At 37.8% G+C, this 71,751-nt stretch overlaps 3 protein-coding genes across 12 annotated transcripts in view; 1 reads left to right on the top strand and 2 right to left on the bottom strand.

Annotated features, from left to right (window-relative positions):
* LOC104368211 (plasma membrane ascorbate-dependent reductase CYBRD1) overlaps positions 1-2,673 on the bottom strand; it is a 14,604-nt gene extending 11,931 nt beyond the window's left edge. Inside the window, exon 1 of the mRNA XM_032989782.2 lies at positions 2,405-2,673. Within this exon, the coding sequence (XP_032845673.2) occupies positions 2,405-2,591 (187 nt within the window). The 5' untranslated portion in view covers positions 2,592-2,673. The remainder of the gene's footprint in view (positions 1-2,404) is intronic.
* An 11,066-nt stretch (positions 2,674-13,739) lies between these two features.
* DCAF17 (DDB1 and CUL4 associated factor 17) lies at positions 13,740-33,245 on the bottom strand. 6 transcript variants are annotated; one of them, XM_032989777.2, is made up of 14 exons: positions 32,991-33,245; positions 31,625-31,728; positions 30,169-30,259; positions 29,084-29,223; positions 28,238-28,316; positions 27,972-28,061; positions 25,695-25,802; positions 25,096-25,201; positions 21,397-21,539; positions 19,994-20,103; positions 19,503-19,590; positions 17,831-17,926; positions 15,184-15,339; positions 13,740-14,410 (listed from the first exon to the last, which is right to left on the bottom strand). In XM_032989777.2, exons 1-14 carry the CDS (start codon positions 33,228-33,230, stop codon positions 14,276-14,278), a joined length of 1,686 nt encoding a protein of 561 aa, XP_032845668.1. In that variant the 5' UTR covers positions 33,231-33,245; the 3' UTR covers positions 13,740-14,275. The 6 variants fall into 6 exon arrangements, with proteins under 6 accessions (XP_032845668.1, XP_032845669.1, XP_042640135.1 ...); XM_032989778.2 differs by having other exon boundaries at positions 17,843-17,926; XM_042784201.1 differs by lacking the exon at positions 13,740-14,410 and having other exon boundaries at positions 15,227-15,339; positions 17,843-17,926; positions 19,442-19,590.
* On the top strand, positions 28,010-62,270 carry METTL8 (methyltransferase 8, methylcytidine). 5 transcript variants are annotated; one of them, XM_042784204.1, is made up of 12 exons: positions 33,505-33,607; positions 34,245-34,357; positions 40,774-40,929; positions 45,319-45,410; positions 50,143-50,534; positions 51,111-51,160; positions 53,642-53,705; positions 54,038-54,177; positions 57,174-57,280; positions 57,370-57,435; positions 58,599-58,825; positions 61,722-62,270. In XM_042784204.1, exons 2-11 carry the CDS (start codon positions 34,353-34,355, stop codon positions 58,787-58,789), a joined length of 1,263 nt encoding a protein of 420 aa, XP_042640138.1. In that variant the 5' UTR covers positions 33,505-33,607; positions 34,245-34,352; the 3' UTR covers positions 58,790-58,825; positions 61,722-62,270. The 5 variants fall into 5 exon arrangements, with proteins under 5 accessions (XP_042640140.1, XP_042640138.1, XP_042640139.1 ...); XM_042784205.1 differs by having other exon boundaries at positions 34,245-34,414; XM_042784206.1 differs by lacking the exons at positions 33,505-33,607; positions 34,245-34,357 and adding an exon at positions 28,010-28,117.
* The last annotated feature ends 9,481 nt before the right edge of the window (positions 62,271-71,751 follow it).

The raw sequence follows: 71,751 nt of genomic DNA, 5'->3' as shown, positions 1-71,751 counted from the left end.
CCTTTCTACTTTTAACTATTTAAAGTTTTCTTTTTCTTGTATATGTGCAAAGAGTATCCTATTCCCATCTCATCCAAATTACTTTGAATTCAATGGCAGACTTCTGTCAACCAAATTGGATTCAGATTTGCAGTGGTATCTTATCTGTTGATATTTCATCTAATTTACTACAATACTCCTTCAGTCTCTGACTTTGCTTTTCTTGTTATACAATAGGTTTTCCTCCCCAAATAATGCTTTGCTATCAATTAATTCCTTGTATATATGCCTTTTGTTCTTTTTGAGCTGTGGTAAACTTCTGTTTACATCCTGTTTACTTTGTATCCTTACCTACCAAAGGCTTGAGGCAGAGTATCCTTACTCTGTGACACAGGGACAAACTAAGTTTCAGAGGAAAAAAAAAGAAAAGAAAATTCACAGGAAAAAGCTGAAGAAAACCTCTGTTTTCTTCAAAAAGTCTATGCTTACATTAAATACAGTAGTCTGATGACAGTAATTAGTATGGATCTTAGTGAAGACAACAGGTGTTTCTTATTGCTCATTTATAGCCTGAAATTACATTTCTCATGACCTATTGAGAAATACTATGTAAAACAACTTCAAAATACTGTTCATTGCTCAATCTCAATTTGTAACTTGACGCCACAAAGCTGAGAACACACCCCACTCCCACCGAAAAAACAAAATTTGCAGTATATGTTCAAATCACAACATTCCCTTCATAGCCAGAGCTAGACAGCCACCCACTCCTCCTGCATCTTCCAACCTCTGACTGGCTGGGCTCCGGCTAAAGAGCGAGCAGGCGAGCGAGTGCACATGTGATGCAAACATGTTCCACTGGAACTAATGTCCGGATGTGCTGGACAAGTTTTCTGGCTGGATGAATGCAATATGTCATTCAGTGGTGAAACAAATGTAAATAAGGTTATTAAAAATGAAATTCTAAGTTTGTCTAGGCAAAATTCTAGTTTGTCATCTACTACAAAGAATAAATACTCCTTCTTACATTTATACTGTAAGTGTCCAGAGGTTCTTCATTACTTAAGAACAGTAAATCTTCCTCGTCCTCTCCCCCCAAAAGTCAGTGGGAAAACTGTGGGAGAATTTCCACTGTTACTTGCCCTTCTTGGAGATGTTACTAATGTTTCACTTAGTTCTTTTCATGTTGAAACTAGCAGGAATTTTGTCAACGACTTTATTAAAAAATCCCTGTTGGAAGCTGTTATCTGGCAAATTTCCACATTAGTTTTAATGCCATTACCATAAATTGACACTCTCAAATGTCAGGATTTTTAAGGTACAGTCCAGTGCCCTTATTTTTGCAATATTTAGCTCTAGATTAAATATATTCACAGACTAGGCTTCTGTGGTGCTCTATCATTACCTCCTTTTTAAACTTTACTGAGAGCATTGTATTTTTCTTTCCTAAATTGATACTATTTATCAACTGTAATGTGTCTAAATTAGTCATTTTCTTGGAATTAGCCAGTTACACTAACAGCAGAAACACAGTTCAAACTCTGGTGCTCCTCTAGGCCTCAAGAAACAACCCTTGCACTTAAGACCTAACATAACTAATTGTGTGGCATGGAAAAAAAGATACTGTTCATGTTGCAAGTGTAATGGGAAACATTTAAAAGTCAGTTCAAGGCTGAACCCTATGCAATAGAAAGTTCATATGCTCTATAAATAAACAAAACAAAACAACAAAAAACCACCACTGCATCATAATCATTGTATGTTACTTAGGCAACAGCATAAAAAATTACTTTAAAAGATATATTTTAAAAAATTTTGAATGTTAAATCTGGGCTGATGAATTGCATTTTAACTATGTTTATGGTGCTACATTTTCTCTGGCACAAACCCCATTCCTGGATCTAGCTTCAGTGGTACTGAACTTTCCTTTCTCCACTTGGGACGTGGGAGAGAGCCAAAAGAGAGGGAGCCAAAAGAGAGAAACTTTCCTAGGGCAGCATTTCTGGCATTTCGATTCTCAACTTGCATGAATTCAGGCTGACTAGGAAAACACACCTCGCAAGCAGTACTCAAAGTGCAAGGCAATCCCAAGCCAGGGTAAACAAGTGCTTGCAGGAAAAAAAAAAAAAAAAAAAGAAAAAACCAAAAAAAAAACCAGACAGATATTGCAGTTTGGGCTTATTACAAGGGACTCTTTGTCCCTGCTCGGGGAGCGCTGGCTTTCCTCACCCGCTCCGGCCGTACGCGGCGGCCGCCCGCCGGCCACCCCGCCGCTCCGCTCCGCCCCGGCCCCGGGCAGCCCCGCTCCCCGCAGCTCCCCGCAGCCCCGGCCCCGGGCAGCCCCGGCTCCCCCGCAGCTCCCCGCCGCTCCGCCCCGCCCCGCCCCCCCCGCCGTGCCAGCCCCGGGCCCGGGCCCCTGACGCACCGATGCCCTGGATGAAGACGAAGCCCGTGATGATGAGGACGGGGTGCCAGTTGAACTCCCGCGGGCTGCCGTCCCAGCTCAGCCCCTCGCGGTAGTGGAACACCCAGACGAGGGAGAAGATGACCGACACGAAGCCCAGCAGCAGCGCCGAGACCAGCAGCGCCAAGAATCGCCCGTAGTCCTCCATCTTCCGAGCCCCGTGCACGGCAGCCAGCGCCGCGAAGGAGGGGCCGGCCGGCCGGGCGGGCGGGGTCGGCCCCGGAGCGGCGGGCGGTGCCACCCCGCAGCCCGCTGCCCGCCGCGCCGCAGCGACAGGGGCAGAGCAAGGGCAGCGGCAGGGGCAGCGGCAGGGGCAGGGGCAGGGGCAGGGCCAGGGGCAGGGGCAGAGCAAGGGCAGGGGCAGGGGCAGCGGCAGGGGCAGGGGCAGGGGCAGCGGCAGGGGCAGAGCAAGGGCAGCGGCAGGGGCAGCGGCAGGGGCAGGGGCAGGGGCAGGGCCAGGGGCAGGGGCAGGGGCAGCGGCAGGGGCAGAGCAAGGGCAGGGGCAGGGGCAGCGGCAGGGGCAGCGGCAGCGGCAGGGGCAGGGGCAGGGGCAGGGGCAGGGGCATGGCCAGGGGCAGGGGCAGCGGCAGGGGCAGGGGCAGGGGCAGGGGCAGCGGCAGGGGCAGGGGCAGCGGCAGCGGCAGCGGCAGGGGCAGGGGCAGGGGCAGGGCCAGGGGCAGGGGCAGAGCAAGGGCAGGGGCAGGGGCAGCGGCAGGGGCAGGGGCAGCGGCAGGGCCAGGGGCAGGGGCAGCGGCAGGGGCAGAGCAAGGGCAGGGGCAGGGGCAGCGGCAGGGGCAGCGGCAGCGGCAGGGGCAGGGGCAGGGGCAGGGGCAGGGGCATGGCCAGGGGCAGGGGCAGCGGCAGGGGCAGGGGCAGGGGCAGGGGCAGCGGCAGGGGCAGGGGCAGCGGCAGCGGCAGCGGCAGGGGCAGGGGCAGGGGCAGGGGCAGGGGCAGGGGCAGGGGCAGCGGCAGCGGCAGCGGCAGCGGCAGGGGCAGGGGCAGGGGCAAGGGCATGGCCAGGGGCAGGGGCAGCGGCAGGGGCAGGGGCAGGGGCAGGGGCAGCGGCAGGGGCAGGGGCAGCGGCAGCGGCAGCGGCAGCGGCAGGGGCAGGGGCAGGGGCAGGGGCAGGGGCAGCGGCAGGGGCAGCGGCAGGGGCAGGGGCAGGGGCAGGGGCAGGGGCAGCGGCAGGGGCAGGGGCAGGGGCAGCGGCAGCGGCAGGGGCAGCGGCAGGGGCAGGGGCAGAGCAAGGGCAGGGACGGCACTCCGCGCCCCTCCGCCCTGCCCGGCGTGGGGCCAGCGGCCCTCGCCGGTCTCAGCGCTGCTCTTCCCCGAGGCAGTTTTTAAAAAGCAGTTTTTACAAGCTTGACGAGAGTTTCTTTCCCTCGTGTTCAGAACTCCGCCTTAGCAAAGACGCTTCTGTGTGAGGCTGTGCCCTGCCAGGGCGCCGGCCCCACAGCTATCCCCGCTGCCCGCCGGCACTGGAGCGTTGATGTTCGTGGATTTTGTGCACGGGGTTGTAGTGGAGACTGGTGACCCTGGTGAGTGAGGACACCGATGGGAGACAGGAATTTACAGACCTGCCGTAAAGATTAGCCAGCACAGCCATAAGCACTAACAGATAAAGCAGGAATGCTACAGTGATGAAGAGGTGGAGATAGAGAAAATGCAGAGTAGGAGCACACTTAAAGACACTGATGGACTGTACTTGGAGCAAACTTCCCAACATGATCATTCCCTTTACTTCCCATTGGATTAATTGAGTGTTGTAAATGTAAAACAGATATTAACCAGTTTCATATATAGACTCTGGCCTAAGGATGCAGGATTATTTGAGCATTGTTCTGTTGAATAGCATTAAACATATCAAACATCCTCTGGCTAAGAAAGGGAGCACACAGACTTTTAAGACAATTCCAACAGGTATGGAAAGGCCCGTTGCAGGGAAGTTAGAGAGGAAAGCAGAAGAAAACAAAACAGAATTGCACAAGAGACAACAGTCAGTGCTAGCAAAAAAATGTAACTTGATAGATTAGACTAGTTTTGTCAAATCACTTATTCAGTTGCTTTTTCCTTTGCAGTAGAACATTCGGTTGGCTCTGAAGCCTGTCAAATGTGGTAGGAAGATATGCCCAAACATATATTCAACACTTCTTTTCTGGTATTTGATTAGCTTACTTTTGAAATATGTATAGTGTCAAAATACATATGAATTAGAAATTCATTATTCATTAACTGAGAGAAAAAAAATACTATTCGCTCTGACTAGTCATTGAGCTGTCTGATATCTCTTGTTCAAACTGAGCCTTAAAAAATGAAAGGAAGCAGTTTTAAGAAACTTAAAATAGTTTCAGTACCGTATCTGCCAATTCAAACCCAGCACTTACTAAAGTGTTGGAAACATCTACATAGAGACTTGAAGACCAAGCCAGATTGGAGTGGGATGCAAATGCATTTCTTCATTATTCTCTCTAATCTCCTAAAAATAGATGTTGGGCTCTGACATTTTAAAGAAAAACTTGACTTAAGCATTACTTGTATAATAATGTTTAGCTTTAATTTGCATGGATTTGGTGTGATCTGCTCTCAGGATTTAAGCGGTTGCTTGTTCTAGTCACAGTGGTAACTAAAACATCAATATTGCTAAGTTTCACAAGTCACAGCATCTAAGAGAAGTAAAGAGCTAAGCCCTGAAACTTCTGATGAATGCACTCATGCATGAACTTCCAAGGGTGCCAGATTGTCAGTAGCTCATGAAGCAAGCAGGTCATCTCAAGATTATGTTCATAAAAATTCTAAGTTTCCTGTCTATTGCTTAAATGAAGTGAATCTTTCTATTCTTTACTTGCAAACCAGCATGTAATAAACCCATAAATCTGCGTCCTTATGCACAAAAAATGTTATGTGGTTTAAACAGCATAGTATTTATACTTGATCAATTTGGGGGTGTTTTTACCTGTTAAAAATGTATTTTTCTCTCCTTTGCTGGAATCCTTTACTCATTGTCTTTTAAACAATCAAATAATCTCTGTTACATTTTCAAAAATCTAGTGTTTAGTTAAAGAGTATCATACAATCTTCAGATTTATATTGAAATGTTACAGATTGCAAAGCATCAGTTTTGTAGTGTTTGTCAGATCCATACAGGGAATTGCAAAATTATTATATGTAATTCCAAAAAAAGGCTTCATAGGCCCCAAAATGTGTCCATTCTTTCCAGTTATATGAGGTGGTCTAATAAAATGCTTTTTGTCTCCGTAAAGCCTCCAAACTAACATAAAATAAATATTTATTTTAATCTACCTTCTATGAACCTAAATCTCCAAATTGCAAAATACTTCCAGTTCCCACTGATTTCAACAAGCTTTTATTACATCTAGTCACCCCAACAGTCCCATATGGGAACCTTCTACCCAAGTGCATTTTACTTATGCTTAAAACTATATCTCTCAGACGTTCTTCATTAATTCCTACAGCTCAAACTGGTGTACCATGATAAAGCAGCCAATAACAAGAGTAAACACAGAATTTTATTGAACTGAAAAATGAAGCCCGGTTTTGCCAGCTAACCATGAAGAAATTGTTTTAAAAATAGAATTAAAAACCATGAAAGCTTACAGAATGTAAAGTAAACCAAACCTGAACAAAGTGAAAAATAAATCGTTAGGCAACGTGAAATGTACTTTATGGAACATATGTAATGCAGAAGAGATTTCAGGCAGCACAATTAGTAACTCCTGTCTGTATTTCTCCTTGTTTCCTGTTCTTCCACCTCTTCTTGCCCACTTGATGCAAATGTTGGATTGGTATAGAATCAGGAGCAATCTTTAGCATAGCCACGATGTCCAAGGTTATATTGCATATTTTCATGGGAGTGGGAACTGAACATCATACAGCTGACCGCTGAGGGCTGAATGACGGATTTGATAATCTGTTTAGAACATAAACTCCCACTGGCATAAAAATGAAACTAGTCTGTATGGGGCTTTCAAATCTCTTGGATCAATGAAGACCTGCTTTTATTAACCATTACTGTGGATAGGCGCCACAGCAGTTCCTAACCTCTTCTTTCCCTGAGCCTGTGTCTGCTAGAGCATATTGATGTTTTTCTAGTACAGCACCAACTCTGTCAGTGTGGTGCTTCCTCTTAGCAGTTCTCTCAGGACATCACCTAATACGCACTTTCTTTGGGTTGCTGCACTGTCAGATGGAGGAGTAGGATCACTGTGACTTCAGACCTGGAAGAACCTACAAAGTAGACAGAAAATATAAGACCTACAAAACGAAGATTCCCAGATTATTTTGAAGAGGCAGCAAGGGACTCCTGCCTGTATTGTGCCTGTGGTACATGTCCACTTGGCAACTTCTGTCATTGTTGCTATACCATTCAGACATTGTCAGAGCAGCAGCCTAGACATAACTGTACATGACTGTTTATCTAAGCAAAACACCATGTCACCACAGATCATTATTTTGTGCATTTGATGTAACTTTTTAAATACAGCAAGTGTTTAGGAAGCATTTCTTTACTGAGAGGGTGATCAAACACCAGAACAGACTTCCTAGAGGGGTGGCTGATGCCCCAGGCCTGTCAGTGTTTAGGATACATTTGGACAATGCCCTTAACAACATGCTTTAACTTTGTAATCCCTGAAGTGGTCAGGCAGTTGAACTAGATGATCATGGTAGGTCCCTTCCAACTGAAATTATTCTATTCCTATTCTATTCTATTCTATTCTATTCTATTCTATTCTATTCTATTCTATTCTATTCTATTCTATTCTATTCTATTCTATTCTATTCTATTCTATTCTATTCTATTCTATTCTATTCTATTCCACGCTATGCTATGCTATGCTATGCTATTCTAGTTTCCAGCACTTGGTAACTGACTTCTCAGAGCAGTAGTTAGGAGTTTAGAGGCTTTTTAACAGCTACAATTTTATCTTTGTTTTTCCATGCTGGACAAGTCACTGAAGATCCAAGCCTTAAAACAGGACATTCCAAACAAGTTACAGTATCCCTCCAAGCATTTGGATGAGTATTTCAGAAACTTGGTGGCTGTTCATCATGTAAACAAACAAAAGTGTTGAGATAGTCCAGCCAGGTTTGTCCTGGCAGCTATTTTAAATGACTCTTATGTAAGCTTTAGAAATATCCCCTCAGAAGTTATCTCACCAGGAGTAATACTGACAAATGAGTTTAAGTAATTAGTATTTGAATGGCACTAACAAACCAGAATGATCCTTTTACTCTTTTTGGTACTGAGTTCCACATCTAAGAAGGAAAACCATTTGACCTTTGCTATTGAGGACATCACTAATTTATGTCTGCAAAAATTGTGACTATTGAGTGGGACCCTTCCTAGAAATTATCTTTACTTATTCACCATCCTGGAGAGAACTTCCACTGCGGTGAAGTAGATAGTGCAGCTTTTGTCCAAAATTCTATACTGGTTATAGGCCAGTCATTATTACCTGTGCAATAAAACTCTTTATTGTGCTTCAATCCGTAGACTTGTTCTTCCTGTGCGTTGTAAAATATTTTTTTTATTAAAATCTTTTATAACAGTTTTTGAAAATTGTGGAACCATAGGGAAGTAGTTGGGACTGCCAAAGAAAAATTACAAAATGTTACTGCATGCACTTTTTATCCGGCTTGTGCTTTCTCATTTTGGAACTTCCCCATTGCTTAGCAGCCTCGTCACTGAATAGATACTCAATGACAAGAGAAAGACAGGATGTGTGCTCTCTTTATGCTCAAAGCAGATCTTATCAAGAGAAGACAGTCCTTCCTATCTTTTCATTCCCTAGGCACTGACTGGGAAATTCCTCCTACATTTATCAAATACAAAGAAGGGACCCCATTTGTGCTTCTCTGTCCAGATAGCTGATCATTGAGACGTCATGGTGAAGCAGGGAAAAAAAAACCCGTGATTTTGTTGAGGTAGAAATGCTGGAAGTATGTTGCTTTGGTCCACAAAACAAATGTTTATTAGACAGTTATAAAATCAAGCCAGTTTCCAGGCAGTAGAAAGAAGGGGCAGTGGCATTATAAAGGGCTAAAATAAGAAGAATCTCATGTCAACAGTCAGGAGTTTCCTAGATCTCTGCCCCAGAGCTTGGAAATATGTTGCAACCACACTGCAAGTTGCATGTTAGAGGCAGACAACACACATACATACACAAAGTTAAGGCTAACTGCAGATCCAGAAGATAATCAGGAAAACTGCCAATGTATGAGTCTGAATGTGGAGCATCCGAGTAAACATGTTAACAAAATAATTTTCCCATCTGGCTTTTGGCAAGCAGCTGTTACTGGGGACTGGCTGGTGAGCCTGTAATCCTATGGATCACATGGAGTGCATTGCTTTTCCTGCAGTATCTCAAATAAACCCAAGCTCTTGAGCCACTCTGTGGAGTAATTCCAGTGAATTTTAGCTTCCCCTTCCATGCTTCATTTAGCTCTTCCCGAGAAGAATGTGCACTTACTCTTCCCTAAAAAGATAATATTCCTAAGAACACAGTATTCCTTCCCCACTCAAGAAGGAATAAGGCATTTGTACTCCCAGTTTACTAAATGAGTTGTTAAGTGATATCAATGAAAGCAGTTCTTAACAATTGTACCATTGTAACTCTTCACTCTTCTAGAATACCTAATTCCTTTTACTTTTTAAAACCCCCTATTTTTGCAGTTAATTTTAATCTCTTGTTATCCAAACCAAGAAATGTGACTACTTTAAATTTATTTAATCTATACACATTAGAATGCATTGACAGAAAATTCTTTTGGTACTTCTGAAGGTTATTTTGGTTATCATTTTGTAACTTCAGTAAAGCAGAAAAAAATACTAAAGTTATAGTTGCACAAATGCCAAGTCTAGCAACCAGAAAGCTTCAAGTAGTCCTTTCTGAAAATCTAAGATTGTGAAATAGCTGCAACAAAGATGTTCCCTTAAATATCTCTAACATTTATTTTAAATACTGGAATACTTTTTTCCATCTTTTAGTACTCATTACTTAGTCTGCGTATCAGAAGAGGCACCTGGAATTCATGTTGATACACAGAAACTTTTGTCAAGTATGAACAGGGTTAGTTGACAATTACTGTACTATTCATCCATTCTTCAAAAGTAACATTTTTGCAGGAAGTGTATGAATCCTCTGATTTAGCAGGGCCTAATTAAATTTCTCCAGTTCATGGAGATAAATAAAAGGTTCAGGAAAGGTACATATATGCTATGCAATTATTATTAGTGAGACATTGGTACATACATATCAGATCAATGCACACACTTTCCAGAAAAAAAGTTCTTTAAACATTTTGTATCGGTGATTGTGGCAATACTCGGCAGTTATGAAAGAACTCAGTCACTGTTCTATAAATTATTTTGTGGTTCATCCTTAGAAAACCACATTTTGACTAATTCTTCCCCTTTTTTGCACATATCATCTAGGTTTTGTGTATTCTGGCAACAGCAGAAAGCATGTATCAGACAACCTTGAGTGAAAGCCAGCGTGAATTCAGTAGTTCATTACCTTTTTACTTACTAGACCAACATTTTCCCTTTTGCAGGCAGAGTGCCCAGGCTTTGCTTGAAGTAGCCAACAGCAGTTCCTCACAATTGTTCTGTAAGAAAACGCCCAGTCTACATGCCACCCTATACAGGTGTCCTTTCTAGCAGGTATTCCTAACAGCAATCTTTATTGTAACTAGGAAGCAAAATAATTTGTTCATTAGCTGTTCCATCGTGTGGGACAGCTGTCACATTTCCATAAGGAATAAAAGTTTCTTGCTGGTGCGTTTTTGGCAGTCATCAGTTACTGCTAAGTAACATAAATGGTATTTTTCTCAGTAACAAGAAGAAAATAAAAGACAAAATGAGAATAAAATGAGCAACAAATTGTGCTGCTAAAGTAAAGGGACATAGCCAGGAAAAAAAAAAAAAAAAGAATAAAAAAGTATTTCTCCATACAGAAAACACAGAAAGTTTGAGTGAAGCCACCTAGTTGGGAATGTTGGCATAAGTGGCTAAGATCCCTTCAATTCTATGTTTGAAATACACATTTGAGAATCTTTACTCTTGTTAATGGTTCATATATATATTTTTAAAGATATGTATATACATATATTCTTTTTTCTTTGGGCATATAGTGCTATTGAAAATAATGGAAGCATGAGCTTTTCAGCTTCAATCTTTTAAAGTATGCACTTGGTCCAGTTACTTGAGTCTGCATTTGATCTAATTACTTAAGGCTATATCTGCAGACTCTGAAAGACATGGCGTGAGCAGTAAGCACCCCCCGAAATACACAGGAAGTGAGGGAACTCAGAATTTCACAGTAACAGTTCCTTAGTCCGATTTTTGTAAAAAAGAAAACTATCAGTAAATGAGTTTCCTGATCATAAAGCAGATAGCTACTGCCTGTGAAAACTGAAGAATATTTTGTCTTCTGTACTTTATTAATCTTATTTTTTGAATCTATAAATGGGAAATAAACCTCATTTGAAGAAGTTACTTCTGTTTTTTTCAAAGCAGTTTTGTTTCTCTTTTCCTGTACTAATGCCACACTTTGGTGCTTGCAGAGATAATTATGCTGGGCATGTGCACAAGACTATTTTTTTTTTCATCTGTAATGGAAACCACATGAATATCCTCAGAATTTCTCCACTTTAAAAATAATGTTATTCTTTAGTATACTGAATTATTCAGATTGTGTAAGAGATTTCCAAGTACCTAATTTACATTATGAAAAAGAGTAAGATAAGTGCTCCAGAACTATCACAAATGGACATCAAGCTGTAGGTCTACACGCCAGATCTCATGCATTTATTCAAATTTCATATCAATTTGATACTGCACAATGGTACAGCCCTGCAGCAAGAGTTACCAAAAAATGCTTACATAAAAAAATCTCCTGGCAAAGTAAAGTACTACCTTTTTCTGGTGGATGGGTTTTGTTTCAAAATTTAACTTGAAACAAGAGCTGTTGATTCAGGTGGGCTGCCACCAAGCATGCGGGTATTTGTGTTCGGTTCAGACACAAGGTTATTTTTATCAATGCAGTAAACTACTGGTTTGTGGTCAGGATTTTCCTCCTGTTCAAATGTAAGTTTATTTTTAGCATTTTCTGGGTGTCTGCATAGGTACAGAAGGCAATACTGCTATTCACAGCTTGAAAAGCACAACCCATAAGCCTGTAGTGATTCTGCTTCTCTGGTGTGTTCCAGCCTCTTTTCAGGTAGGGTTGTGAATATACTCCTAGAAGTGTCCAGGGATAGTCGTTCTGGATTCTCTATTCTAACATAGCTTTCAAGGCATTTTAAACAGCAACATCTCTCCTGCTTCTGAATTAATATGTTTATGTGTGACCTTCCAGGATCTGCCATTTGTTACAACCTGGACTGGGAGCCCAGGGATTTGTAAAGGTTCTGTGATCCCCTTGGGTTAAATTAAGGTGAAGCACCAAATGACTGGTTAAAATATTTTACTTGTGGTAGAAACAACTTAAACTTGGAAAAGGTTAATAAGTCTTTTATCAATAAATCTGTAAGAAAGAAAAGGAAAGGAGAGGAAAAGAGTTCAGATTACCACCCCTGGTTCCAGCATTGTCTCAGGTCTGGAAATCTTGGGTGGTGGGTGCACACACAGCAAAGTTTTCTGTTGCCCTTTAAGTTCATCTTTATCAGCTGATTAGCATACTAGACCAAGAGAGGCAGGTATTCCACAAACTCATTTCCATGAGAGACAAGGAAAGGGTGGAGCGTGGGTTCTGCACATGCACTGAGGGGGAATGGGGTGCACCAACCCCCTTGTCCAGAGTCAGTAGTTGCGCTCACCCACCCACCCTTTATTTTTATTTCAGATTTTGCTTAGGTCCACCTGGTGCTAGTTATTTATCTCTCTTATCAGTCTTTTAACTGGAACATATGGTTTCACTCAGTCCATGTTTCCCTCCTTTGAGGTTTATCTGCAGGGTTTGGCAATACAACCACAAGGGAGCAGAGATCTGCATCCTTCAATACACCCTGCACTTCTTGGGCAGCGTTCCTCAGGCCAATCACAAAGGCCACAGCTCATCCTTGAAGCTGTGTTGATGAATGTTTGAGGCACTAATTCCTTCAGTTCCTTACATCATTATCCATACTGCAGCAACACACTGGATATTTAGAGTTACAGAATTTCTTACACAAAGCCCATAATCTTCATCAAAGCCTGGGCTGCCTTTTGGTCATTACAAATTGCTGCCTTTTTCAAAAGACGGATACTGATGTACAATTGTTGATTTAGCAGAGTATCACTGCAAAAACCTGCAATAACTTAAAAATAACCATTGCCAGAAAGTATAGCAAACTCTTGATGAGCAGTACTTGCACTATTCAATAAACAATGAAGTTTAAATGTCTTGCTCTGGGTGGAACTGCTTTAATAATTCACAGAGAAATTAGCATAAAATCTTAGTATCTGCTTAAGAGTTGGAACTTCTGCCTAAGAGAATGTATAACCATATATTAATTTTTACCTTTGTATCTTTCTTACATAGTTACTGACATAGTAACAGATAACGGACAGGTGCTCTTTCCTGGATACTAAGTGAAAACTTATTGAAACTAGGGTAGAAGCAGGGTGTTGCTCCTGCTCTTTATTCCTACTGTTGTTTCATTACCTTCTTAGATCTCATTTTTGTTTTTTCTTTCCACAGTTGTATTTCCTTTTTTCTTTTGCATTACATTTCTTTATAAAAACTCACAATAGATAATTTTTATAATTCTTCTAGAGCTCTTCACTGTTATATCAGCTAGAATGATCCACACTTCATCACTAAAGCCTGCAGTGAAAAGTATTTGGGTCCAGAATTACCATGTTCGTAAGGGTGGTGGTAGTGAGAAATCAGATATTGGTCATTTGTCAGAGCTACTCTCCTGAGCCTAGCTTTGGCTTGCAATTGGAAACACTCTTTATCATTGTGAAGTCTACAGCTGGTGTTGTGTTGTTGGGTGTTTTTTTTTGTTTGTTTGTTTGTTTTTTCCTTTTTAAATTCTAAATGAAAGCTTGTATTCTGCAGAATATGAATATGCCACATGGAATGGCCATGCAGCAGCCAGGCTGCACTCAGCGACCAGGCAGAGCAGCTAGTAGTTTTGGCTCAGACTGAACAACTCCCAACCCTTAACACTAGGAGAATCAGAGAAGGGCTTAGTTTTATATATATAAAAATATATAATTATGTATAAAGAAGGCAGTAGAAATACAGAATTTATTAATACTTCTCTTTAAACCAAAACAAACACAACCACAAAAGCCTAATGGTTTTATTTGTCACACAAAACCAACAGCAGGATTTTGTCTGTTTAATAGTAACTCTGACATTTTCATACTAAATATAAAATTTAACCTATACAGTTTTACATCATTAAACAAAGTAACAGCCTGTATTAAAGTTGCAAAGGTAAAGCTACATAAGACAGACTGCAGCAGATGGTAGATGATCAGTAAGTCCACATCATTCTCTGTGATGTCTAGTATTTCAATCCAATTGCTGAAAAGAGTCAATAAAGGCTGCATCAAGCATTAATGGTGAAGTGGTGAATACATGAAAAGCCATGATGGACTACAGACAAACATACAGTGTTACAGACTAAAAAGAAACAAAACCTCATGTAGTACACATACTACAAAATGTTAAGATTAAATCCTGCCTGAAAACCAGCAGTTGACTAATTCCTATGTATAAAGTCCTTAAATAACATCAAAATTGAAGCCTCTGTAGTTGTTGCTTATGGCTTAAATATATTCAAAAATTCTCCCCCTTTTTTTACAAAACACTCTGTCTTTTAATGGCTTGAACATTCATCATCTTTTGCAGTATCACAGACCATTTGGTAAACGTAACAACTGAACCTCCTGTTAGGCTTCTGTTCTATGTGTAATACAAGGTCCTTGTCAAAGTAAACTTCATGACTGTAAGTCTGAAATGAGAAAAAAAAATATCTGATTGCAGTTTCTATTTCCACAACTCAATAATACACATATTTTTTGTTCTTCAAGGAAAATGGTATTTAACATGTGTGAGCTCCATAATTAAACAGGAATTTTGTGTGGATACAGACAGACTGCTCTTCCAGATAAGGGCAGAATTTTAAAACTTGAGAGGTTTTTCAGATGACCATTTTAGGAATCTAAGTGTAATTCAAAGCATCTGATTTAAGATCCCAAGTTGCCTATGCAGTCAAGGATATATGATGTGCCAAAGGTGCTGAATATTTCAGATTATTGAAGTTGGATGTCCACCTAAACAGACTGTATGAACAGCTCATTCCATGTCTCCAAATATACACACAGTGAGGCCCATGCTTAATTCTGTGCATGAGTAGTTCAAGTTAAACTAGTGAGACTATTTACTAGTTGTAAAGTTAAGCTGATGTAACTAGTGAGAAAGTGAGTTATTCAAGTTGATAAATACTTCAGAAATACCTAAGGACAACCCCTCCCCCAAACAAAAAAAACCCAAACAAACAGCTAACAAAAAATCTTCATTTCAAATCATGGAGATTTTCAGATAAATGAACTACTGTCTGATGGAATACTTAGCATTTTTGAGTTAAGATTATTATTTTATACAAATCTAATCCACAGCACTTGGCAACACTATTTATATATCTGCTTCAAATCTGAACGAAAATGGGAGGTAAATGGGTATGGGGAAGTGTTAACACAAACAAAAGACAGGAATTCTCCTCACCACATCCCAGGACTCCAGTAATGGAACGCTCTTAAGTAGAATCCCATGTTCATTACAATGAAAGTCAAGGTGCGCTTTTCCATCAGTTCCTATTTGAGTAACTGCCACAGTGGATAACAAATCCAATTCATCTTCATAGTCCACAATTTTGAATGTCTAAGAAAAAAGCCTCAAGTTTATATATCAAACATAAATTCACATTCCCATCTACCTAAAGCATGGGTCTTTTTCTTTCAGGTGAAAGAAGAATTGGAAAAATTCTAGTTCTTAAGTCTTCTGGTCTGATAAAGAAAACTTTGCAAGCCTGGTAGCTAACAGACATCTTTCCAAACACAAACTGTCCAATGTATTTCACCAAAATTCCTTAACGTAGGAGAGAAATGGGTGATGCTCTGAACAATCCTAATGTGCAAGTACATGTATTTTATACCTATCATACAGAAAATACAAAAAAGTACTTTGACAGAAGAAACATATTTAAACTCCATGCCCTCTCTTGAAGAAGACATGTTAGAGACTGTATAGCTTAAAACCACTACTGGTTTTGAGGAGGGGTGTATTAGGGCAATTCTATTCACATGAACACCTGTATGTTCTGTTCAGAGTTCTCTCACTCCACAGAGTATGTGACATCAAAGAACTGAGCCCAAAAGGTGAAGACTGTGAACTGCCTTAATTGCTTCTTTCTGTCATGAACCTGGTAACATACTCTTTAAATTCAAGACAATCTTTCTCTTCCATAATGGAAAAATTACTGAAATTGCAAATAAAGTATAACAGTGGGAGAAAATATAGTGTGCAGACTCTTAATTTTTATTATGCTTTTAAAAAACAAAAAAGTGGATAGAAATGAACTGCAGACCTTAAGGGTTTGTCGTGGTTTAGGCCTGATTGACAGCCAACCACAATGCAGCACCCCTCTCTCTCCCTTCCCCTCCGGCAATGAGAAGGGACAGAGAGCCAGGCTTGGGGTTCAAGATAGGACTGGGATGGGGGAAAATCCCCCTTTTATGATCACGAGCAAAAGGCAGACTCGTTAGGGGAAGAAAAAAAAGAACATACATTTATTACAGACACTAACAACACATAACAGAGTAGGACAGTGAGAAGCATTGCCACATCTTGAGAACACCTTCCCCCCACCCCTCCCTTCTTCCCGGGCTCAGCTCTCCTCCCGATATCTCTACCTCCTCCCCCAGTGGCGCAGGGGCAGGGAATGGGGGGGTGCAGTCAGTGCTGCCACTTCCTTCATCTTCGGTGAGGGGAGTGTCCAAAACTTGTTACCCCCTGCTCCATCGTGGTCCCCCTCTCACAGGAAACAGTCCTCCACAAACTTTCTCTGACTTGAATTCCTCCCATGGGCCGCAGCGTTCCCCACACTGCTCCGTCATGGGTCACTAACTTCCTCCGACTGGATTCTCTCCCACGGCTGCAGCCCTTCCCGAGCTGCTCTGGCGTGGGACTCCCCCGCGTACTGCAATCCTCCCAGCACTGAATTACAGCAGCGAGGCTACCTTTTCCCATGAGACCCCAGCCTTCTTCGGGCACAGAACCTTGATCAGCCGAGCAGGAACAACAGGCTGTAAATCAATGTCTGCTCCACCGTAGATCTTCATGGGTGGCAGGGGGGGCCGCCCTGCCGTCTCCCCACAGGATACAGGGGGGTCTCTGCTCCAGCACACCTCCCCTCTCCTTTCTTCCTCCGTTCCTCCACTGACCTTGGTGTTCATGCAGCTGCAGCAACTCCTCCTCACAAGTCCGACTGCCCGTCACCACGTCCCTTCTTAAATACGTTATCGCAGAGGCGCAGCCGATTGGCTCAATTTCCCAAACAGAAGTGGAGCTGATGTGGAGCTGGGGGAGCTTCGAGAAGCTTCTCACAGGGGGCCGCCCCGATAGCCCCCTCCCCTGCCACCAAAAAACTCCACCACTCACTCAACCCAGGACAGGGTTATATTGGACTGCCCTGTATTTTTACAATAGTAAAATTAATTTCCTCATAGAAAAGAATAGAAATGACTGCCAGAAACTGTTGAATTTTAACTGTTGTGTTTATGTCGATTACAGCTCCAGCTCTAGATAGAGATAAAAAAAATTCTTCATAACCTCTTGAATACTCAGCACCAAGGCATGTGGTGTTTTCACTCTCAAAAAGCAGTTACTTAAAAAATATTAAATACCTTATCCTGCAATCTAATCAAAGTAATTGGGAGAGAAATATATAGATTGAAGATACTATATCAAAGACTAGAGGAACTTAAAGCAGAGAAAAAAAAGATGTATGTTTCTTTCATTTCATAAAATGCTTTGTAAGAAACGTTTAAAGATGTTTGAATGGAGAGAAGAGTAATGGTCCATCACATTAACATCTCATTTCTATGCCACTGAAGTCACATGGAGTTATGATGGTATCATGGGGCATTAAGATCAGTTCTTAAAAGAGACTATTCACAGCACCCAGACTGACCAAGGACAAAACATGACAGACAGAAAGCAAAAATGACGAAATTAAGAAGACAAAGCCACAAAAGAGAAATAAAGAACTCCAAGATTAACACAGCAAATGGTTACAGTCACCACACTTGAAACAAGAATGACTGTTGGCTAGCTAAACATCTTAAATAATCCACAAACTGCTCTTACTCACTACATCAGTTACCTCTTGTTCTGGGTCATCATCCAGCAAGTTAAAACGGGTTTTTACCACTCGACCAGAAGCCGTTACAGTAACAGTGTTGTTCACCTTTGGAGAAAAAGAAAAGTGGCTCTAGACATCAGAGCATTTTAGTTTCTTCCTACCTATTTGACTATGTATCTATTTCATCTTTTGCTTTCTGACCTTGTTTTAATCCCTTGGATCTGGCTTTACTCATTAGCTATGCATGGCCCTTATACTGTTATTTCTCCTGTATGAGGGCTCATTAACTCAGTGGTTTAGTTCAGATATTACTGATGTTTACTCATATTCAGAGGTTCTCAGTCCTGTAGAGATGGCAAAGGTTCTCAGCTACTATAATTTTTAGAACAGAAGTGACTGGAGTCAAGATGCTGGAATGAGAATTAAGACAGCTAAGTCATCACCAATTTGTTTCTTAAACTCTAACTTCCAGGAAAGGGAGAAAGTAGCATCTTAAACCATCACAGCTGCTTCCACTGGGCATCATTAACTCCAGAAACATTCAAAACTGCAGTATCAGTGCCTTAATGGAAGTCAAAAGGAAAAAGCACAGTGCAGACAGGATTAGAACTCGTATTTCTTTGCTCTTATTGCAACAAAAGTTATCTAAACAAATCCTAAAAGAGAGTATGGCAAGTCATTAGATGACAGAGCTTATCCTTTCTGAATTCAATGGAAAATTGATTCCCAAGTTAGTGTAGATTTTTAATACACAAACTTTTCTTCTGCAGAAGCTTCAAAATTAGTATCACTGATTTCCAAGGACTTCACAGTACTCAAACTACAATAACCTGCTTTTATGTAAGACATAACTTTCTATGCTGAAGCAAAATTACAGTTCCAGGCACTGCCAAAAAAAACTGTCTTCCCAAGTGTGCACTTTGACCTTTTTGACATTTAGATTATCTTTGTGATTTTCTATCGCAAAAGATTTCATGGAACAACTGAGATAATTTAACAGCTAATTCCTACCAGAAGGTCTAGATCATCCCCTTACCACTTGTTTCTACCTTTCTGCACTCTTCTGACCCACTGATGAATCGGTTTGGTTCTGTTCCAGCTCCAGTTCAGCTCACCAAGCAAGCAGAAAAGTACTCACCTTTGCTGCTGGGTTACCATTCTATTATTTTAGTGCACTGACTTGGCTCACCAGAGGTTAGATAAACATCAAACCTGTCACGAGCAAGTGACAGATGTGCATGGCCAGGAAAAGAAAGAGACTTTTGGAAGCAATGTGTTGTCTTATGACTTACTTACCCCTAAGTTACAAGAGACTTGAAACATTTCTAGCATTTGTACGATCAATTTACCTGAGTGCCAGAGATGCACACAATTATCACTTGGTGGCACCTTCTTTTGAAGGAAAAAATCTTTTAAGTATGTTTTATATCAGCGATACAGGGTTATACTGCACATCATAAAGAATGCCAAGAACTAAAGAAAAGACAAAGTTTCAGAAAGCTACCCCGAAATTGTTAGCAGTTTTCAATTTTGTTTTCATACAGCTTAAAGTCCAGTGAAAACATGGAATGTCTTTCAATAAACTTTGAATTAAGGCCATAAAACTTAGTGATTACTCACATACACAAAACTCCTGTGTATTGCTCAGAATCATGCATTGTGATCTTAGACATAAACTCACACAGTTTTCTCTGTTGGCCACAATCGTAAAATCTTCTGCAATCTCCACCTGATCTGTATTATTTTTAACTTCCTTAAGCTTCAAGACTCTACAAAAGAAGCAAATAACAAAATAAGTCATGTATTCTAACTCACCTACTACAACACTTCTGTATTTATCATTTTTTAAAATCAGGCATATTAAAACATCAGAAATAACTGAAACCGAAATAAATTATTTTTGTAACTTATGTTTATCAGTGAAATTTTAGCACAGTGGTCCTTAAACATTTCTCATATCAAAATCTAGTGTTGCCCGCCAGTGCCCGCATCAATCACATAGAGATCTGCAGATGTTTTTACCAGAACTTCTGATTCTGACAAATTAATACATTTTACAGTTTTTAGGGCTTGATGAGTATTTTGGCCTGCAAATTGTCAAACTACTGAATTTATGCAGTTATGCAACTTTTCCTCTAATGAAAATAATATTTGAGAAAAAAAGGCTCATACTTTATCAAATCGGGTCCCACGTGGATTATTCTACCTGACATATCTGGATGGAAATATATCCAATCAGGTTCCAGTGAACAGCATTTCATCTCTTGTATGCCATTTTTTGCCTGAAGAAGGAAGCAAAATATGAGTATTTTGAAAATCTCACAGATCTAATTAAAGAGAAAACACTGAGCTCCTCTCCACATACCTCTGAATGGTTTTAAATATTGCTCATAATCATGACCAGAAAGGATGGCAGTAGAACAATAACAATAATAAATTTCAACTTTTTTAATATGCAGTGACTTTGTACAATGGCTATACATGGTTCTTCTACCTCTCCTGAAACTAAGCAAAATTAAGATCTAGCTCACACGCTGCAAACACTTCAGCAACTCCAGCAATTCGAGTGTCAAAGACATGAGATGTGTCAAGACAGAAGAAAAGCATTAGCACAAACTTTGACTTGAGCTTCAAACCTCAGAGTCAGCCTCTTTTGTGCAAATATTTGTGGAGCGTGTAAACCTGGGATAGCTTGTGGTTTCAGCTACAAGCTGGTCAAAATCTTGGGATTCTGGCAGTGGTGTTTTGTTGTTAAATTTAGCTGACCCTGATGAATCAAATTTTCAAATGTATAAACCCACACAGAAAAAATTAGGTGAAAAAGGATTGTACAAGTCCCTCTGAATCAAAATTAATCTTCGGCTATGGTTGTGAAAGATCTGTTTTGAAAATAAGATATAGGAGGGTGATCTCTGATTTCATCAGGCTAGTAAAAGAGATGAGGACACTTACAGATGAGGAGTTTTTTAGTGAAGAACCCTGAACTAACAGGCCTAGAAGCTGACTGTAATATGGAAGTATCTTCAGGTCAAATTCAGATCCAAAATAAAAGCTGAGATGGAGAGCTCATGCCAAAGAATATATGATGAATAGTATATAAACAAAAATAATTAGGAATACTGGATTAAACTGAGTAATAAAATCTTTCTAAAGAGAGAGAAGATACGAATTAGGGATAAATTACAAACATTAAGGAAACGTGCTCTGCAATTTCTTAGAGCTTAAAATGTTTCTTTAGTCATGCCATTTGATAGGCTGACTAATCGAGAAGTGCGTTAAGATGTTACCATGCAAGGAATCAGTTAATGAGATTCTGCCTGAGCCTTAACTTTTAAGCCAAGAATACAGTGCTATGATTAATATTGGAATTAAGAAAGTATCAGAAGCAGTACTAATTCAGAAGAAAACATTTTACACGATTCCACTGGATTGCAGACGTAACACTGGAGTGATCCGTGTGAGAGGACCACAATGGAAAACAAGGGTACTGTTACCTCGAACGCTACTCAGAAGAAGAGATGAAGACAAACATGATACACACTCATTTCAGAGAAGCTGATATCTGAATATATTACCAAAGCATTGTCTTTCAGAGAACAAATATGGAAGACTCCTTTGTGTTTTTTCTTGTTAGGTGTGATGATATAATGCCAAGGGTAACCTCCAATTTGAAATGCATTCTCCAGAGAAGATGCTTCAAATAGCAAAGGTGGGGTATCTGCAAATATTTGGTAACGTTAACATCATTAGTAGCAGAACAATCATAATTCCACTGATCCTGACAGTTCTAAATGCCAGTAAGCTATTAATCCTTCAGAACTTTTAAAGACCGGTGGAAATACATTGGCTGTGATCTTTTTTCTGGCACCAGCTATGCTACCTCACCTAGCATCCAGGCACACATATGCAACTCCCTGTGGAAGGTTACTGCCTTCTCAGATCTTCATGCTGAACCGCTCTTTTGATACCTTTGACTGACTTCATTCCAAATGAGCTGGATAAGCAAAGACGTAGCAAACAATTAAAATTAATCCAGTTCATCTGAATGAGAGAGGACATACACGTGATAAAAGAGCATATCAAAATGGTCATTATTCTCTTGGGAAATATAATGATAAATAGCTGGAAACAGACTAACAGCAGCAATCTCAAGTAACTGATTTAAATGCAGAAAGATACACAAATCTGAATATTCCTTCTCCTTTTGCATAATACAACAAAATAGTGTGGACCACAATGAATGCAATCTGTAGCTGAGTTCATAGAAATCAATAAAAAGTCTAGGAATTTTTGTAGAAGTTAACCAGTTTTCCCTTCAGTTCAGTTGGGATAAATTATACAGATGTAATATGCCATTCTTACAGGTCTTCTGTATACTAAATGAGAGAAGCTCCTTTGAACGAAATGGACTGCACAAAGCTTTACAACTTCTACCAACTAGCTAAATAAAAGCAATTTCTACAGCTGCTGTAACTGAGTCAACTTTAGACTGAAGATCAGCTCTTTCTAACAGTACAGAGAAGCACTGGAAAAATACTTTTGACAAAACGTGGAGAAAATCTGCAATTACAAGGGGCATTTAAACAGACAGAATATAATACCCCAAGCTGAACTACTGTGAGGAGAACAAGGTTCTTATCTGGACTTTTGTGTCCCAAAGGTCTCAACCAAATTTTGACTTGTTCTTGTCCTGCTTAATCTAGATAATTATCCAGATCCTAGCCAATGCTGCTCTGATATCACATGACATCAGAAATTATGTTTATATAGTGCTTCTTTTTCCTTCATTCATGTTTCCAACAATTTAGCCATTTAGATTGAAAGGAATTAGTTCACTGCACATGGAAATGAAGTCTTTCCTAAGCTGGAAAGGGGCTGTCTTCTAGTTGTCTTTTGACAACACAGAGGAAATGGGAGATTCTGTGCAAGATATAGCAAAGTATAGGTTATAAAAACCAAGGCATCTGCTGAAAATGTAGAGAATGTTGAAGATGGAGGCAATAAGCAGAGGACCTACTGATACTAAAATCTGTCAGAAAATGAAAGATAAGTCAAGAAAATTTAACGTCTTACTCTATTGACTTTTTTTTTTTTTTAAATAAAGCATATATAGCAAGGCCCCTCTGATAGATGGACTAAGTTATAGTATTAAATGTGTTTCAATAATATATCAGTTCTAAGTAGTACAGGCTGCTGATAAAATATGCCTTTCTTTTTATGTTCGTTTGGCAGATTCACAAAATCATAGCCACCTAAACCACTGTGATAGCATGACCCTGCTGCCTTTTTCCTGCTATGTGTCACTTGCTGTTGCACAACACCTCCTGTTCTCATTGTTTGTAACTCCTTTCCCTAGCAGTGCCAGTTTCCAAGCTCCAGTTGAGCTTCTTTGTTCACTGCCTTAAAACTCTCCAGACGCATCTAAAGATAAAGCCATAAAGTTGTTCCTGGTAGCAGTAACAAGTACTTGTTATAAATGTAAAAAAAACAACCAACCAATCAAACAAAAAAACCTCAGTGAACTATCTTCCTCTGTTTTTTTATGAAATTACTGTATCCTCTAATAATAAATCAAACTACAGTTTTAGGTTCCAGATCTTTCAGAAAGTGTCATAATGAAGATTAATAGGTACCTTCCTATTCCTTCCACTGTGACCAAAATCAAATTCCTTACCAGGCAATAGCTGTATATGATGTGGTAGGTACATGGTAGGCTGTGAGTTTTGATCTCTATACACTTCCTCTTGGGTACCTAACACACCATAAAAACAGCACCATAATAACTTCCATCCCTTCAGGCAATTTCTGTAGGGATGCTACGACTAAATAAGCAGGAAAATTGCACATAGTTAAATTATAGTAAATACAAGCTTAAACTCTGAAACTGTTATAATCTCGCTCACTGAAGCATTACATTACATTGAACAGTTAGTCGGCCATCTCATTCTTAAAAGAAAACAGCTCAAAAACCACAGGAATGAAACTATCTGCAAAGAGGAGACATGGCAAATGTCTGTCATGAGTTCAAAACTTCCTAACCACAAATTCCTGAATATGATTCAAGATCAAAAATGTTTTCTCCAGTACACTGGTTTTAAATCTCAAAACGAAAAACTACAATGATCTCCACGACATGAGAACAGATCTGCTATAGGGTTCCTATTAGAGTTCCCACAGCATGTTTTCCACAGGGCCCCTAACATTAAACTGTGGTTTTGCAGACTGAAACAGAGAGGAAAATGGGGAGAAATTTCCCTTTGCAGAACCCAAGACCTCAATTATAGCAGCCTATCACTTTGTTTTGATAAAACACTGCATTATAACTGAAAGCCTTCACTACATAAGTCTATTTTATCTTTGTATTTCCTCAAGTTTATGTAAATCTTGTTTGGTTTGCCTGTTATTACCTGACACTGCTTGTAAACTTAAAGATCAAAAGTATTTTTTATGTGGACCTATAAAAAACATTTAATACAGAAACATTCAAAATAAAAGAAATAAAAGCATGCATTATTTGATATTGGTGAAACCTCCTTTTTTTTTTTTCTATTTTTTTGGAAGTGCCTCAAGGGTGAACTTGTAAGACTGTATTTTTTTAAGTAAAAAAAAGTTTCAAAGAAAGTCTCAGACTTCGGTCATTCTTTAAGATTCATATCATCAAACTCTAAACTCAAATGCACCAACAGAAATGATTGTTTGGTTTCAGAGAAATTAAAGTAATTACATAAAGTAGAACATTCATAAGTTAATGACTTGAGGCATAAGAGTTGTTTTTAATAGCTAATTTGTTCTCTCCTCAGGAACTAATTTTATTGAAACTGCCATATTTCTCACAGCGTAGAATTATCAAAATGCAACTCGGACAAATTGCATTTGGTCTCCTTGAACTCCCTCTGCAAGTTAGATTAAATGTTCTCACATCTTTTGCTTACATACCATATACTGTTTCTGGGTGTTACTAACAGCTGTCCTAGCCCTTCCTCTTTCCCAAGAGCAGTGGTGTCTCAGAAATAAGGAAGGGGTTTCCACTTCATGCATTGCTTATAAAGTTTTTCAGGTAACTCAGAAAAATATTACAACAACTAAGCAAGTTCTGTGTAATTAATTCTTGTAATTAGAAGTAAAGCAAAGCACAGTTTCACTGTAACGTAAACCCAGAAATACAGCTACAGCACAATCTGAGTACAGTAATTTTAACATTTTTTTCTTGATGTGAAATACGTCATAATTAATCCATAAAATCCACCAGCCAAGATAAAAAAGATCATAAATACCTGTTATTTTAATGTTACATGGAAGACCAAATGGATACTTTCCTACAACTCCTACTTGACCATTCCAGTTGAATTCATGTCCCAAATCAAATGGCTGTTCCATGAACTAAAATAACACACAACAATTTAGCTTATTGCTTTGTTAATACTGCATTTATTTATTAGATACTGTTTGAAGTCTTGTTTTTGAATTAAAGTTTGATTTTTGATTAGAAGAATATAAACTCAGTCTCACTGCAGTTCTGTTTCAGCTCAAACAATCTTCCATGCCCATCAGTTTCTAGCCTTAACACCCATCTATAACTACTGACTAGGTGTGTAAAGAAGAGCACACCCTGGTCTAGCATTTACATAGCTCCTCTTTGTATGTGCTGAAGTGCCTGTCTGACCCTGTATCTCTTACATTTTGCCACCTGTAACTGGTGCGGGTAGGATTTTCTGATAGCATACCCTTTTGCATCTTCCGACTGTAAACAGATTTAGGCAAGAACTCTATCCTTTGACACATTCCCCATGTACCTATGTGGCCTTACATTAATATTTATGATTTTTCACCCCAAAATAGCATGGACTGTATGAAAAATTTCTTATTTCGTTACCTGTTCTGAGATGGCCTGGAAGTTATAGAGCCTGACCAGACCCGTGCTATACATTACAATCAGGATTCCATTAGAAACAGCAACATCTGTCACACTACTACCAAATATCTAGGAAAAAAAAGGAAGAGAAAAATATTCTACTGAAGAAAAAATATTTGAGAGACAATGCAAAATACTGACATTATGTCCTTAATTTTGCAATAGCTTTAACTTTTTATTCTGACCAAGCCCTGCAATGACTGTTTTAGCTCATGATGATTTCTGTAGCTCATCTGTTCTGCTAAGTTTCTGTAACACTTTGTACTGCAGTAACACCTGAGGTTAGGTTAGTCATATTCTGCAAGCAGATTCATTCTCCAATTAATTCTCAGGATATCTGCATATCATGTTACCCAGTTATTATCATACATGAATAGTTTATGTTACCCAGCATCCCACAGGAACGTTAGCAAAGCTAACAACTCAGTCTAAAAGTACTGATTTCAGATCTTCTGTTCTTTCTTCATCACCAGGGTAAAATACTAGTCTAATCATGGCTCTATGACTGTGTACAGCTGTACTAAAACTACATTATCCAGCTGTCACAGAGTACAGGATCCTCTGAATCCAAATTAGAAACAGAAGCTGGCTTACCCCTTTTCATAATTATGCAGTATTCATTTGTGCCACTGCTTAACATATCTCCACTGAAAAAAACCCAACAAACTAATTCTTAATATTTAATGAATAACAACACGGGAAGTTAGTAATTTTTTTTTACTAGAGGTGCTTGGAAGTGTAGTTTTCATTTCTTTAATCTGAATCGCTATGTGAAAAAGCAATTAAAACAGGGCTAAAACAGGCTTAAAAACAATTTAAAAAAAAAAAAAAAAAAGAAAAACCCCAAAGCTGTAATACTCCAAAATCTCAGCATTATCAATAATCTTGTGATCAGTTTGGTCCTGAAAGATACATTCAATCTTGAGACCTTGACTTTTATTTAGTCTTATGGCTCTTTCTCAATACATTTGTTAATTTAGGTCCCGGTGTCTTCCAGACACAAACTCTAAGTCTTTCAACCCTAAACTCTCCTTTCTTTCTTTGAGACCTTGGCTAGTCTGAACTCAGAATTTATCATAGTGTACCATTTCAGTAAAGCTGACGCATTAGGTGCATTCTGCAGTTTTGAACAGTAACCCTAATCCTAACTCTAATCTACCAGTTACATTCCACTGATCTGTATCAGGCTTGCCATTGCATTCACTGGTTGCTTCCTCTGCTGGGTGTATTCTCAAATCACAAATTCTGCCCTGACATTATTCCTAACTGTAACAATTACTCTCATGAGTACTCGGTACACGCCCAACCAAAGAAGTACTCTCTAAGATGTTTTGCCTACTATGACCATGATGAATCTGGCATGCCATTCCTAACCTGATTGAGATTACCTTTGATACTGGTAATGTTTCTTCCAGTCCCAAACACTAATTTTGAATAGAACAATACACAGTGCCTCTAAACTTTCATGGGTCCAAATGAAAACCGTTCAACTCCATTCCTTCACTTGTCAGCCCAATCTCAGTTACAGCTTCAACCCAACCCAGCACCAGCTAAAACTCACTAATAGCTCTGGACCCCAAATGAGACTGTAGCTCAGAGCTTTGAAGACAGAGTTTGCATGTTTGTACTGTTCCATTTATAAGTTGTATCAAGAACTCTCTTGCTTTAAAATAGACATGTTTTTTCACAACAGTAGAACTTGCCATCTGGCTTGCAGTTTCCTAATATATCCACTCTTACTTACAGGTCATAAACCGACCTCAGAAAGGTTGTTTGCTCTTGACTGATAAAACAAGATGCTTATTTACATTTTGCCATTCAATAACAATGATAATACAAATTTGAAACATTTGTAACTGCATACAGAATTCATAGACTATTTCTAGGAGTGAGTCAGAGGCACATCTATCTTTAAAGAGGTGAAAAGAAGTCTGCAAACAATTTAGGATTCCTTAATTTTTATGATGGCTGTAACTAAGGGCTAAAGTCCTTCTACATGTCAAAGAGTAACCCAATAGCAGAATGCATTTGTATTTTATCTTCTGGTCATTCGAATTAAGACTCTTCCCCCCAACACCCCTATCAGACACAAGAAGAACATTACTGCTAATTAATGTTTCAGGGCACAATGCTTTTACAAACTCTAAGTATAACTCCTGAAGTTCTGGGACAATTGCCTAAACTATGCCTCTCACACAACTACAGTACAGATCATGATTAACAGAGGAATTAACTTACCTTTTTGTTTATTTCTAGCATTCCAATGAATGAAAGAGGCAAAACTTGGAATACAGCAAGATAGAACAATACAGATTGTTGGATACCTGCCTGGGAAGGAACAACAATACTGAATACAGTTAGCACACTTGAGGCATTTATTAACGGTAGGACACCTTCATCTTCTACCATAATAACAAAGCATAATGTCTCCATCTCTGTCCTTGTAATTTTTTTTTCATCAATTTTGTAAAAATTTAATAATGACAGAGTTTTTCAACACTTACCTGCCGTGCTGCTGCAGGGAGCTTATTCTGAGCTGACTTTACAACCATTACCTCTTGAGGAGTATCCCAGCTCAGATACCTATTTGTGACAAGAAAGGCCTAGCTTAGTAATTTAAGAATAATTTAATAATAAATACATTATTTCACATAAAATGTAATCTACTATAACTAGGCAGATCCCTGTGTCCAGGCAAACAATTCACTATCTGCTTTGAAAGAGGTCCCTGAGATATTTTCTGTTTGCAATAATGCAAAACCCACAGAACTAGGAATGGTTTATTTCACACAGGATAGTGAGAAAAATTCTGAAAGTATGAACATTCACCATCTTAATTTTTCTCCTTCTCTTCACAAATCACTGCCTTCTTCTACCTAAAGGAAATAATTTATTCTGAGAACTTAAAAAAAAAAAAGATGCAGTTTACCAGAAGCAGTAACTGTTCTGCTTTTAAAGAGCAAAATGGCTGCCCTACAGAGAAGAATGCTTGCAAGTTAAAAATGGCTTAAACTTTAAATGTATTTTTCTTATATGAAGTTTGTTTTACAGATCTTAAAGGTCCTTTCCCGGTATGTTGCTACTGAATTATTAAAGGCTATGAAACTGTCAGAGAAAAGCCAATAGTAGCCTAGCTTTTGTGGAACGTGATACCAAATTTGAGACCATAATACTTAGGCTGCTGAAATTCTTCTATAGCAAACAGCATGCAGGAACAGTACTCCAGGTAACATGCTAGACTAACAAACCTTAAGTCAGCCATAGGACAGTACTAAAATAAACATGATTTCCTTTCTCCAGTATAGTACTAATGATTGTTAATTACATAAAATCTAGTCAATGTTTAGTACCTGAATTTGCAACAGGAACCAGCAAGGTATATTTTTTCCAATATTTCTCCACTATCAGCAGAGAGACGTAGAAGCCAGTTCTGCACTGTCAAGACTATCAGCGAAGATTTATAGTCCGATGGACTTGGTAGCATTTCCCCCTACATAACATAAGGTTATCAGAAGAAGGTTTGAACCAGGAGGATACATAACATTTTGACACAGTAACAAGAAAGCAAAAGTTAATACACATTCCTCAAATACTAAAGGTGGAAAGCTGCCTGCTATTGACATCAGGATCTCTAAGCTCATGTCTGTACCAAACAGTCATGTATCATATAAATAATCTGCTGTCACACTTTTTGCAAAGCAGCCACCTTTTCTAGAAAAGATACCTTTTAAAACTTCCTCGCCTTGCAAAAATGAAGTATAACTGCTTATCAATCTAACTGATATCAGTCTTGACGAGACAATTGTTTAAGTGTTGCAGAATAAGACATTCAGTGGTAACTGAACAGTAACTGCTAAGAACAGTATTCACACTGCTTTATTTTTAGGAATCTCAAAGATGGGACTAATATTCCTGAGCTCTGTGGACACTGGATGAGAGAAAAACTCCAAAACTCCTCAGGGAGGACAGAAATTATATAATCTATTAGCTAGAAACAGCAGAACAGCTTTTGGCCAGAGTTGCTCCAATGAGTCTTCAGTTTATGTGCGTTTTTTTTTTTTTAATGTCAAAAAGATCTGGTAAAAACTAAAACTTCTACCTGCAGCTCCTGCTAATTAAAAAATAAAGAAAAACTGAAATGGAATTTACGTTGTAAGAAATCAGTTAGTTGCGTAAGCATAAGGGCACTGTTTTTAAAATCTTCCACAAAAACTCATTAAAAAGCATGTGAATGCACTATTGAGAAGTTCAGAGAAGTATACCTCTAAACGTTTGGTCAAAATAAGCATGCATTGCAAACCTCAAATTACCTAACTCCATAAAAACATTAGGAAAATACTTTTCAAGGAAAGAGCACTCTATTCTAAATACGTTTCACTGAAAGATATTAATTTGGTTTTTCACACAACAAAGCTCTAGTAAAAAGTAATCTTACCAGTGGGCATTCCAATAGTAAAGCATCTTCTATTTTTTCTGACTTAGAACACTTCGGCTTTTGATAAAGTATTCTTGGCTCTTGTGCAATGCTGGAGGAAAATGATTGCTAATCATTAGTCTACTTTATGAATTACTTTCTATCAACAAGTCATTTCATACAGTTTTATAAATCTTGCCTTCTCTTTAGGCAGGTCAGAAACCTAAACATCTTATTTTTACTTTGTAAATATAACCGGAAATTGCTCTCAAAATAAGGCCTAATAGACAATAGTTATTATAACATAATATTTAAAAGCTAACCTCTGTATTTTGTAATTTGGTGTTGTGGGCTTTTTTAATTTTGATTTGTTTGTTTTGTTTTTAAAAAACAAACGTAGTAGTAACATTCTTACTTTAGTGATATACATTAAAAAGAAAGCATATTCCAGGAATTAACGATCATCTTGAAACCGCCCCTCTCAAACTCTTTCAGTGTGTTGCCTTTCATAATACAAAGGTGTGGCATCATGTACAGGTATTTAAAAAAAACCCAAACCCTACTACTAGAATAAAAGCTTGGTACTGTGCAGTTTTTCCCTCAGGGAGACAAAGATAAACCTGAAAGATGTTAGACAGGTTAACCCAGTACTGGAAAGCATTCAGACACTGTAGGAATAAAACACAGCTAAGAAGATTTAGATCTCCCCTGTAAGTGATAGATTAATTTAGTTAACTCACAGTGGTTTACACTGACAGAGTAATTTGTCTTTTATGTATTATAGGACACTGTCTCAAAACTGTTCTGACTACAACTTACTCAGCAACGCAGTTCTCCAAGTCCCTGCTACTTCCCTCACAAGAGGGATGGGCAAGGCTGAGAACTGGTGCTCACAGGACTTCCCGTCCTCTACCCTGCCCCATTCTGCCTCCTAAGCTGTGCCCCTGCAGCTGAGCATGGAACAGGAGAGCACCAGATCAGAGAACTGATCTGCAAAATACATTAACGAAAACCAGCAAGTACTCTGCACACTGTACTTTTACATGAACAATAATTTACTACTTTAATGCACAATTCACATAGTACCAAGCTTGTTACATAGGCCGATTTTATGACACATTCTTCAGCACAGTGCTAGTTTACCAGTTCACAAAGAACTACTATTCAGTTGGTGTTTTAGTGAAAAACTATGAAATGGCGATAACCTTCCACTCCTATTAAAGCACTCTGAAAGCTGAATTTATATAGCACCAGTAAGATCAGACTTGCTTTCACCAAAGCAGGTGTCACATTAAGACACAATGGTATCTGAGTGTAATTTAACAAATATTTATGCACCTGGTTATTTTTTTTTTGTAAGTAAATTCCGCTCAATTCATAGGGGCTATTCAGATAAGTAAAGTTAGCAACATGTTTAAAACAGAATCACAGTGTTAAAACTGTAAGCTAGGGTAACTTGTAATTGTAAATTTATTACCTGCTAATACAGCACTGGTAATTGTCTAAGTAAATTCTTCCTCTTTCATATGCAATAGGAGATGCAGAATGAGTTGTCCAAACATTCCTGAATTTAGTACTTTCCTGAAACAGACAGTGGTTGTAACAGCGATGGCTTTTGTAACAAACTTTGCTTTTAGAAAATGTTTTATTTGGCTCCTGCTGCTTAATAACTTACTTTAATTGAAACTTTGCTGTTGAATACAGAATTTGGCTTTAAAAAACAAGTAAGATTTTCCTTTAAAAGATGTTTTTAGGGAAATTTTGTCTTTTTAAAAAAAAAACAAATTAAAAGATTTTTTTTTTTAGCTATTATGGACAGCATGGGTAATGAATATTTTGTTATTAACTTGCCTGCAATAAAATTAAAACTGGCAACTAAGCTTTAACGGCAACTTTTAAAATCAAGGACAAAACTCCCCAGAGTGTAAATAGGCACATAACTCTTTATATGAAATTAACTAAATTTACTGAACAACTGACTCCATTCTGCTGGTGGTGTTGTGAGTAAAAGGTAGAAAAATGTGTTATTTGCAAAAAGTGCCTTAAATGTTAATAGGAAAAACTGCTCACATAAAGTTTCTTGCATGCCTTAGACACATCAGGAGCTCTATACCAATAAGAAAGGTTCCAGCCTTACATACAAAAAAAAAGGCATTTGCGTAAATAAGATATACTAATCTTTATTTTAATAAAACTTGCATGCCCACTGATCTAGTTGCATAAGCTGACACTTTAGCTGACTTTCAATAAATATATTTTCAGTGTAACACAACTGCCAATTCACTTCTACGTATTCACCTTCAGTGCGTTTTTATCAACTACTGCATGGGAGCAATAATCGTTTTGATTTAAAAAAATCAAGTTCACTTTAGTCTGCAATTGGTTTAATGCCTTTTTTCTGTAACATAAATTTAACTGACACATTAGCAGTTTGTTTACCTGAAGACCTCTGCTGGTGATCTTATTTTGTTATGAAAACTCCATTTAAATTTAACACTGATGCTCCCTAAAACACTACGAATATTGGTATTAAATATAAAGCCATTTTAGGGGAAGAAGTGATAGAAAAAATCTCATAAAAGTCTATTTCTAACAAGATTATTAGATTTACAAGTGCTTTTGCAGTTTTTCCTCTCTACATTTCTAGGTCTGAGCGTCATGAAATAAATTTAACCATTTCTAACTCTCTTCAGCATGATTACAGTCTCTTTCTCCCCAAACTTGTTAGTCGGCGTGACCAGGGACTTCTCAGACACCTGGGTTGAGAAGCGACGCTCAGACCACCCCGGCTAAAAGCCAGTACACGCAGGGGTTTAGCCGGCGCCTGAAAGCATTGCTATTACCTGACATATTATCTCTCTGAGGAGTCCCAGGTTTTTTCTGTGGGCGACACCAGCGTCTCTGGCGTAAAACCCGTAGGCCCTGCGTGCGAGGAGGCGGCAGATGTTGCGAGCCCCGGGCGCCCGGGACGCAGCTCTCCGCCCGCCGGCGGCTGCAGCGGCTGCCTGAGGGCACAGCCCCGGCCCTTGGGGCAGGAGCGCCGCTCGCCCCCGCTTCTGGTTCGTTCTCAGCGGGGAGAGCATCCTTCCGGCACCCGGGCCTGCGCGGGATTTCTCTCAGCCCTCGCTCCGCCCAGCGAGAAGTGAACCCACGCAGGAAAACACCCAAACAACTCCTCCGATCTCCAACTCCCGGGGGACGCAAACCAAGGCCTTCCCGCGGGGCGGGGCCGGGGCTGCCGCCGCCGCCGCCGCTGCGCGCAGGCACCCATCCGGGTGAGCACCGCCTCTCCCCCGTCACCCTAGAGCCGAGTTGCGACAGGCGACAGGAATCCCTGTGCCGGTGCCACCACCTCCCCCCGCGGCCCGCCGGGTGCTGTAGTTTCCGCGGGCGAAATTCCGCGGCGAGGCCGGACTACGCCTCCCGCCATGCCCCGCGGCAGCCCGCCAGAGGCGGCCAGGTGGGTGCCTGCAACCGGGAGCCGGGTCTTTCCTCCGCTGCGGGGGTGCTGCGGCGTTACCGCTGGTGGGGACGTCACACGGAGGACCGCGGGGCAGGGGGAGGGTGGCTGCGCAGAGGTCGGTGAGAGCCGCCGGCAGCAGCGGGCGTCCACCGGTACCCGCGGAACCGCCCAGGCACCGGGAGCTCTGCCCCGGGCCGGGCTGCGCTGCCTTACCCTGCTCTCAAAGGACTGAAGTAAACGCAGTGCACGTCGGCACGCAGGGCGTGTAAAGGGAAACATTTTACCCCTTACGTCCTATTAAGTAAAGGCAGGGGAGTTTTGTTAGCGATAGTTCGGCGAAGGGACAAGCGGGAACGCGCATCTCCCGTTCACCAGGGTCTTCCTGCGGAGCTGGGCGGGGACAGCGCCCCCTGCCGGGGGGCGCCCGGCGTGGGGCCGGGCACTGCGCATGGCGGTCAGGCCCGCAGCGCGCCTGTGGCAGCGGCCACGGGGGATTTTGGGTGCTGCTGTGTTGTAGGAGTGTACCCGGGCTAAGGGTGTGGGGTGGGTGTGTTAGTGTTAAAGGATCTGTTTAGAACCTCAGGGTCAACAGCAACTTCTCGAGATATTTGACACATCCTTTTTATATTTCTAGAGCTAAGGCCCAAAAGTTGTCACTATCATCGACAGTTACTTGCCAGCTGAGCAGCTGAAGTCTGTGGAAAAACTCGTTTCCCTTCCTTGCCAGAGGCTGGGCGCCCAAATGGGGTAACATGGAAGCTGCTGATCTTACCAATTTCTGTGCCTGTTCTTCAGGATCTCTAAGTGGGTCCTTCAATTTTTGCTGATACTGTAACAAAAGATAGAGTCCTGTAATTCTCTGATGCTTTGCAGTTGCTTGAAGTGAGCTAAACACACAAACACAGTGGTTGCAGTTGCTCCTATGAACAGCAGGCTCTACAATATTGCCAGTGACTTCAGAGCTGATGGGGCAGGTTGCACCTAAGCAAAGTCATGTGGGGGCATCCAGGGTCTTGCAGAGATGTAAATGAACGAGGTTCTTCAAAGTAAATTATAAATAGTAGTAAAATTCACATTGCTCTATCTCTATTCTCATCGTCTTTAATAATAGAATAATGTGCTTTGTGTTGCAACAAATCATCTTTTCGTTGTTAGGCAGTGCAATTACATGCTCAGTATTTTGTAGAAAATAGGGTTGAAAAACAATTTAAGCGATCAAAATATATATTTTGAGACTTAGATGTGTGTTCACTGTGCACGTATAGGCATACATAAAGTCAACATGCTTATTTTGCATTTTTTTTTTCTTCTGATGTAAGCACCAGCCAGCAGAGGGTGCACAAGTTAACTAGGAAGCCTTATTTCTGAGATGTGTTTAACATTGATGGCTTCCTCTTGATGTTTAAATTGCAAATAGATTAATTTAGTAAATAATTTTCATGTTGTATTCTGCTGTATAAATAACAGGAAAAGACATGAAATACTGCATGGAAAAAGTGAAAAAATAGGGGGAAAAAAGCAAAGGATTGTGCAAAATACTTATATATTTAAATCCCATATCCTATAGACTCATTGATATGTGAGAAGACAACTTCTCTGTAAATTTAAATAAATGTACAGGTATTTGCAGGATAATAGCCTAAAGAATTATTTGTGAATTTGCCTCTCTACATTTTGCAATATTTAAGAAATTTGTAGTAAGAGTGACTGGTATCTTCTTAATTTCTGTTATTCAAATTATTTTAGTCAATAATACTTATGATGACACTGTTTGTAAGTGTGCCTTTAGTAGGTGTTACAAACACAGAATAGCAGAACAATTAACACTGAAAATGTTACTATACATTCAGTACAAAAGTAGAAATTCCATTCCAAGAATGATTCTAGGGTATGAAAATATAGTTTTAACTTCATTTGGAATTAAAATATTCTTCACAAGGTTTTTGAATTCAGTTCAAATACTTTATTGCAGTTTCATTTTCCAGGCAAAATAGTATTTGATAGTGAAGTCAGAACATTATAAATGGAAATAATGCGGTTTCAACAAAACACTTGTCCTGATCAAAACAAAATCTTTCAACGTTCCAAAAAATAATAATAATGTTTGTATATATTAAAGTGTCAACAGAATTGCTACATTTTTTTAAAATACTGTGATTTTCTTGAATCAGCATTTTTTGACGGCCTTCAGTCAGAATGTTTTATCACCTGCCTTTGCAAATGAAAAAATAAATAGATTTAGTTTAGAACAAATTACGTTAGTCACCTGTAGCAATTGAATTCCACATTTCATCCATACAATTATTTCAAATAAAATGCTTTTGTTAGTAATTTCATGTTAACATTAATTGATTAAAGATTCAGTAAATAAAATTCATCTATATTTCTAAGCTGTTTCTTCCTTGTTGGCTATTCATGTCTCTTTGATCTTGCAGTTGCCATTATTTTATCTTTAGTTGCATTTTTTCAAACTGTCTCCATTAGCTAAAAACATATTAACTAATGTAGTTGATTCACTCAGTGCTGCAGAGAAAGCTTTCTTTGCTTTCACTGTCTTCCAAGATCAATAGAATCATATGCCAAAAAGAATTAATCTTGCAGTTCATAGTTTGATTTGTAGAACATTTTCCCTTTTTTATAGAAATGGTATGGTTGCTTCTCAAAAATAAAAGAATATAAATATAATTATAAACCCCATAGTTTTATAAGATATGACAGAAATGGTTTATATAGCAGAACAATTCCAACTGGAGTATCAAGATGGAGAATAGTGGCTGAGAAACAATTCTCAATGAATACAAAATTAGGGAATTAAATAATATTTTTTAAATGCTCAAGGGCTTTTAGCTCTCTGCTTGTCCCTAGTAACTGTCTGCTTTTTTACTTTTGGAAGTGATTAGAAAGTACCTACATATATTATTTTATCCCAAATAACGTACCTCCAAATTCTGTTGTTCATCTACTGCATGTATGGTGATTCAGGTAAATGTTTTCAGTAAATGAGCAGTTTTATTTCCCTCCCTCTACCATCACATAAACTATTTTCTCTTTGCTTGACTTTTTAACAGGCTGTCTGGCAGATAATGTAAGAACAGGCTCTTCTTCCTCAACATTTCTGTACACGTGGTTAAAATCATATCTGGTGGGATTTGTTCGTTTTGATCTGCTATTGCTTTTTAACCAATGTTAACTGTGTTGTCTCTACAGGAGTCAGGAAAAAATAAAAATTTTTTTTGTTCTGTTTTTATTTTCCCTTGGTAATCAGTGTTCTGCAGTAATTTTACTGCAGTTGCTGTGTGCCAACAGGGAGGCCTGCATCATTGCTGGTGATGATGCATGAGAAGTAAAAGCAGTTGAGAGTTTTAGATCTGCTGAGTTTGAAAAGTTGTGAAATATCCTATTGTTTCAAATGTGCACAGCTTTTTTGAAGTATGTCGTTGAAAGACTAATCATGAAGCCCCAAGAGGGCATGTTTAGTCAATTGGTAGAATAGAATAGCATTAAGCATTCACTTAATGAACAAGTCTGGTTGACAGTAAAGTCCTCTCTCTCCCCCCTGCCTTGATTTGAAATATTAAGAAATATTAATATATGTCTTTTTTAAAAATAACCACGGGTAATTCATAGTTATATCTTCTGTGTTACCATTATCTTGAAGAATTTTTCGTTTTGTGTCCATGATTGCCACTTGCATTGTGCAAGGTGTTCTGAGTTTTGGTAGTGTTTGATAGTGATAAAACAGACGAGCTACACTTTATAGAAGACCACTGGGGATTAATTGTCAGATGTTGCATGGATAAGCTTCTAGATGCCAAGCGGAAAAAGTAATTGTATGAAGTTCATTGTTTCCAGAATACTTTCTTTTGTAGAAATGTAACATAAGCTGCACATACTCTTCCTTACATGGGCTATTTTTTTTTCTTTATAATGGAGACTCTACAAGTAGATGTAGCGATTGGAGATGGAAGGAGTTCTTAGCTTTGTAGTTGGAGATCAGTCAAATGTCAAAATGTTTTCGTCCAGTAAGTTCATTGAACTAGGTTATTGGACAAAAATGACAGCTTATGTCTGTTCTGTTTTGGTTTTTTGTTGTTGTTTTTTTTTTTTTTTTCCCCTCCAATATCTCTTTCAGAGATACTTCTCAAGGATTTTATTAATCAATGAAGTGGCTTATGTACGTATTGATATGTAATTAACTATTTAAAAAACAAGATTTAGAGAAGTTCTTTTCTCTTGTATCTCTAGTTTCTCCTCTGTGAATGTGACTGCTCAGAGGTTTTAATGCCAGCATCGATCAGAAATGTATTATTTCAGGTTTAGCTGGCGGTTGAAGTGTATATCTTCTTCTGTATGTCCACCTTCAGAAAGCTGTATTTAAAGCAGCTGTGTTAGATTGTTTGGGGAGGAGAGTACTTTTAAGGCTGTTTTCTTAAAATTTCTCAACTAAACTGAGAACCTGGTCTGTATTTGTAACAATGACGGAATTCTGAAGGTTAAAAGGCAGTGCTCCACAGGCGAAAAGTCTTCCATGTTGTGTTTGAGTGTGATCACCCAGTGTGTTGTTTCTTTAAAGTTTTTTTCTGAAAACAGTTATGCTGCCACAAAATATAGGCATTTTTATTCCGTTTCATGATAATATTCTTAAAGAAGAAGGTAGAGTTGCTTTGATTAATAATCAAATTTAAAGCCTTTCCTGACCATAGCTCTGAACAAGGAAATAACTTTTAATTCTTTCAGACAACAACGTTTCTTGCTGTCATGGCTTCAGGTTATGATCATCTTATCTGACAAAGAGAAAGGGTGTTTGCCTTTTTCATTAACAAAATCAGTTAGAGAAACAAATGAGCAAGGGCTTGCTTCTGACAATGTAATTTAGGCTTCCAAGTAATTTAGATGCTTTTTGAACTCTTAGCAGCCAGATTGCCTGTTAATCTCATGATCTATAGATAACTAACTCTCAGGGATATATACATGCATGTCTCCAGTGAGTTCCTTCACATTTAACACTGTATGCAACTGTAAACTTAACTCCCCCACTCTCCTTGCGTTTTCTTGATGTTTCAGAATTTGTCAGCTAAAATTGTGCAATTATCACTCAAAGTATCACATTCTCATAAAAAGAGCTGCATCTCTGGATTTTACTGATGCAAGATCATCTTAGTCATCTGACTATAATTCCCATCTGTGCATCTTTTCATGTTCTTACTGAGATATTTAGAAAGCCAAGAAAAATTATGTGACTAGCCTAGCAGCTGAATCATTGTATTTTATGTTGAATATCAGTGCTGGCACAGGAAATGCAAGTTACTATCTCAGGTCTTTTTGAATGATTGAAGGAGGAAGAGGATTTGTAAACAGTTTGCAACATAATAATGGAATCTTTATGCAGGAATTTCTACAGTTTAATAATAATTTTGGATCAGATTGTGGTTTGGGTTTGGGGGGGATTTTCTATTTGTTTTTGTTTTCAAGAACATTGCCTTCATGTAAATTACACATTTTGCAGAAATTGTCATGGTGTATTAATGTTCATGTATTATTTCATAATAGTCCATATATGTTATTAATTATGCATTATGTTATGAAAAATGTGTACATATTTTCAAAAACAAAGCATGAACATTTTGTAGTAATTAAAGTATAAACTGGAATTGTTTTAGTTGCTGAGCCACATTTGAAATAAAAGAGCCATAATAAACTCATTAACATTAGAAAAGGTTTTAATTTTTTAATAGGACTAAATGTTATATTTTCACTGTATGGTGATGCCCTATATCCTGGTAACATTGCAGTCCCAGCAGCCAAAATTTATCAGTGTTTTTATTTGTCACTGACAGCCAAAGGCAAGCCCCATTTTACTTAACCTTTGACAAATAAAAAGAAATTTTAATCTTTTTTTCCTTTTTTTTTTCTGTAGGCTTAAAATTAATAAACAATGCCCTTTTTAAATCATGACTCATTCAAAAGTACACCTTATATAATGAATTGTTCAGTTAATTGAAGTGATTCCTTTGCCAGGCTTTGTAATGATGTGTGCAAATTAATCTTTTTTTATTCACAGTACAAGACTTGTGATCAAATAGTACTGTTTTCCTCAGATAAAAATCTTCATTTTGTAACCAATTTGTACAGAATGTTTTCTAATAATATCTGTATTTAAATTGTGCCTGTTCTTTTGTAACTACATTTTGTATTTTCAGTGCATTAAATTTATGTGCGGATTATATGGAAGAAGCACTAAAAAAAAAAAAAAAGAGGAAAAAAATAGGACTAAGAATAGTTTAAAAAGTCATATGCAGGCACTTGAAGGAAAAAAGAACAAAGGCACATCAGGGTAAAAGTAGTAGGAGGGGTATTTCGTTTTACTCATCTTCTAAAAAGCCTACATTAACAAGAATATGCAAAACCACCCAAAAGCCAACAAGACAAAATTCTGGTACTAGCTATACACACTTGTTGTCTTTCATTATTAATACTGTATGAAAAGATTCCAAGTAAAGTAAAATATAGCAATGTAGGAGAGCATTAGACATGTAATGGAACAATCTCAAGCGCTTTATGCTTTCCACAAATAGAAATTTAACATTTAAACCCATTCATTTCAAAGACAGCATTAAACAGGGATCAGGAGAATACATAGCAGAAATTTTGGAAGGCTTTCTGTTGCATAATGTTTACACTTAACAAAAATTTTGCATTTTCTATCTAAAACCATAAAGCCACAGTCACAGTTCTAGAATTAAATCTTTTGAAGACGGTTACCTAGTGAGTGGGGTGAAAAATGTCAATCTCAATGACAGTACATACCCACTAGAACAAGTGATTTCTTTACTGATCACCTCTTGCTTGTCTTCTTAAAGGTATATCAAACTTGATTTATTGTTTTACTGTGTATTATTTTTTTTCCCCTGCTTGATAGGACTTTGAAATGATACCAAATAATTTATCTTTCCACTGGTTTCTTTCCAGTAGCCTACTTTGAGATTATTTGTATTTCAGCACACTGAAGGGATGTTCCTATTTTCTAAAAAGCAGTTAAGTTGATGTTATAGTAAAAGGTTATTACTAAAGTTGATGTTGGTTCTTGATTATTTGACCAGTTTCTCATATAAGTGACATAAACAATTAAGTTACAGTAAAACTTTAATTAATTGTGTTTTCAGGTCTCTGAACAAAATGAATTTCATTACAAGGCTTTCTACTTTATGTCCGAGGAAAAGCAAGATGCAACAGAGGCACCAAAGTAGTAGACGACCAGCTGTTCCACTTGGATCACGGATTTTAACTGATCCGTCTAAAGTTTTTGAGCATAACATGTGGTGAGATGTTTCTTCAAGGCTGATTTTAATATATTTTTGTATATTATTTACTATGATGTATAATGGGGTCTGTGTATACATATAACAATGGACTTCCAGAATAGAAGTTGGAAGGTAGTGCTAGAGAGAACTTGAGACTGTCACAAGTAACCTGACAGTTACACATTCTCAGTGACTTGTGGAAAAAGCTGCTGAGCAAGTTTGTTAGTCAGGGAGTGAAAGACAAAATATTGTTGTAGATCAGTAATAGATTAGGAGAGAAAGCGTAGAGGATAAGTTGTCCATGTTATGGTAGCAGAAAGTTACGAGTTAGGTACAATAACTGCATACTGGATTAGCTCTGTATTCTAAAACTGTCACCATTTCAAAAGGAACATGTAAATTACTTGTGTTTTTCTAAAGGTGTACTGAAGATGTTACAGGTAGTTCAGCAGAGATTTCTGTACAGTGCAAAATTGTCAAAGTAAATTGAATCTTAACATAAATAAATGATATAACAGCAAAGAAAACATTAACACGTAGTTGTTAACAAGAATAAGAATTGCCCTGATTTGCAGCAGTACATCTCTAAAAGGTATTTTTATGATTAATGGGAGCTCAAAAAAGAGTGAGAATGCTAGTCAACACAGTGGGAAAACTGAGATTGAAAGGCTAGGATTTTTGACCATGGAATGGAGATGAATACAAAACAGTGAGTGATATATGAAGTGTTAGAAGGATAGAAGAATATCTAAATCTATCTAGAATGTAGAAGAATATCTACCTAAGATATTTAGAAGATCAGGAATTTCTATTAATATATTAATTCCTGTATAACTTAAGAACAAGGAATATTTGATGAAAAGAGAAGCGGGGAACTTAGAAGCTATATGAGAAATAATTTTCTACATAATTTAAAAATATATTTTTGAATTCTGCCACACACCATTTTTGAGAGCAAAGATTTAGGAAAATTAGAAAAGCAACTGGGTGTGGCTAACGATAACCAATGGGTAACATAACAGGAGTAACAGATGACAATTTTCAGGGCTTAAGCTTACTTCATAAAAGTAATTTGCAGTTTTTATATTTTCCTCAGTGGTGTCCCCTGCTGGCAACTGTCAGAGAAGTTACTGGACAACTTTTATTCTGAAATCAAGTCCCAACTTCCTGAGTTTTTAAAAATTATTATTCTTTTTACTAGTCCATTTTATTTGTTAATTCATCCATTTTACTTTTTAATCTCAATTATTTCAAAAGTTCCTCTAATAAAATTCTGATGAATAAAAAGGTTTTAAGAGAATAATATGACACAGAAGATTGTCTTCTGGTTAGTAAACTAATACCATCATTACTATTTTTAGTCTCTAAATTTAGGCTCAACTCATGAGGCAAGATATGCAAATACATCTGTCACCTCTTACTGCTTTCTAAACTAGATGTCCCCAACACATATAACCTTAAGGCCAAATCTGGAGTTATCTATACTTCTATAAGTTCATTTGTCAAGGAAGCTGGTTATTGTGTTAAAAGAGTGTAAAGTTTATCTCTGTGTTTCATAAATCCATATGCGGTGTAGTTCTTAAGCATCTTCCAGTCTCAGGACCTCCTGCTAGGTGGAAAAATCCTTTACTTGGGTGAATGCTGATTCAAATGTAGGCGACATAGTCTAGATAGGAAAAGATTTTGAGAAAAAAGTCACCCTTTTTCTGTAACATTGTACCTTGACAAAACTCAAGTTTATTTCATTTTTTAATTTCCTTCCATATAACTGATCATGTGTAGCTTCAGGTTTTCTTGGTAGCATCCGTTGACGGTCTAATACATAGGTATCAAACTATGATGCACGTGGTTGGGATGGATTGTGAAGGTGGGATTGAAAGGAACGGGGTTATTCAGAAAGCAGAGCTGCCAGTGAATCCACATAGCTCACAAAGGAAAACAGGTAAAACTGAGTTGGAGAAGAGGCTGCATGGAAGTGGTGAAGGTCTCGATAAATCAAGAACCTGGCTATGAAGTGTGGGAACGTCATTGGATCTGAAGCTGGCTGAATCAGCAGGGTTCCCACTAGGGAGATAAGGGGGATCAGGATGAGCGGTGGTTGAGCTGAACAGATCATGTTGTATGTGCATAAGGGATACATCTTTCCTAGCATTGATGCATGAGGATTTATGTCCTTCTGTTTTCTACTTACCGTCTTTGGTACTTCATAAAGTGACATCCTTCTTCTTGCCTGTGTGTGAATTGACAGGGAGCCAAATTGCTGCTACCATTGCTGCTAGGAATACTAAGCAAATTAAATTTGGAAACTAATGCTTTAGATATTTGCCATTGTGCTTTTCTGTCATTTTGAGGGGTAATGAATGACGCTATACATTGGAGCAAAAAATGTCTGTTTCTGTTCAGGTTAGTAATTGGCATAGTTTCACATGTTAGTTTTCAGAAATAATTAAAACCTATGTTAGCAAACAAGTTAATGGAAATGGGTAAATTGAATAAGCTGAACTGAAGGTAGCATTGCTTGATCTTGTGTCAGGCCTACTCATGCTAACAGTTCCTTGTGTGATTACAATGGATAGCTTACTTTGCTGCTGTCAACGTTCAACTTAAAACACTGCTGTACTTAAACACTTCTGTGCTTAGCATTCTTCTTATTCTGTATTCCTGCCAGCTTGTATTGCTGAAGGAACTGCCTCATTTGAAGCATCTGAACTATTTAAATAATTTGCACAAGAACTATGCTCTGTCGTCTCTTTTGCAAATTTTGAACAAGAGCTGCTGCAGTCCTGTTGTTTGGGGTTTTCCATATAGAAATTTATAGAAAAGAGCCAAGAGATCTTTCTTCAGCTTTATGAATTTCCAAGGAGGAACAAAAGAAGAAAAAAATTGTTGATGAAGATGGAGGACTTCAGGCACCTATAGTATTGTGTGTGGAGCCCTTACAGGCTCTGACAGACACACAATGATGGATTAAAATTGATCGGCTAAAGTTTATACCGCAGCAAGTCATACAGTCAACCCTTCTGACAGATACTATTGCCATCTGAATAGTCCTTGGTTTCAGCTTGCTAGAATAGGCATGGTCAAAAACAGTGATAGCAGTGAAGGAAGCAGTTCTTTCTGAGGATGGCTGCCTAGTAATGCTTTGGTCATTCAGTTTTACTCTACTACAGCATGTCTGTCAGAGCCTTGACGCTGCACAGGAACATTTGTTATGGGAACAAATACAGGAAGGGGAGAGGCAACCTGCTGGGGACAATAATGAGAAATATTTCAGTAGAGATGCGGAAATCAAGTCTAAGGCGAGCAGACAAGTACATACCAAATAGTCTCCCACAATTAACAAAAGAGGAACAGTGAAGGTCTAAGAATGAAATTACCTATATAACACCAAGCATGGAACAGGAAGATGCTTGTTAGTTTTTAGAGACAATCAACTCTTTTCAAGTTGGCACCTTGTTTCTTTTCCCATAGTAACCAATGGAATTTTAGTCATAGGCTTTCAGTTAATTGCTTTCAGTAGAATTAGGATCTAACAGGTAACTTGAATTATGTTATCTAATTTTAATCTGATTTCTAAAACTTAATACTGGACAATTTGGAGGGACAGTTGATTTACTTTTAAAAACTGCCAATAGCACATTTTTGGGCACTCCCCATCGTGGCATGATTGAAACAGAATCTGCAGGGAAGGCAGTTTAATCATCAGGGTCAGATACTGGTTTGGTTGTGTAGCATTTAATGGATTAATACAACATTTAGTGAACCACTTCACACAACTGTAGATACCACAGACTCTGGAACCATTGCATCACTACTTGTCTTTTCTTAGGAATGTCTCATTCTTTCTTCTCAATGCTTCCTATCTGTATTCCCCAAATAAGTAAAATCCTGTTCATCAGTTCCACCTGTTCCACTTGAATAGGTGGATTATGCTCCCTGTTTCAGGATCAGCTGATTCCTTTGCTAAATGACCTTTGTACATCTTAATAAATATTAGTAATGTGAGAAGTTTCTTGCATCAGAGTGTTTGTTGATAGATTTAGTATTTTATCCAGCTAAACACAGTTCTAATGCGACACTCAAAATACATTCCTATAAACACACTCAATTGACAAGATATATGTTAATCATATTATTAAGGAAAAAAATGCATACTATTTTAGCCTCTTTGCAGTTGCAAGATTTTTCTTAATCATTTCACTTGAGTTTTACCTAACTAGTAATTCATTTTTATCTGTCATGCACTGAAACTTAGTTTTTAACTGTCAGTCTCCTTGTGGTCATTTGCTTGCAATCAAAAAGAAAATGTATTTGAGACAGTGTAGCTAATTTATGACTGATTTCCCTGGGGAAAAAAAAATATGGAAAATCCTATTTAAAGGCCGATTCTTCAACTGCCTTTTGCAGGGACCACATGCAGTGGTCACAAGAAGAAGAAGAGGGTGCCAAGGAAAAAGCAGCAGCGAACTCGCTTGTGAAAGTTCAATGGGAAGACCAAGGTAACAAATTCATAATGGTTTAAAAATTCCTATTTTAATGCTTTTTATTAAGACATTTAAAGATGCTTTAAATCCAGGAACACTCTATTTCTACATTCTCATGTCTAAATTGATTGATTGGTTGCTTGCTTTTTTTCCTTTGTTGCCTCAAAAGATTGTCTCAAAAGTGTGTTTTTCTAGCAATTCAGTTACTTATTTGAGCAATTTTGCATTGGGGAGGCAATATACTCTATGTAAAACAAGTACATCAGTACGGTGCAGTTGCAAGTTCTGGCTCTTTTTGCAGTTCATCAGAATAAAACTCTTACTGCACAGGATTCTTACTTCATCAAAGGGAATGAATTTGCAGCCAGCTAGGGTGGTGGGGATGAAAGTTCCCATGTACAATATTCAAATGCTTTTTGATGATTTGTGAACTCTTTAGAGAGCTAGTGTTTGTACATTGCACCATATTTCAGTTAAGTGCCATGAAAGTTGCACGGGTCCCAGCTGGTCCCAGCTTGTTGCCTTGGCCAGGCTGAGCTGGGAGTGCTTCAGGAAGCAGTGAGTTCGCTTTGTGTGGAAGGTGTTCCAACACATCATGCAGCGTCTGCTCTGTAAATGATTAAGGAATTTCATGCATGTCTTCAGAGGGGAAGCAACGTATTCTGCATTTCTGAAGAGTGATAGCTCTAGGTTCAAGCTGGCAAAATAAGCCCTAGACTAAACTCTAGGATAGTAACGTATGCTAAAGCTGGAGTATCAACTTGATAGGAACTTTGAAGACTGGATTCTTGGTTTGTTCCTTTATTAGAAAGATATTCTAAAAACAATTACTTGGATGTCCTGGGCCTCAGTTTACTTAGCATGTCTTGAATCTGTCAAATTAGGTAGTGTCATTATGATCCTGTGCTCGGTTTCACTGATGTAACTAGGGCACATGTTGGAGTTTATTTGAATTATCTGTGAATGTGTCATGGATTGTGTGCCCTTTGTCACTTTGAATGCTCTGGGATTGTTATCCCACCCTTTTCTGTTACCTCTCTCATTCTTTATCAAAATACAGAAGTACAACGTTTGTTTTTTCAAAAATGACATGTAATACTTTCATTTGGTTTGTATAAAAAGTTGAAAAAGAGCTCTTAATTGAAAAGTAAGCTGTGTAAACCATGTGGCTCATGGAACCTTTCATTCTTCGTGTACAATCAATTAGAACTTAGTTTGTGCTGGTGAGAAATGGAATAATCAGGCATTTGTCTATTGCCTAGAAATACAAGAATCCAAGGGCATTTCCTGTGAATGCCCCTCTGTTTAGAGCTTGAATAGGTGAGCACTGATGATTGTGTTCCTTCAGAAACTTCAGCTTCATTCTGCAAGTGGAAGTACATTTTGGCCTATTTGTGTAAACAATGAACTAGACAGAAGCTAATGAGCAGATTATTTTGGGGCCTCGGAAACTACAGTAAGGGGAGAAAGACAAGACAGATTTCAACAATACTATTATATCACTGAAACAGAATAGTTCTGGTGAGCCTTGTTAAACCAAGAGAAGTTAAACTGAATGAATTCATGATACTACCTTCAGGAATTTCATTTACTTATTAGCATGTCCAGTTTCTTCTTGGTCATGCTTGCTAGTGTATGAAAGAGTCTGTCAAGGAGAAAAATCAGTTGACTAAGTAAGGGATTTTTTTTGTCTCAAAAGGTTATATGTTTATTAGTTTTGTCATTTTTATATGCTTTGGAAAACTTAGTAGTCAGGCTACTTAAATATACAAAATGAAACAAAAAATTGATGATGATGATAATAATGATAATAATGCATGCTTGGTTATTACACAGTGGTGGAGGAGTGACCAGAGAAAGAATAGGAAATAAAGCATTCTTTCACTTGAACCTATGTAATACCATACCAATACAATTTGAAAGGCTGACTTTAGCCATTGCTTTCCTTCAATTCTGAAATCTGAAAAACATGATGGGAATTTAAGTACAAAGGTTCTGAGCAGACTTGTAGAAAAGCAGTGACTATAGCAAGGGGTGATAATGATTTAAGAACCATTTAAGTAAAAGGCTTGTTTTTTATACTGAAGCTAAGCAATCTATGAATGTGCAACTTAACACTATTGAGATCTTTTGTATATGACCTTAATCAACTCTGCACTTACATCATAAAACAAGTCTGTACGATTACTCTGCAAGTCTGGGTCTTGCCCTTTAATAATGCAATCGGTTGTATTAAATGTTAAATTTTTAAAATTATGCAAATTTCTTGGACAAGGCATTCTGCCACCTCCTTGCCACTTCCCACTGCCTGTCTGTGCCTCTAATGATAATTCTCAGCCTTGTTTATCTCTGAAAAGCTGAAGCAATTTAGAAAATAGTATGTTAAGATTTAAATGAGAGTAGTATGAGAAATGCATCATGTACTTTGTGCATTTATATTAAAAGAATTAATGGGTCAGTATAAGTGAGTAGGGACAAAATAAAAAAGGCAGCACATTATATGATGTACACTTAGCAAGAGATGTCAAGGGTAACATGTAAATGCTTTGGGAATGAGGGAAAAAAACAACAAAGTGATTTGGTTTGGTACTTAGGAGGGATGAGGAAGGGAAAACCATCGACAAAGGAGACATTGAAAAAGTTGTAATTCTTATCTTTTTATCAGCCTTCCTTTGAAAGGGTTAGCTGCAGTCCGGTGGCTAGCACAATCAGTACTAGTGAGAAGGAGGAAAGATCTTGTTCTGGTACTGAGGAAGAACAGGTTACAAATGGATGACTGGGAAAGCAGAAAAGAGAATATTTACTTTTTTTAAAACAGAGGTGGGAAAAGAGAAGAGTCAGAGAATTAGTTTCGGTTCCTGGAAAAATACTGGAAGAGATAATCCAGATCTTGCAGACACTGGGTTTGGAAGAACAAAGGAGATGAATACTGGCCAACAAATATTTTTCAAGAATAAATCATGTAAAATCAAGCTAATTTCCTTCTTGGAGAAGGTTACAAGCCCTGGGGATAAGGCAAAAACAGCAGACGTCCTGAAATTTATCCTTAGTCAGGCTTCTGACATGCTTTACTTGACATTTTCATAAGCAAGTTAGGCAAGAGAGAGCTAATGAAACTGCTTTTGGGTGAATGAATGCCTAGAGAGATCCTTTCAGAAGGGAAGGCTGTGCTGGGCAAAGCAGCATTTTGTTCCATGTCCAGTTCTGCTTGGTATTTTCATTAGTGACCTCAGGAAATGGAAGACTTGAAGATGATATTAAGTGAAGAGATGGTTCAAGTATGGTGAAGGACAGGATTAGGATTCAGAAAGATCTTGACAAACAGTGGAAAAAAAGGATCTGAAAGATATAAATTTGCTAAAAATAAACGCAGAATACTTTGCTTAGGAATAATTCCTTTAAAAAATACTGGGTTCTGGAGCAATTGGCTAGGTAGTCATTTTGCAGAAGAAGATCAGAGGGTTGTGGTGAATCACTAGCTGAATCAGCAGTGTCATGCTGTTGCAAAATGGCAAGCTGGGAGTTATAAACAGGATTACAGCCTGTAAGCCTCGTAAAATATTCCTTTTGCTCTGTGTTGATAATGCCTTTACCAGAATGCAGCACCAAAAAGTAATAAATCAATTGGATGGAATCCAGAGAATAAAAATGAAAATTATCCAAAGTCTAAAAATCATTACTTCTGAGGAAAAAAGAAAGTTAGGTTTAGACAATCTAGAAAAGAGATTGTTTACAGGAGACATAGTGAAAGGCTTCAAATAAGTAAGTAGATGTTGCAAAGAGAAGTGAGTAATCTTTGCTTTACCTGCTTGGTTAATGGGAGAAGAATTACTGGACTTAACCTGAAATTTCCTTATTACAATTTAGGTAGTAGAAAAGGATTTTAACTACAGATGGTGAAGGACTGTAATATATTACTGAAGACAGTTGTCAAACCTGTATGAAAGATGGTATTTTAAGAACAAGTTGGACAAATTTCTGTGGAGAAAGGGGCTCTGACTTCTCTGACTGGGTGAAATCCCTTCTAGTCCTATTCTTTGACATTCTAACATTCAGTTAAAATGTTTTGTGATTTTAAAAGTTAACACAAAGGTCTATTGTAAGAATCTCTGAAGTATTTTGAAAGTACGAAAGCCAATATGTTGCTTCTGACTGTATTGTTGTTTTCTGTCAAAACTACATTGTTAGACAGTAATTCACTCTTAACCATTTATTGGCTATACAGTAGCATTTATCACTCCAGTTCACGGAACTGGATTATTAGTTGATGGTTTTTTTGAGAGATGACTAGCTACCAACAAATTTGCAGTTATTCAGAGTTTCATAAATCATGAAATTAATTTCAATTTAGTTTTTCTTAAATACAAAAAACATGGAGAACATTTAATTGAAAAGATGCATTGTTTTTATTATTTGAGACGTGAAAGCCTGTCTAGGAAACGTATGATTGCATATTTTAGTGTTGCTTTTCTATTATGTCACTACATTAATAATAAAAAAAAGATGATGCAGAAAGCCTGTCTGCCCCATCCTAAGTGACATAAAATATAATTAAACCCTCATGGGAGTTATTCTGAGCACAGAATAAGGTAAGACTGAAAATCTATATGTTTTTATTTAGATGTATGCAATGTGGGAAACTATGTTTTTTTAAAACTGTAAATTTGAGGTCCGAATTACATGTTGCTTTACGGTATTTTATAGCTAAGCTCATATTCACCAAGTTTTTGGTTTGTTTTAATTTCAGATAAATATGAGAGAGAAGCCAGTAAATATTGGAATGAATTTTACAAGACTCATAAAAATAACTTTTTCAAGGATCGCAATTGGCTGTTTCTGGAGTTTCCAGAAATTCTTCCAGAAAAAATGAGAGAAGAGTTAAAAATGGAAGAAAGATCTTCAGAACACACAAAAATAAATAGTACCAACAGTTTTTCATGCAAAAATGAAATCTTTGAGGAAGGAGAAAAATACAGGAAGAAAAATTATGGAGGTGGTTCTACTTCTGTACAAGGATATGTATATAATAAAAAACAAGCACAATCTCTTACTGACAATACTCAGGGTAAAAATGGTGGAGAAGAACTTGACAGGCTAGAATCTTTCCCTGGTAGTGATGCCAGCTACAGAGTATTAGAGGTAATGCACTGCAAATGTTCTCTCCGTCATATACAACTGCACTTAATTGCTCGAAAGCCTGATAAAGATATTTAGTAGATATCAAGAAAGTAAACATTTAGAATTTGACGTACCACATTGATTAATGGCAGAACTTTCAGAGAAACCTATGAGCTGGGCTTTGTTTCCCCTTTAAAGTTTTTCCCAAATCATAATCTAGGGCTAGATTGTCAGATTCCATTTCCACTGGAAGTTGGGTTTTCAGTTTCCTAAGGAAAGTTCTGTCTAGAAGTGCTCTGTCTTTAAGTGCAAGTACTTGATGCATTCTTCCTAAATGCTGAAGATGGACAAGAACACTGCATTTTCCTCTGCAGTTTGAGAGATGGATTCTCTCTCAACTTTAGAAAGACATTGTGGAGAAATGTGATCATAGAAGTGATTTGAGTATTGTAGTATGAGCTGTTTACACGCTTTTTGGCCAACGTACCTTCAAGTCTAATGGGTCCTACCTTCCAACTACTTTAAGACACACAAAAAAAAAAAAAAAGGTTTTATTTGCATGTTTATTTTAACTTTTTGTTTCTTTTCTGATTTTAGGTTGGTTGTGGTGCTGGAAACAGTGTCTTTCCTATTTTGAAAGTTCTGTGGTATGTAGTGCTAGATTTTCAACTGTGAAAGTTCTATTCTCATCTTCTTCATTTGCCAGACTAGTGCTGCAGAAGTGTTGAGTGCACTGTTTTACAGTCCTGAAATTCTGATTGCTTGCAGACCACATATAATGTTAATAGCATCAGTGCAAGATACTTCTCAGCCCTAGTCTCAGGGGCACCACATCTGCTGACAAGGTTTTTCTTTAGGTGGATTCAGACTGAGTTCTTATAGTTAATCTCAGTCAGGTGAAATATTCTCTTCTCTTCTATGTTACCGTAAAGCTACCAGATATCTCTTCAAAAGGCCAAAATCAGAGACAGTAGATAATGGCACATGATCTACTGGTAAGAAGTTGTATTATTTCTGAATTTGGATGGTACAGTTGTCATGTTGATTCAGGTTTTAGTGTCAAGGAAGGCACAAGTCCTGTGTTGCATTACTTAATTCCCTGAAACATCTTAGTCTACTTAGCTTCCAGTTTTAGAAAAAGCTTTTATGACAGCGTGTCCTCCCTTCCATGTAGGCAGGAAGGTTTTATTGGAAAAGCTGTGTATGTATGAAGGGTTGAAACAGATTTCTTTTTATTCATGCCTCCAAGAGCTTGAGTACAGCACAGTTCATTACTCTATAAATGAATTCTGATTGCTAGCATCACCACTATACAAAAAATACTCCATTTTGCAGATATGGAAACAGAGAGCAGGGGCAATTGAGTGATGCACCGGGGTCGTACATGAAACCTATTAGAGTTAACAATGCATCTTCATCCCAAAACAAATGCTTTGTTTTAGACAGCATATAATGAAAGGGGAGCCCTGTTTCATATGAAAAGTTTGGAAAGTAACGCTATATAAGGAAAAGATACTGTGGTTGCATTAAAAAAGATGAGACAAACTTTTGTCTTTTCCTCACAGGAGGAATTAGTCATAGGCTGGCATTTCTGATAATTAAGAATCCACTCATTAGGTATTTTTTCTGGAGGTCTCTATTCTTATGCAAATCCCTCAGTCAATCACATTGGTTGGTACACTGAACAACTTACACATTTGTCTTGTATATGACCTGATGGAAACATATCTTATTTCTTAGCAGGCCTGGCTTTATAGCACAGTTGGTTTTACTCTGAATTTAATAATATAAAAATTGCATTTTGTATGCATATAAAAAGAAGCCAGTGTCAAGTATGAGTGTACTCAAGTTACAAAAAAAATTTCCACTTAGATTTGTAACGTAACTTTTAAACCACTTTTTCCTGCTCCACTTAAAATTGAAGTTACTGCTTTTTAATACAGTGCATCATGAAATCACCATCCAGATCAATCTGAGTCTTTGTTTTAAGTTGACTTTCTACATATCTCCTATTCTGCCCCACTCCCCCCCCCCCAAAAAAAAAATGAAATAACATCCTTACAAGTCAATTAGGTAATCAGCTTAACCTTTTGGAAGGGACTGGCTGGGTCCAAAGCCTGGCTGCTTGTCCTCGTCCATGATAAATATCTAAACTCACCAACTCTCATGATGGGCACAGAGCTGCTCAAAGTTTTTCTCAGCAACAAGGATGGAATATATTTTGGTCCACAGGAGTTCTTCTGTTGAGCCCTCAGAGAGGGGTCACTAACTCAGCAGTGTATACTGTGAGATCTTGTAGGCACTGCCAGAGTTTATTGATTCCCTTTCTAAAGAAACCACCTGTCTAAAATCTCAGATACTTTTAAGAGACATTAATTGATCATGAGTTGACCATGAGGTCATCCTTCAGTAGGTTTTGAGGGGCTTGCTCAGTTTCTCTTAAATTAATTCTTCGGAGGTGAAAAAAATTTCTCCCTGGAGTTCCCAGTATCTGATGAATGGTATGAGGAAATTTTCAGCTGGCTTGGATGGGAAAGGAAGAGAAAACAGTGCTACAGGAAATTCTTATTCATCCTGGATTACAAAACAAAGGGGGATAATGGAGGGAAACAACCCATACTGCTTTAATCTAATCAAAAGTACAGCAAGATGGCACATGGGAATCCAAACCTCTTACAGTACTGTGGATGACTTTTGCAACACCCCACCCCTGCCCAAATCATATTGCTAATTAAACTGCATACATGAGCTAATGACAGAGACGTAATGCAGTGCTTCTCTAAGAAAATGTGACCTATTAATGTGCATTTATGTAATGCAACACCGGGACATTGTCATCAATCCTGACAGCCCTCTGTGACCTTTTTTCTTCTCCTTTTCACTTCCTCCCTGACAAGGCTATAATTCTCCTTTTTATACTAACTGCCTGTTGGTATTCTTATGAATTTGTCTGCCCTATTGGTTCATTACAACGTATGTGGCTTTCCATGTGCTAGACATCAATAAGACATGCTTGATCAAACCTGTGGAGAACCCCAAAGGGCCCTCTGTAGTTCCATGAACACTGATGTAGACTTTCATCTTTTACAATAATAATTTTTTAACTGATGTTGGTTTTGTTTTCCTAGCAATACACCTGGAACCTTTCTGTACTGTTGTGATTTTGCTTCAGGAGCAGTGGAGCTGGTAAAGGTAATTCATGTGCTCTCTTTAGAGTACCTTATAAGCCTGTAATTCAGGAGGCTGCCAGGAAGCCGTCTTCATGAAAAAGAATGTGATGGCTTTGACAACTTTTAACTGAAGTTTTCAATATTCCAAAGAACAAAGTCTTACTCTATGCAGAGAGGAATGAATACCATCAGTGAGCTTGCTTCTCAGCTTGAGTAAGATACCAGACAGAATAGGCTTTTATATGAGATGTTTTACAATGCTGAATAATTGAAGAAAAAAAGTTTCTTGAGTCATAGTAAACGTATTAACTACTACTGTTCTCTCTGTGCCTCTTTTCATCTTTTTCCTGACAGTCACATTCGTCCTACAGTTCAGCCTGGTGTTCTGCCTTTGTTCATGATGTGTGTGATGATGCTTTACCCTATCCTTTTCCAGATGAGATCCTGGATGTCATTCTCCTTGTCTTTGTGCTCTCTACTATTCATCCTGACAGGTAAATGAAGACTAAAGGGCAAAGCAAATGGGTTAAATCTCTTTTATCACTGGAGGTTTTCAGGAATAGCAAAAGAAGATGATGAGTCTTTAATTTATTATTTAGTAAGCTACGATATATATAAAACAAGGTATTTTAAATGCTGTTTCCCATTTTCAGGCTTCAAGAGAAAAGCTGGTCAGGCTAATTCATTAGTGAGCCTCCTGTCTTCATCAAAATACAAGGAGTATATTGTAACTAGATACATCCCTATTAAAAGTGGCAGTGATTCAAGAAAATTACAAATTAAAAAAACAGACTGCTAGTCTTCTAGAAGGAAATTATTCTTAGCGATCAAAATCAAACATTCATTATTTAACACCTTAAAATATGTTGATAAAGACTTAGGTTGCTGATTTAGCCACACGCAAATGCTTACATGCAGGCTTTGAAACCAAAATGCATTCAGAATTTTGTAACTTGTTTAGATTGAGAAAACTTGATCAAATTTTCATGCATAGAGAGCTGTTAGCCTTGTTACCAATGCAATTCAATGTCCAGTGAACCAAACTTTGACTGTTAAGGCTGGCTGATTGTGAAAATGCCCTTTCTTTTTAATGCAAAAATGCAAAGAGAGCATGTAAGCTAAACTCCTTGACTCTTACTTTAACTAGATCATATGAAGGGAAATACATGCTGTATTTGTGGTAATACATTTATTACTTTTAGAATGTCATTAAAATGGGCTTGGCAAACAGAACAGCATTTGTCTAAGTCTGAGAACTGTTTTCCTGCCTCCCTGCCTAAGTTATTAATGATTAGCTTCACAGAAAAATCTTTCCCATATAGGATATTGCTTCTTCCTGTTTGTTCAGAGATGAGCACGTGAGTCATGCAAAGCCTGGGTCCAGATTTCAAAAACAATTCAAGCAGTAGATTTCATATCTCTGTAACTGTGGTGATGCTGCCAGGAAGAAATTGGACAATAGAGATGCATTCATTCAATCTCTTTGCCTCTAGAAGCAGTAATCAGATGTTCTGTCAGAATTTCTGTGGATCTTTTCCTGTTAGTCATTTGAAATGTCTCCTATTTTTTTTTCCTCCCCATATCAGCATCTAAAGGCTGACATGGATGCTTTTGTGTGTGTCTGTATACGTATCTAAAGATTTCTGTGTAATTTTCTGTGTTGTAAGACCCACTTTCCAAAGATTCGTTAGTCATTACTGTCATCTCAGAATTAAAATGACTGTGTGAAGGCAAATATAATCCAGATCCATCTTTCTCAGTATACACTTTTTCTGGAAACTTTGAAAGTGGGGAATGAAAAAGAAAACCAAGAGAATGATGATGCAGAGCTTACGTACTTAGGGGAACTGGAAGATATACATGAGAGGGGCACATTTGTATTCAGGATAACTGTTATTTAGTGATTTCTCTTCAGAGTATTGTGTTTAGTTTTTGATAACTGCTATTCTTCTATTTTTAACACACTTCAATTCTGCTAGAAGTCCCCTCTAGAAGTTGGCGGCAGAATTTAAAATGTATTTAACTTTCTTCAAGATATATAATTAATGTGCTCTAGTCCTACAGGATGAAATTCCTCAAAGCACTTTCACTTTTTGTGCATGCACATTTTTTCTGTGTGCACAAAGCTTATGTTTATATAGGTAGTCTGTAAATCCGTGCACAACTGCCTGCCTTGAACAGTCTCTTATTCTTAGACGGTGCTGCCTTTTCTGTCTGTGACAGCACACTTGGTTGCCTGTGTTGAACATGAGTGAAGAGGACAACTTTTAAAGCACTTGGCTTCCCCTGAGAGAATTCCATGCTTAAAAAGTGTATGCTACTTTATATTCTTGTTTTTTTTGTTTAGAAATATAATATTTTCTGCTGAACTTCCTTCTAATTCTGTCCCTTAGAAGTCAAGGTAAGGTGCCTGCACTGCTGTTGTATAAGGACCAAACTGTGTTAGTGCTTGGGTTCTGACATTCTTGGGGCAAGGGGGTAAGGCCACCTGAGAGACAGGGGTGGTGTAAAGATGATCTCTTGGTACACAGTAATGGTATGCTGATTTTGTAGAGTTAAGTAGGACTTACTCTTCTTTAGCTCTTTTCAGATACAGCACCCTGGCTTTCCATTCATTTAGCATTCACTCTGGCTCCATATCTTCTGCATGGCCAGTCCACTTCCCTGTGGGAGGAAGGGTTGAACTAGGCAAGTGGACTGTTTTACCTTTCAGCCTGCCTTTAGTGATCTTTCATGATGTGGAAAACCTGAGTCCTTCAGTTTATTCTGAAAGAATGAGGCAAACCCAAGCCATTATTCATTAGTAACGTATTTTGCAGAGTAACACAAATGTATTTATAAGAAGCTCTGAGATAAGATTAAAAGTGAGAATGAAGGTGCTCTGGTATGGTGAAGGAGAAGGAGTACTGTGTATGGTACTTATTCCTATCATACATACAGCAGGCTTGTGTAATCTTAATAAGGAAGAGTTGATGTTAGATACCACCAAGATTCACAAACTTGTCAGCATTTTGGAGGATGCAGACTTTCTTCCTCTAACTGGCAATATCTCCATATGGAGTTCTGCCAGATTCCTCTCCTGAGATCCTACTCAGATTCTTCTTTCCATTTAGTTGGATTTTGTGCGTATGATCAGTAACTCCATAAAGAAATCAAGTAAGTTTTGTCTGTCTTCCAGGCCCTTGATTTTGCTACGTACCTCAAGAAGGCTCAGCTTAGCTCACCAATGCACATAACTAACCGTTCATTCATTGTTTGTCATATATCTGGCTGACCCATATGACACAAATACTCAAAAGCTGTGCTTTTAATCCGTCCCTGAGATTCTGTTGAACTGAAGGAAGAGGGCTCCTTTTCTCTTTCCAGTTTGTATTCTCTTACAAATTCCTTTTAAATTTTTGGTTTAGAGGCTTTTTTGTAAAGAGTTCTTCCTGATCCAAGTATCTAGAAAGAAACAGTTATGTCACCAGTGTCCCATCTATTTTCTAAGGATGCAAGGGGTTGTAAATAGGTTGGCTAAACTACTGAAACCTGGAGGAATGTTGTTATTTCGAGACTATGGAAGATATGATACAGCTCAACTTCGTTTTAAAAAAGGTAATTTCGGAATGCTTTTGTAGTTCAGTGTTCATTTTAACTCTATAAAAAAAGTGTCATCCTTTTTCAATACTGCTCTAATTTCTTAGGTCATTGCTTGTCAGAAAATTTTTATGTACGAGGAGATGGAACCAGAGTATATTTCTTTACCAAAGGTATGAAATGGTTTAGTTTTATAGAAGGAATGTCTCTCAAGATGATTTGGGTTATAAAAGCTCATCTTAGAACAGAAATTTAAAGAAGGTTTTATTGTTTGTGTTTGGTTGGGGTTTTTTTGTTTTTTTTGTTTGTTTTTTAATTCTCTGCTTTTACAAGGCCCATAGCTAACTGTTGTAAGAAAAGAATTCCTTTTATTTGTACACTTGTTGCATCTGGGGCCCTGCAAGATTGCTTACAGAGATCACTGGAAATTTATTTTTGTCTAACCATCTTGTGTATGCTCAAATTCTGTTATTTAAAGAGGTACTTGATTTCTTTCTTAAAATTAAAATAAACATGCTTGGAAGGACAGTAGCAGTGCTCTGGTATTTTGTTCTGCTGAATTGGTGAATCTGAGCTGTGAAGTTGCTCTCTCTGCAGGAACTAAACTTAAATTCCTAATTGTGGATACCATTGCTCTTTACCTGCTCATTCACTTGGTTCTGTTGTCAGCTCAGACTGGTATATTTTAGCCCAGCTACTGGAAATTGTGAAAGTGAGCATCACAATACTTTTTTTGTTTTACTTTTACCCTCTGCAACCTACACTGCAAACAATAGAGGTAGATCAGGATTTATCTCAGCCTGAGTAATTCTAGAAGTGAGAAGATGGATCTCGGACATGTATGGAAAATCACTTGAATTCAAAGAGCCTTCTCAATTTTAAGATGTCCTTTTTTGTGCTTACTCATAAGAAAGAAGCCTAAAGTTTTCCAGTGGTGACTGATAAGGAGATAATGATGTGGATTGTCATTTGGCAGGTGAAATAGCTTTATCTCGATAATATGCCAACAGTGACCAAATGGCATGCGTTTGTTTTTCTCAACTGTGACATACTGAACCCTCTGAAGAAAGGGGATCTATGAATGTGTCATAAGTAATAACCAATGTGGTTTGGGATTCAACATAACAATTTTTTACTGTAATATAAGCTAGAGCTGTGAAAATTAATTTCTAACAAAAGACTTCTAACAAAAAATGGACAGTTTCCTTGATCTTTCAAATCACAAAACAGATTTAGTTCCATCTTTGGTTGAACTGCCAGTTGTTAATTACTACATTCCACAAATGCCTTTTTTTTTTTTTTTTTAATTCCAATAATTCTTCATATGAGAAAATAGATGAGGTATGGAACATGTTCAACTTGGCTGGATTAACTGAAGTACAGAATTTAGTTGATCGACGATTACAAGTAAACAGGAAGAAAAAAGTGAAAATGCAGCGAGTTTGGATACAAAGCAAGTTCCAAAAACCATTGCAGCTATCTTGGAATAATGCTGAAGAAACCACTGAAAGGCACCCTTATAGATAATCGTACCATGAACTCCAGAAACCAAAGCAAATTCAAGTACGTATATTTACTATAAATCTTGCGTTAGCCACTGAAACGGAAAAATACATTGAACTGAAAACCTTTTCCTGATTTTTTTTTTTCATAACTGTGTGTGTGTGTGTGTGTATGTGTGTGTGTAAATGATCTGGAAAAAAGCATTTCTGACTTCTGCTTTATATGCAATAAAGATATATGCATTAATCATTCATAACTGTGACCAGGCATTGTTTTACTTCATTGAATATGAATAGTCAATAAGTATAAGCGTGTATCTTGTTCAAATTCACAATATGTAAAAAGTTTTAGACTGAAGCATAATTGTTTCAGAGATCTAGAGAAACAGAGTATCTGTTCTCACTATCATTACAAGCTGTGCTGTTAATTTCTGAGTCATGTCTCTTAACCACTGTTTGTCTTGCAACTGTATTTCCTCTTTGGGGGGAAATTTCTTCGTGCATAAATAATGAAGACAAAATCTCTTTCTGATTTGCATGTAAGTTATCATTTCATACTAACTGTATGTGATATGCATAGGTACCAGAATAGTCAGTGACTGGCATCCTCACTGTGATTGCTTTATTCTGAAGTCTCCACTTTCCATCTACATGCTCATCAGAAACATGCTGAACTCAAGTTTCTGCAGGTTTAGTGGCACACACATAATATTTAAAGTGCTGTAGGTTGTAAACTGAACACCATGTAGAAAAGAATTACCAAAATAGTGCTGAAACCAAATAGTTAACTTTTGTCTGGATAAATACAAGGATTATTTTTATATGTCAGATACACTAGAGGGAGGAGCAAAAAGTGTGGTCAGAGTACATTTTATTAATATTGTTATAGAGTATTGTAATCACACTAAAATGGTGATCTTTATGGCAGCTGAGATGTTTTTGTTGTCTACAAAGAGAGATTTATTTCTTAGGGCTCGAGTCTTAGAAAAAAGACATAATGTTTTTGTATTGACCCTAGTAATTAAAGTATTTAAAGATGCCACTTCTGCTATTTAAATGTAATTTTACAATCAATTAGCCACACGGAGGAGAGGACAAGAAACAGGGGAATGAATAAAATAAATCTCTTACTTCAACAAGGATATAGAGTGCATGTAATTTACAACATGCATGTGGTTTTGAGTATCATTAATATACTGACACTCTCAGTCTCTTTTCTTGCTTTTGTTTTAGTCTGAAGGGTAAGAGTGTCACAGCTGACAACCCATATTTTTGTTAGCTACTAAGCTAAGTAGAACTGATTGTCTTCTAGAAAAAAAAAATATCTAAGTTTAGATGCTAAGTATCTTTATCCTCTTTGACAAGATGAGGGACCTGCTTAATTTCCTTAAACCCAGATCTGTTTCAAGAATGAGGTGCAGTAAGAGGTCTTTGAAGATAAGATCTGATCCTGCATTTCTGGTGTATTCTAAACTCCCATTAGAGTAAGATGCTGTTTTATGAATTAGATGGCTTAGGAAGCTTTGGTTAGCAATGGCATTATTGTAACCTGAAATAAAACTCTTGTGTTATAAATCAAAGGTTAAAACATAGCTGTGTTTCTTCAAACCCTAAATCTTAAGAGACTGTAGCATCTGCATGGGAAATGTAAATAAATATCTGCTTATGTTTTAATTAGGTTGCTACCCTGTGCTATTAGTCATGCCTTCTGAGTATGCATAGCTCTTAGTCAAGTACAAAGCATTTTAAGTTGTAGAACTTTCCAGGGGAGTGATGGTAATGATAAGCTCTTGAGCATCGTGCGGTCTTATTCATGTGTGTGATGTAGATTTTCCATGTGTAGAGGCTAATTAAATGTTTGCTTTGGCTCTCACACTGATATGTTGATTCTGGCAAGATTTTAATATGCTGTTGTTAGTTTAACAAAAATGTGACATCGGAAGAAACCAGACCCTTAATTCTCATATGGCCTTGAGCAAAATTGGCTGTTTCTCTTCCACACCTTGCAGCATAAGTATTGGCTGCCTCTTTTAGAACAATGGTGTCTGTTTTAGAAGTAATAAGATCAGCTACTATTTCTAAGTGCAGAATATACACTGTAAAGTGTACTGTAACTATTCTGAACAATTGTAAGTTTGGTAGAAGGAGAAATGGACAGAGACATCGTTCCCCGTAAGAACTTTTGAATCTGAGTAGAACTTTCTGTATTTTAGCTTTGTGACATTTCAGTTTTCAAAAAGCTGAATCCATCACAGGTTTTTAAAATACTTTTAAATTCTTTGTATTAATTGGGAAAACTAATGTTACAGTACTGGTAAGAAAAAGGCAAGTAGAACTACTGAAATAAAAGAAAGATGAGAGTCACAGACAACTATATAGGAAATACAGTTTAAAATGGTTTATTGCTAATCATTTTTGGGTGAAAAAAAAATTAGGGTATTACAAACAAATTGTGACCAGTATAGAAAAAGGCTGTTTCACTTTTGAAATCTGAAGTTACTTCTTTAATCAAATATGTACCTGAAATCTCTAATTATATAAATTTATAGAAGTACACATTATAGAAATACTAAGCATTTTAACTGTTAGTTGCAAATGACTGGCAGGGGTGGTGGCGGTGGTGGGATTTAGCATGACTTCCTGTTCTGGTAAAGCCAACTTGTGAATGTATACAAATGGCAATTAGAGAAAATCTTGTTAGAATTGAGCTTTGGCTTCTTTGGCTTTGGGTTGCTTTAACAATAGTGTGTACTTTTTGCCCATCTCCACTGGTATTGCATTATGTTTATGTACAGGGGTAGATGAGAATGGTACTTACTGTTTTAGATTTTGCTTAGTTTTTAAGCAAGTACAAGATAGGTATAAAGTAAAGAAAGTGACCAACCTTTTTTCCAACAATAATTCTGAAGTATCAAGTCACTCACAGTTAACTCATATAAAAAATGTTTGTTTTCCAGCAAAACCAAGGCAGGTGCTTGTACAGTATCTGCAAATCCACTGAACCTGAAGAGGACAACCAAAATGCAGGGCAGATGGGGAGACAGCATGAACTCTAGTGACACTAAGGAAAAATTTCTTGTATTGGAAACTGCGTTTTCTGTTTTGTCTTTTGGTTGCAACTCAGCTAATTTGTAGAGTCTGCTGTTTAATAGTGACTAAAAATTTCTAACAAACCATTCTGAAATTTGTATTAAACACCAATAGAAATCACTTAACATAAATTTTGCTACTTCATTTTGATTTGTGTGAACTTTATTCACTGCTCTGGCGTGCTCTTTGATCTGTTGACATATGCCTCATTTCTCCTTCTCCCTGTGCATGGTAGACAATTAAGCAGTTTCCACAGGAGCTATATATACAAACATTTGCAGTAAAGTTTGCTGGCTGGCTTATTTCTAGAATTGAAGCAAGATAGTTTCATTTCCTTCTGTACAGAACAGATTGCTTTTTCTTTTTGTGTGAATGCAATGAATTGTTTAGATACTAAATAAATATAGTGGTATTGACTGTGTTTTTAAATTAATTTAAGCCAAATAATACCTTAGAATATGCTGTTTGTAATGGCAGTGATAATAGTAGAAAGTTCATATATAAATCATTTCTTCTTCATAGAGCATCTTCATAATGGGGGATTGAACAACCTTGGAAATAAACGATATATGCATATTATAAAAATATTAAACATTGCTACTGTTAATAATACAGGTCACTTGGCCTTTCAGTATCTGTAAACTTCTCTCCGTGTTTGGAACAAAGATTGGCCATGAAGGGTTTTTTACATCAGTTATGTGCCAGTTGCCCTTCTCTTGATAATCAGCCAGAAACTGGACAAGTCTAAGTCTGCTAAACACAATTACAGTTAGTATATAGGCAGTCAGAACTACATGAGCTGCCATGAGCATTATAGCAGGTTCTTTGTCATACCTGCTGGTCCAGGCATATAAATCCTGCCTGGTCTGACCTTTGAGCTGAGGAGGGTCCACTCTCTGTCCAGTGACTATCTGCCACTCTTTGTTAGTACCAAGCAACTAAAAGAAGAACTTGACTGATTTGAAAGCAAGAGCCATACAGACAGGAGGGGAGGAAGATGAAAATGTAGCTTAAAGGCAGACAAGAGAAAGAGTGAGTGTTTCCTGTGGGAACTGGGATAAGAAGGAAGCTTGGATGGACTGACAAAGTAAGAAGAATGGGATGCAGAATGGAATAGGGACCTGAGGAACAGAACACCAAGGGCACCATATAGGGCGAAGATGTATAACAAGACAATGTAGCAGGGTGAGGACGGTGGGCCTAGAAATGAGTGAAATGAAATGAAGGAGGCAAGAATAAAAAGGGAACTGATCTATCACAGAAGTAGGGTGAAACCTGGGTAAACAAAGAAATTGGGGTAAGGATTGGAGGTGTAAAGACCTATCTTCAAAGTCTTTCTCCCAAGTGGTACTGTATTTTCACATCTTAGTGGAATATTATAGGCTTTGTCTTTCATCCATATGTGCACCATGTATTTCAATTTATTACAAAGATGGAAAGTTTCATTTTTGTAGTATATATGTGCTATGCACATGTTTGCAACAATGCAGGCAGGTTTATGATACACCTGCTTTTGCTTTTTCCTTAGGGAGCAATGTTTTTACCTTTTTTCAAGTAAAACTCTATAGTGACAGAAGCTACACTCCTAAGCTCCTGGGAAGCAAATACAAAAGAATAACAGAAGTGTCTGCATCCTGATTGTGTTCAATCAAGGTAGGACAATTAAATTTACTCCATATGTTCCGATGTTGTCCCATTTAAATCAAGACCATATCTGTAGATTATCACCTGGAAGTGCCTCCCAGTCTCACTTGCTGTTATACTTGCATCTGTTCAACAGAACTTAAATGAATTGGTATAAACTAGAAATACAATTTTAAAGGAAAATAGCAGAATAGGCTTTATTTGGGATTATGACAGTTTAGAGAAGTAATATGTTTGTTATTTTAAAACACAGTTGTAGAGCAACACTCATCCAAGAGGCTGAAAATTTAGGTTATTTGAGGCATAATGTACATAATCAATAATATCAAACCTAATACTCATGTTACAAAGCTTCACATACTTAATGTTAGCCAAAGGTATCTTGTCAATTGTTACTGTGCAAAAGGAGTTAGCAACAAGATAGTCCCATTTTCAGAGGATGGTTTGTTGGTCAGGTTACTACAATTTTGAAGGAAACGTGAAAGATTAAAAAAGCAAGTGAATTAGTTTAATAATGACTAAAACCCACTGACTACATACACAATTTAATAAATGCTCACAGAATGATCTGAGCATTCCTGTGTATTGATACTAAATTAACTTTTAATTTCATTAAAAACACAGAGTTGGTGTATGCTGCTAGTTATAAAAACAACCAAAATGTAATTTATAAATATGATGTAAAAATATAATGCTATATAGTTACAAATGTGATGTAAAAATAGGATGCTCTGTAGCTACTGCATAAATCCAATGTGTGGTCTCTGTAGTTTGTCCAGATAGAAAAAAGATGCAGTGGAAATAGATGAAAATTCCTAGAGACATGAAAAAACTTCCTATGAAGGTAGGTTAGGGAAATGAATGTTAGACAATGTGAAGAGGGCATATAAAATTATATTTTAGTATTTAGAAAGTCTAGTTTATCCTTTTACACGATACAAAAAGCAAGGTAAATTAGTCACGTTGGTAAGCAACATCCCGACACTGATAAATATATACAGCGTGCCCTATAAAAATACAGGGAATCACAATATTCACAAGGCTAAAAGATTGGTGAGTTACCAAAAATGGGTTATATTAGATTCTTCCATTTTTATGTGCACGTGAAAGGGAAAATCTGGATATTTATTGTTTAAGATTCTAAAATGCCTGCAATAAAAAAACAAAATCAAAACAAAAAAAAAAAACAACAAAACCCCCAACAATCCCACAACCTTTCTCATTACATTTTGTGATATCCTAATATTGCTCGGCATTAGAGCTGGAGAGTAAACCTGAATACAAAATGGATCTAGGAGGTACAGTTTACTGAATTAAAAACAGATAGAGGGAAGAAAAGTAGAAAAAAAGGGAACATACTAATTGGCATGACAACATGTAGTCCTGTAGCAATCATACAGCAGTTAGTATTTTATTCAGAATGACAAATTCAGTACAGTGCTTGAGAGAGAGCAAGAGAGACATCAGTCTTGCCACATTTTCCTGTCATGACAATATCACTGTAAACTGGCATTTGGACAAGCCAAAAGCCAAAGAATAAAAGTAACTGGTTTGCTAAAAGAGCAGACAATTGATTAATTATGCTTGGGTCAGACTGGCTGTATTGGAGGGTTTCATTGCAGAGCCAACATTCATTTTTTCTTTCTTTAGTGTCAGGCACACTCTAGCTTCCATTTCCTCCCAAGTAACAAGTGCTTTTTAAATGGAGGAGCTGCGTCTTTGAACTTGAATAAAAGGGTGCTTGTGCAGCGTAGGATTTAGCAGATGGGTTTAGAGAATCCAAACCTACCACTAGTCTTTTATTCTACACTAGGAAAAGCTTTGCCATTTTTAATGGCTCTGTTTGCTGCATACCCTATTAAACACAATAGTCAGATGTCATTCTGAGGAATCGGGCAGCTTAGTTTCCAACGACATTGATTACGCTCAACAGTGAGAAGATGAGAAAGAGTGGTGGGTGGAAAAGTGAAAAGGCAGTGTGAGGCATTTCAAGGAGGAGGTTTGCACTCCAGTGCTTGCATGTGGGTGACAATCCCTCTGAGAAACAGTTTTTACTCTGAAGTGGAGCAGAGTTGAATCTTCTGTGCTCATTTCAGGGTTAATCTCCATCCCCACAAACTACTAGTGCAGCCTGTAGTTAAATGTGCATTTACTTAAAATGAAGAGAAAATAACTGTAGCAAGAATCTGCATCTTTAGAATGGAGCTGTAATTTCAGAGGGAGAGACCCTGGCATGTTAATCTCTGGCACAAATGGGTGTAATTCTCAATGACAACACTAAGCCTATTTACGTGGAGGCTGAGCTAAACCCAAAGACGATACACAATGCTGTTCAATCATTTAATCCTTTTAAATTTTTGTGCTCTAACAACCAAAGATGTTTGTGTTAATAAAAGATGGTGTGATAAAGTTGTGATTGTCACTGAGCATGACTTGCTTTGAGATATATATTATGAAAAACACACTCATAATCTTATTTTAGATAAATGTTTCATCTTATTATTCAAGAGTGAATATTAGTGAGTTGAATAAATACTTAGTGATAGTTACCAAACTCTGAAATAATGTATATTTTTTAAAATTGGAAACAGTCTGAGCTAGTTTATACAAAGAGAGGAGAACAAAATCACACTGGCAATAACTCTACATTTTATTTTATCGAAATTCGCAAGGAATCGATATAATCAACAAGAACCTTGGGTTTAGTTTCTTTTTATTTTGCATGTACTTAATAACAAATGGAAGCAGATGTAAAAGGAAACTGCATGGCACACAGTCTGCAAAGCATGTACGTATTTTGTATCACTTGAGATATTTAACAAACTACTAAACCACACTCTTTTATTCTTGCATCAATTAGCTTGAGACAGAGTATCAGAAACAGTAAATATTTATTTTACTTTGAAACAATGTTAATAAAAGGCCTGAGGGTTAAATCTGAAAGAAAAAAAACTTTGAATCTTTGACCCAGATTCGCAATGGCATTTATATCAATGTAAGTCCAGAAGACATGTTCATTTTTGCTATCTTTCTCTCTGAAATACTTGAGAAAGTACCTGTGAGAAAGTATGCCTGTTCTTAAATTTAACAGTCCTTTGAAGTCCAAAATAACAAAATTTGTGAAGATTGAAAAAAAAACAAGGGAAAAAAATGGCTTTTTTAGCGCATTGTCAGGAAGTGAAAAAGCATATTTATGTTTCCCTATCTTTTTAGATTTCATAGAAATTGTGTTATTCCATTACCAAAAGACTTTGCATATTGGTATGTGTTTCTAAGGAAATACTAGTAAAGCAGTATAATTTAAACTAACGTGCTTTGAGCTTCATTTTTTTTCACAATTTTTTGTTCTCCTTTTCCTAAACCAGTCCATCAGATTAAAAAAAAAAAAAAAACAAACACTCCTTGAAAGCCACAAATTGTTGATGATAATGCAGGCAAATATTAACTGAGTGTTGTTTCCAGTGGATTTTCCTGCCATCTGTGAGATCAAGAATGGGACAGTTATATCTGCCATGTTATCAGCGTTTTTTTTAGTAGAGGTATACTACATGTGTGTTTGTGATACTTCATATCATTTTCATGTTCTTGTTTACAGCTATGCTACTTTCTGATTTACGTTAATAAAGCTTTTGGAGATTCCCAAGTGGAATGTAAGCAAGTGTTACTTACATATTACTTACATTATTTAAGTATTACTATTTGAATTCATAAAGTAAATAAATACAAAGTTTAACATAAATCTCCACGTGTAACTACATGAACAGTGACAGCTTCAGGCCTCTTGGTTTTCATCCCCAGTTTACTAGGCAAGATCAGCCATGAATGTGCAAAGTCCTCAGGGGAGCCTAGAGCAACCTTTTTTATCTCTCTGAGAGTGCTGCCAAGTATTTCAGTGCTCCCTTATTTTTATTTATTTTTTTTAAAACACAACAAAACTGTTATTGCCAAAGAGAAGCCTAAAGGGCTTAGATTACATACATACATATATGTGTGTGTGTATGTGTGTGTATAAAAATAAAATGAAAGCATAGAGGACATCAGCAGACTGAGAGGTAGAGAAATGGAAATTGGCTGGCATCCAATTAAAGAAACATCCAGACATGAGAAAAAAATAAGTTCTTTAAAGAGGCATTTAACATAAGGTAGAAGATAAAGGCTGTATGCTTAGAAGTTCTTCCTAAACCCAGTGGTAGTATGGGTTGAGAAGTAAAAGAAGTTATTATTGGACTTTCAGGTTTTGGTCTGGAAAAGTGTATAAGCCATAACTATCATGTTTGGACTTTCTAGCACTTTTATACAAGGGGCCTGCTGGGGATCCACATTCTTCTGCAGTCAGTATGGGTGCTGAGTCATCAGGAAAGTTGGCCATTTGGTTTTAGGTTTCTAAATATAGAGGTGAACATTTAAAGTCCTAATCTGGGAACAGCGCACACTCGTATGCAGCTTTGGTGACCTGAATGATTTAATTCTTAGCAGTGCTTGTATCAGAACCAAAGCTGTGCCTATATTACACATACTCCTGAAAATCGTAGCACCCATGACAAACAAAAAATAATCAATTAAAATTTAAAAATTATTAAAAGAAATATAGAAGAGTGGCAAGTTTCAGTCTCCACTAAGCATCAAAGCTCTCAGGATAGCTCATGTGCTTTTGCTCTATGCAGGGGAGGTGGAACAAGTAGACTTTTTGGGAGGGAACAGAAGAGCAACCTAACAAGGAAGGAAGCTTAAGTTAAGCCTTAGAAACGGTGAATTTTGACTCTTCAGTTGGGTTTTAGCTATTGTGTTCAGGGAGTAAGGAGTGTGAATTTGTGGGAGTCTGCTGGAAATTGTCAGTTTGGTGAATAAATATTTTCAGAGCAGATTTGTACTAACTTTACCTTTGCAGTTGGTATATTATACCAACATTCAGTACCTGGGTTTATTTTTTTTTTTTTTTATTTCTGATGAACTTCTGCACACTTTGGTTGGTTTGTTTGGGAACTTTGCTAAAATATAGGACCTTTGGCATTCAAAATGCTTCAGAATTACAAAAAGGTGTTTTCACTTTCATTGTAGATAAATTTGTATAATTCAGTATTATACAGTAGGAGCTCCTTCTTAAAAAAGTGAGGTTCTATGCTGGTGATTCTGTGTTTTATTTTGACAGCATTCTGTGCCTCCTGTCTAGATCCTAGCTGAAGAAAGGCTTGCTGAGTGCTTTGCTACCTGAAAATGTGGGGTGAGGAGGGAGAAATCCTGTCTGGCCCACAGCTGTGTCAGTTTGGCTAAAGGCCTACGTTTCCACCAGGGGTGACAGGCCTCTGCCAGGGCAGGCTTCAGCCATTGCGCCTGCTGGGTGCCACCGGCCGGGTTCTCTCTGCACGGATCTGCTGCTGCAGAGCATCTGCAGCATAGGTGCCATCTCCCCACCCAGCTACCAAGGTCTTCCAGGAAAGTGAGTCCTTGAACAAGCTGTGAGGTCTGGTGGGGATTGTTCTGGCAGGCCAGGTATGGCCCAGGGGTGCGCCAGTGCCTGGTGCTGCTTTAAGTGAAAAAAATGCTTCATTATTTAGATTGATTACAGTCCAGGTAAGCAAAACTCGGTGATTTTTGAATTAAGGGAAGGATATCTAGCAAGTGAATAGCAGCAGAGGAAGCACTGTTTTGAGGGAAAATTTTTTTTTTTTCTATAAACATTGTATCAAACTTTCATCCTGAGTACTTATAGTGTGTTTCAGGAGCTTCTTTTTGTAGGTGAACTAGCTAGAACTTAGTGGTGAAAAAACCCTGTAGCTATGTTAAGTGACAGAGTACTAGCCGTTGCATCCAACATGCAGTGCTTTTGTACAGTGGCAGTTCACATGCAGCTGATTTGTTAGTCAAAAAAAAAAAGTCATTACCTTACTATAAGATGTGAGCTTCAAAATGAGTCTGTGCCCTCATTTTCTATGAGAACTTAAAGCATGCAGAGTTTGAGGTTTTACAAGTTAGTCAGCCGTGTGTGAGTTACAAAACCACAACAAGTTAGCAACTTATGTTATACTTTGAAATTAGTATTTTTTTATTTGCTTCTAGCTCAAAACCAGTTTTATCAGTTTCCTTCCAGCTGGTGTAAGACTAAGACAGATAATTGTACAACCAAAGGGGATTTCTTGACAGAAGAAATCCAGCTTTTACAGCAGAATGATGAGAAGAATCTGTTTCTGATTATACTAGGGTGGATGACTGCACTGACACTTGTCTTAAAAGATACTGTCACTAGCCTGCCCCTAGTCATAGACTTCTTTTTTGTTGCTCTGCAACACCTGCTAAATTCTTGGAGTTCCTCAGCAGCATGTAGATGAAGTCAAGATCTCTGGACTACAGAAGATAAACGCCTAATACGTGGCCTACAAGTGTATTTTTGCTGCCTGTGATAGATACAAAGAAAGCAAGAAAGTCCTGTTTTATTCCACTAGGAGGAAAATCAGTAAATGTTATATTATCCAGCCCTTTATGTGGGACTTTCTAACGTATTCTTTGGAGAAGACAATCCTGCTTTCAGTTGTGCATGGTATGATGAAGGTATTGATTTATTACCAGTCTTTATTATAACCCTCTTAATTTTAGGTGTTGTCTTTGCACAGGCTCAAACCCAGAATGTGTCTACTTTTCTTAATTGAACTTCTTTCTGTTATTTGTCTATTTTATATTTGTGCCATTCAAATCACTAGCTATTTCATGTGTCCTGCCATTAATATTTAATGAATGAGACCTTGGTGCAATTAAAAAATACAGAATGCAGCTGCGATGAGAAATCCAATTTAGTGATTGTCTAAAATATAGCCATGATTCCAGCTTAAAATGTAACATTGAGTGACCAGTGGCTATGTTTCATTTGATTCTTGTATGAAAAGAAACATAGAAAATGCAAAATATTTCCTGTATCCACAAAACTGCTAGTGTTTCTTTTCTCTAGTGGAAGTAACCTCCCTGTGTCTTTAGCAGTGAGATACACCCAGTTAGGTATCATGATTCTCAGTAGTATCATTTGGGTTTTGTTTTCTTGTGGAATTCTATGCCATTTTCATCAGCCTTTTTCTTCATCTGAAGGCCCTGAAGTTTCAGTTATCCCTGTTAGTTCTGAAGATGCTGCTATATGAGTTGTAGTGAAATTAAATTTTCATACAAAAGGCAAATTTTGCATATAAAATATACTTGTGGATTTCTTTAACAAATGTGCCAATGCAACAAAGGGCCCACAACAACTTCCTAGTCAGTGGCTACTATTATCGAGCATTTAATTTATGCGCAGTTATAGTACGTCTCGTAGAGAGCCTCTCTAATATGACATTTTTAATATAATGTAACAGTTTTATTTCCCACAATTCCTAAGGTGCTAGCTTAAAATTGATATAACAAATATTCTGGCCCATGGGAACCAGGTAAAAGTTTTGCCACCAACTTCACTCAAGACAAGATCTCATCATAAAGATTTCATAATCAGATCTGCAGCTATTGTGCATACTTGGTTATGTAGATCTGTTGATACTTTGATTCAGTTTAATATCAAGTATTGTTGGGCTGCTTTTTCTAGCACCTTCTTGATACTTGTGGTTTTGCCCTCTCAGATAGGAAAATGTGAAATCTTTAAGCAAAATGAAAAGGAAAGAGAAAATCCTGCAGCTTGAGTATGTCTGTGCATTGCTGCGTTGTCAGACTTGCTTTTTAAAATTAGTTTTTCAGTTCTTCTCAGAAGTACTTTAGTAAAAGATTAATGTTGGTGTTCAGCAATCACAGGGCAGAAGCAGTCCAGAGTCTGTATCTGCTCCTTATAGAAAAGGCCTGTAATGGAAGCAGCAGGATGACTTAATACAAAGAGTTTTGAAAAAGGAAACTAAGCTGGTTTGTGTTCTCATTTATTAGATAGAGAGAGGGAACTGAAGAGTAACCTTTAAGGAACTCGAATTGCACCTGAATAATTTGCATTTAGAAAGGATGTTCCTTTCGTGTTCAATTGGTTTATTGAATCCATGTTAGATTCCTGTAAATGCTGCACAGCTTTTGCATCTCCAGTACTTTGCCTAAATGACAGACTAACCTTTGGAATCTTGCTTGGCTATATTACATTTATGTTTAGTCTAATAGAGGTGATGAAAGTCATTGAACTGAATAGCGCAAATTCCCTTGGTCCTTTAGAGGCAGCTTTAACAGCAATCTTGCTTGGATGTTCAGAGTGTCAGGGATTAACATCATTCCTATACATAGGAACATGGTTCTGCTTGAAACAGC

Source organism: Tyto alba, unplaced genomic scaffold (assembly GCF_018691265.1).
Source record: "Tyto alba isolate M040663 unplaced genomic scaffold, T.alba_DEE_v4.0 Super-Scaffold_7, whole genome shotgun sequence".
Lineage (NCBI taxonomy): Eukaryota > Metazoa > Chordata > Aves > Strigiformes > Tytonidae > Tyto > Tyto alba.
Note: the sequence above shows the minus strand (reverse complement) of the source record. Positions and strands in the feature narration are given on the sequence as shown.

Excerpts from the sequence above, each read along its gene's own strand:
- METTL8 (XM_032989780.2), top strand. The coding sequence starts at position 33,576 with ATGCCCCGCGGCAGCCCGCCAGAGGCGGCCAG. Across the intron at positions 40,930-45,318 it reads GTTTTTGAGCATAACATGTG|GGACCACATGCAGTGGTCAC; the intron begins GTGAGATGTTTC and ends TGCCTTTTGCAG. Across the intron at positions 54,178-57,173 it reads TCTACTATTCATCCTGACAG|GATGCAAGGGGTTGTAAATA; the intron begins GTAAATGAAGAC and ends CTATTTTCTAAG.
- DCAF17 (XM_032989777.2), bottom strand. The coding sequence starts at position 33,230 with ATGCTCTCCCCGCTGAGAACGAACCAGAAGCGGGGGCGAGCGGCGCTC. Across the intron at positions 28,317-29,083 it reads GGTTCCTGTTGCAAATTCAG|GTATCTGAGCTGGGATACTC; the intron begins GTACTAAACATT and ends TGTCACAAATAG. Across the intron at positions 14,411-15,183 it reads TACTGGAGTCCTGGGATGTG|ACTTACAGTCATGAAGTTTA; the intron begins GTGAGGAGAATT and ends TTCTCATTTCAG.